Genomic DNA, 72,089 nt, shown 5'->3' on the forward strand with positions numbered 1-72,089 from the left:
GAAGGGAATTGGCTGAATGTTGGGATGGGGCATGGAAGGGGTGTGGACTGAGGACTGAAGATAGAGGACTTGTAGGCTGCTAAGAGTAGGGAGAAGTGGAGCTGGCAGTGGTAGGTCTACCAGAGGTGCAGGGCTACCAGAGTGAAACTGGGGCTCAAAAGGGATTAGTCATGAGAAGGTCGAGAAGTGATTTTAACCCAATTAGACTTTATGTGATGCTGCCACCACCCCGGTTTTTTTCTGCCCAGCTTTTTTTGACCCTGGGATCTCCTGGGTTCAAAAAACATCCTGCACTACAAGGTAGCAGCACAGGCAATGCCTCAATGTGCAGTGTGTGGTGCCACAGGCAGGTCTGCAGCATCACATACCACATGGCCACCGTTGTCTGGATGCAGCCAAGGATTGGGTCAATAAAGGAAGTGAGAAATCCCTGGCAAACACTGGTTTCAGCCCTGTAGATCCCCAGCCTGATTCATATTGGCTTCTTTAACTTAAATATAGCCTTGCCTTCCAAAGAGAAATATATATTTTTTAATGAATCTTTTTTCCCCGTTATCTGTTAGCAGTTCATTTTCCCTTTACCAACAAAAAATATATACCCTGTTTTAGAAGATTTTGAGAAGTATTGGCATCCAGGATTAGACATGAAATGTTCAGGTCTCTGCCAGAAAATGTCAAGGTACTATCTTGGGTCAATAGTTGAAACAACTTGTAGGAGGAGGATGGATGTTTCTGTTTTGGACCCGATTCAAGAGCCACTGAAGTCACTGGAAAGAATTCAGAGGTGCATTATACCTTATGTCTCAAAAAGATGCTCTCCTTCTCTTTACAAATCTTAAATTTCTTTCAAGTAGTTTGGTAGCAACCAACCAGGAGTTTAAGTGAAGCAGGGCTCCAAGCCAACAGCGTTAGCGGTTAGGAAAATTGATTCTTCAAAAGTTCGGCTGTTTTCCAAAACCACATTATACAACATAAAACCTGAGGAAATATATTTATTTCCCATAACATCTAATGGTTAAAGAGCAAACTGGATAGAACCAAGTTGTTGAAGGCTGCAACTGGGAAATGGCTGATTCGTTCGGATTAGCTGTTCTTCTTTTACTTGTAAGATTGCGACGATCATGTAAAATCTTTACAGAGAAAATCCGAGTCAGTCAATGAATGCTACTGAGAAATGACAGACGCTCCAGAACTCAGAATTGTAATTTGATTTTTAAACAGAATCAAACCTTAACATAGCTCTCAAGCCATTACAAAATGGAAAAATTAGCAGAATGACTGAAAGAAAATAACACAGCTGGTGGCTATTGAAAAGGAAGAGCTAGACTGCCTGTTTGTAAGCTCAAACAGGGATGTTCAGAAATAAGTTTGTATATAAACCATGCAAAAATCAGATGTTTTAGAAAACACACAATTGTAAATATATCTTTTTCTCCAGAGCAAAGCTGTGACAATAATTAATTATAATGAAGGCTTCGGGGGGGGGGAAAAAAAGCAACTCAAAAATACCTACTGCAGAAAGTGCCTGCAAATGTTAAGTTCCTATATATTCACACACGCATTTGGAAGCAATTGATTGCAAAGTGTGGTGAGATGCATCTCTTGTTACTGTTCATTATTTACTTTCACTAAATGATCTTACAGGCAAAAAAAAAAAATCACATTTCAAAACACCACTCAACTTTTTGTGGTCTTCGGATTCTAGCAACGTTCTACCCCAGATGCTACATCCATGTGCAAAGCTGACTGTGAGCAGCTGTCCAGCTTATGTGCTTGAATTCTTCACTAATTATTAGCCCACAGATTGATCACAGACAATGTATGTCTCCCAAATACGTGAACAAAAGACTGAAGAGGAATAAAACCAGCAAATTTACTTGAGCTATAGATAGCCCTGCAGACTTGATCTTCTATCTGTTTGGACAGAAGTCAGTCTCCTTTGCACAGGATCTCCGTACTGTTCAGTGGAATTCATCCTGCAGAGATGGCTCTACTGGGGAAATTAAAACATGTGATAGAGCAGAGGAAAGAGTCCCAGCACCCCAGGTGGTGTTAGAAAACCAGAAGGAGAACAGGGATAATCTAAAAGTGATGATCTAACTTCCTTGAGACCAGGATACTTTTCACAACCCCAGGAAGGAGCGTGGTGGGGGTAGTGATTTTGTGTCTCCTAGCACAGGGTTGTTTGATAAAACTGTGGAGATTAAAAGCAGATCAACTGGGGCATCTTGTATCCGTAATGTAAGCTACAGATCCACACAAGGAACATAATGGGCACCATCAGGCACAGGGCATAATAGCAGGGCTGGAACGTAGGGGTTCCAAGTGCAAATCACAAGCCTCAAACAATCAAGTAGCCCTAGTAGCTGGTAGCAGTAGTATGCAAATGAAATGGTGTCCGGTGTGGAGCATGTAATTTGCTGACTATTGATGCATGTGCATCTGGCCTCACCGTCATTTTTACACTACCCATTCCTCTCTTCTTTTGTTCTTTTAACATAGAAGCAGACTTGGCTTCTCTTCATTTCCCATATTTGCAGCTTCTGCAGCTTTCTTTATTTTGCTGCAGATTATTTCATCTACAGCCCAGTCCATGTCTTTCTTGGTAAGCCATCGTCACCAAAAACAGTTATTAAATCTATTATCATGTACAGCATAACGTATATTGTAATACATAATATGTATAATATAACAACAACAACAACAAAAACAGTAGAAATTACCATAACAGTTTGTTTTGCTTTTTAGCAGAGGTCGCTTCTCCCTGTAGGTTTGGGCTTAACAGTTTGAGAGAACTATATTCGTCTCCCATACTCATTCAGCTGATCCTTGAGGGCTAGGTTGGCATCATGCAATCTGGTCTGGCATAAGGGCTAGCAAAGAGCTGTGCTATCCCAGGGATCTTAGATGGTAACCAGTGTCTTTTCTTTCCCCTGGCTGCAGAAGATAAGTAGGAATACCTCCTTGGTTGGTATTATTTACTCCCGTTCTCTGCACTTGCCAGTTCATTCGCCTGAGTGGGCTCAACACTCCTGTCTCTGCCTCTGCTTGGCAGGGATCACAATCCCAGGTATGATCCATGACGCAGGTAGCCATGAAAGCAGGTAGATCACTTGTGAGTTGATGCTCAGTGTTAAGTCAATTCAACCCCTTTGATTCTAAGACAAATTCATTCCTTCTGCAAAACGGTAGGATGTTCTTTAGTCTGATCCGCCCCAAAGATTTCCTCTCCAAAGATTCCCCTATTCCACAACTAGCTACTTCAATCTTGCTTTTACTAAAACGTGTTCACCTTTTTAATTCCCCAGTGAATCTATTTGCGACTGCCAATTTTTTGAAAACTAACATGCGAGTTTTCCCCAGATATCACAGCTTTAAAACCTGGGCTCCTATTGTAGAGTCTCCTTCCTACATTATTGACACTAATCATTTCCTGTGCAACTGAACAATTTAATGCGCTGCAAAAATTTGATAAGACAATTTAATTGCCAGCTTTTATGTATTTTCTTAAAATAGATACATCCCTTGCAAAGGTTGTTCAGGATATAAGTGTTCACAGAAACAATTAAGGAACTGAAACAATAGAACCAGATTGTAGAATCAGAGTGTGCAGAAAAATGTAAGAAATTCCTACAAGATCCTCATTATTGTATTCCACTTTTGCAGACATTGGGCCACACTGCTCACTTCAGAACCAGGGAATTTGATTAGTTATGAATAGGTGGAGATAATGCTATTTACTAATGGAGAGAACAGTAAAGTGAACATGCCTTGAGGGAAAAATACAGTGAACCTGCAGGTGTTCAATTAACTGTGGCTCTCTGAACAAAATATTCTTTATCATAAGCACTTCAGATATATAAGTAGTGGGGGAAACATTCACTTGTTTGTTTCTTGGATTTCCAGCTGCCATGTAACAGGTAATAACTTACCATTTTAATATTAAGGTACCATCATTCCTAATAACAAAGTACACAATGGCCCTGACTAAATGTTCTTTCTTCCTCATTTAAATGCCTGTCCTTTTCCAAATAAACTTGCAGGATCTATACTTCCATGAGTTCTGGAAAGTGAGGGAAGTTCAGATCCAGCTGATCTCTCTTTGTGATTGGCTAAACAAGAACATGCCTCGAGACAAATGTGGCATCTCAAAGGAAATATGTAATTGCCCTTTCTTTAGCAGTTGTGTGACAGTAAGATGGAATTCAATTTCTTCCACTTCCTTATGACAATGATATTAAACCATTGCATGGGAGGTATATGTTTTTTTTCATTACCTTAACTCATTTCCATGCTGAACTGTATGTGCAAAGGGTCAGAGCTGTCTCTGATTGAGACAAACTAGCTATGTGTTGGGCTTAAAGTGCTCTAGAGACTAAAAGGTGCTTTTGATTACTTGGGGCAGTAAGCAGGTCGTAGGTGTGCTGTAGTTCTCATTTCCCTCTCAGAATTGTATTTTGTCTGCAGCCTTCTTCTCTAGACTTACCTGTGAAAAATGATGAAGGAGTTCAGGATCACACAGGTAAGCTTATCCAGTGCTTCATAAAATATTCCCAGAACAATCACCACTGATTTTGATAATGAGGGCTTCTTCCGGTTATTCACCATCTTCTTAATTTTTGTCAGGGTCAGGGCAAGGCTTCATACAAATCTTTACCTATGCAGGCGGAGAAAGCCATATTTCATGTCAAAGAGCCATTTTTGAAAAAAAGACAAATATGCCAGGTTAACAAATGCCTTCTCAGAGTTGCTAACTCTCACTATTTTTCTGTGATATTTGTCAGTTTTCCTAAAGCCTCAGCTACCAGAATTAAAGATTGCATGAGAATGGCACCTTTTCTATACACCTGGAATTAAGTTTCTAGTTTCTAGCTCTGAGTATCGCCGGGAAGAACCTTAAAATGTGAAGCTAGAATTTTAAGATAATTTTGGGGGAATTTCACTCATGATTTTTGAATGCTCAAGACCCATCTACAAGATCTTAAATTATGTTTATACAAATCTGGCTGGAGCCTAACACTTTCCATGGATCTCCATGCAGAAAATTGTGTTGTGTGTCTCATTTGTTTCTATTCTCCAGTTAATGCTCTTTCATCCCATCCAAAATCAAAAGACAGCCCCTCTCTCATTCTACTAAACTTGACAAAACAGACAAAGCTTCCTGAACAATCCTTAATGAAAGAGTTGCTCTCTGTTTCTGGCCCCGATTTCATATATAGGAAGTCAATGAAGTCTATTTCTCTTGAATTTATCTCTGGTAATGTCATTGTATAATAATTTGTGGGTTTTAATGGTATTATCAGACAGTTATACACCATAACCATACCGCTGTTCTACTATGCACCATATAAAAAGATAGCATCATTCTTCAACATTTTCCAGACAGAAAAAGGTATGGAGATAAAAGGGTTTATAGCAAAGTGATTCAGAAGCTACTAAATTAATCTCACATTCCAATCAATCTGCAAAATGAAAAGGCACTTGACTCAATCTGTCAGCAAAGTCAAACGTATCTGATCAACTCAATGGAAATCCTTTTATAAGCTTGAACTGTGATGAATAATATAGCCCTGCTTAAATAAAATGATGTGCCTGATACCCACATGCATGGTAATAGGGGTGAAGTTTCAAGTCTGAATACCTGATAAAGGGTTTTCTTTGTTTCATGAAAAGAATCCTACCAGTAATCAGCTCATTAAGTATTTAATTGAGCAGCCTTGTACTGTGAAATGATGATATCCTGTGAAATAATGAGCTTGCAAGCTCCTGATGACTGAAAATCCCCATACTACCTGACTTGGGGTAATTCTGAATGTTTTGCTCAGCGCAGTAAATCTCAATAAGAGCAAAGACGTATCAAATTAGGAGGAGATTTCCTGTCAGTATTTAGGGAAGCAGGCTGAAACATTACTTCATGCTTTTCAGAACATTATGTGCACGCTGATGGCCGGGATAAACAATAAAGAACTGTTTTCTACTTGTCTTCAATTACCTCAAAGTCCAGTTCATGCCTTGAATTTCTCTAGCGCTCCTGGAGACCAGAACTTTCAATAGCTTGTGCCTTTCTTTGCGATGACACAGAAATTAGCACTGGGCAAAGCTTACATCTTACAGATGTTTGGTTGCTTCCCTTAACTATATCTAAGCTATCCAAACCCATGGGCTCTGTATAATTGAAGTGTAGTCACGTTGTAATGGATATATTTGCACTGCAATCATTTAGACCTAATTTAACTGCCTAAAAAGTGTCTAGTTCAGGTATCACAGCTGCAACAGTATGGAGCTCAGCATGGACCAATTGCCTGAACATTTCCTTACAGTCCTGGGTGGATTTTCCACCCCTAGCTCTTACCCCATGAGGCACTGGTTAGACTATTAGCAGCTTGCAAGCTAGTTAGTTTAAAGCTAGCTCAGGTATATCCATGTCACTGTAGTGTAGCCAGGCCTCATCAAAAGATTCCTTCTCACCAAAGAGTACCTAACAACCTTAGGAGCTGCACAAGATAGGGCATCATGACAACGGAAAACAAGCAGATGGGAGGAAAAATCTCTCAATGATCAAACGTGGTTTGACTAGTGTTTGGAGTAAAAATCCAGGACATTTCTACTGTGGTAAGAATCATGCAAAACTAATCCAGATAAAGATAGGTCCTAAAAGCATATGCCTCGTTCCAGAATCAAACCTGTGCAGAGTACTCAGGTCTATTTTTGGAAAAGATCCATTGACTTCAGGGCAAGTTTTTTCCTGAGTTAGGTCTGAGCAAGGAGGTGAAAAGCTCGAAGACAGTGGTCTTTTGTCAAACAACATGTTTCTTACCATGGCTGAGACTGAAAATAGTATGCAGGGGGGATTCTGGGACTGGATGACATCCATGCAGGATCAGGATGTCTTGGAAGCCAACTGAGAGCAGGAGGCCACCTGTTGTCCTTTTCCTAAAAACCTGCCATTTGCCATGTGGAAGGAGGAGACAGAGAGAGAGGAGGTGTTGATTCCTCATGTGGGTGGTTGCATTGCTGACATTTAGCAACAGTAGGGCTGACTTTGATGGTTGCTAATGGGCCAGGAAGTCTAGGAAAAAACTGCAATACAGGAAAAATATTTTTAAAGCAGAGACTGAGCATACAAATATTAGGCAGGGTAAAGCAGTGTTAGCTATTTAAATGGCCAGCATATGTAGAGTCTGAAACAACATAAACCCTGAGTAACCCTACCACAAAGGCTGAAGGGTGTTTTCATATCGGGGCCCTGCTTGCATGTATAGTTGCTTTTTGTTACTAACGCTAGGGGCCAAATTCTCAGTTTGTGTAAACTGACATAGCCTCATGCATCCCAATGGAGCTGCAGTACTTTACACCAGTTGAGAATCTGATGTTAGAATCTGATTACATTTGCAAGAAAAATCACCAAAAAGCATGAAAAATAGTTAGTTTACAAGAGTTATAATGCATGAATAAATCCCAGGTCAGGGTAGCTCTGAATCTAGACAGGGAACAACAACAGCAATAGTGATTTTGATGGTAAGCAATGACAAAACATACAGGCAAATACAAAAGACCTGTCTGAGACTTAGGAATTAAAAAAAATCCTACCATTTAAATTTAAGTGTTACATTTTAATACTATTCATTCCCATTAAATAAATACTCTGGAAAGTGATGATAGGAAAAGTCTCTTATTTTGTGTCTCTGGAACATAAAGGATACATGTTCTTGGCTAGCTCATAATACATAGTAACCAAAAATTGTATCATAATTAGTAATGAACTACATTTACTGTAGCTAACCATTGAGTTTTCCACCAAATATAATATACGTTAGGGTTAATTTCAGCAAAAATATATCTACTTTCCCCTGATTACAATGGCAGGGCTTGTTATGATCATTAGTCCTGTGGACTAGCCACATGACTTTTTGGGGCTTTAAAAGAGTTCATTTACTGAGATACCACTGTCTCTTCTAACATCTTCTGATTTAAAAGTGTGTAAATAGTGCCCTGATATTTTGGTTAATGCTTTAGAAAAATTAAAAATATGAACTGACTGCCCAAAGAGGTTTTCCATCTATTGACTCCTCTGTGAAATCCTATGAAATATGAATTTTCATTTCTACCCAGGAGAACTTTTACAATCTTTTCTCCAGTGCCTGATGAAAGGTGTTTGCACCCTAAAACATGCAATTAAAGAAATCTTTTTGCAAAAATCTTGTTGGTCTAACAAAAGATATCATCTCTACTATGAGTCCTGATTGCCTTTCCCTCTAGACCAATATGGCTATAACCTGGATACCTTAGAAATTAAAGCAGATCTGAAACATAAAACATTTATACTTGGCATAATACCTGTGGCTGAAAGGATGCAGATAAACAGCATCTGATAAACAGAAGAGCTGGAGAGCATCATAACCCAGCCTCTGGCACAGATCTTTGAGAACTCCTGGAGCCCGAAGACTGGAAGAAGGCCAATGTGGTGCCGATCTTCAAGAAAGGGAGGAGAGTGGATCCGGCTAACTACAGACCCATCAGCCTGACTTCTATCCCAGGGAAGATCTTAGAAAAGTTTATTAAAGAGGCCATCCTTAATGGACTGGCCAATACCAACATCCTGAGGGATAGCCAGCACGGGTTTGTTGCGGGTAGGTCTTACTTGACCAATCTCATTTCCTTCTACAACCTATCACCTGGACAAGGGAGAAGAGATTGATGTCATATATCTTGACTTCAAAAAAAGCCTCAGACCTGGTATCTCATAATCACCTCTTGGCAAAACTGGCCAATTGTGGCCTTGGGTCCATCATGATCTGCTGGCTGGAAAATTGGCTTCATGGTCGGACTCAGAGGGTAGTAATTGATGGAAGTCAATCATCATGGTGTCCTGTGACCAGTGGGGTCCCCCAAGGCTCTGTCCTTGGACCCATATTGTTCAACATTTTCATTAATGATGTGGACATTGGAGTCAGGAGCGTACTGGCCAAGTTCGCTGATGACACCAAACTTTGGGGCAAAGCATCCATACCTGAAGACAGGAGGGCAATCCAGGCTGACCTGGACAGGCTCAGCAAATGGGTGGATGAGAACCTGATGGTGTTTAACACCAAAAAATGCACGGTTCTCCACCTTGGGAGGAAAAACCTGCAGCATCCTTGTAGGCTCAGCAGTGCTACGCTGGCTAGCACTACGGAAGAAAGAGACTTGGGGGTCATCATTGACCACAAGATGAACATGAGCCTGCAATGCGATGCTGCAGCTAGTAAAGCAACTAAAATGCTGACTTGCATCCATAGATGCTTCTCAAACAAATCCTAGGACATCTTTCTCCCCTTCTACTCGGCCTTGGTGAGGCCACAGCTGGAGTACTGCATCCAGTTTTGGGCCCCACAATTCAAAAAAGATGTGGAGAAATTTGAAAGAGTCCAGAAGAGAGCTACGCGCATGATCAGAGGTCAGGAAAATAGACCTTATGACGACAGGCTGAGAGCTACGAGGCTCTTTAGCCTGGAAAAGCGCAGGCTCAGGGGTGATCTGATGGCCATGTAGAAGTTTATCGGGGTGACCACCAGGATCTGGGGGAACATTTGTTCACCAGAGTGCCCCAAGGGATGACAAGGTCAAACGGTTACAAACTACTGCAAGACTGTTTCAGGCTAGACATTAAGAAGAATTTCTTTACTGTCCGAGCCCCCAAGGTCTGGAACAGCCTGCCATCACAGGTGGTTCAAGCACCTACATTGAACACCTTCAAGAGCAAATTGGATGCTTATCTTGCTGAGATCCTGTGACCCCAGCTGACTTCCTGCCCTTTGGGTGGGGGGCTGGACTCAATGATCTTCCGAGGTCCCTTCCAGCCCTAATGTCTATGAAATCTATGAAACAAAAAGAAGCTGGTTAAAAAATGATTGCCAATTTTTTGCTTGACAGGGAAGCAACACACCCATATGTGACAATACTTTCCATCACAGGGCAGAAAAATATAGTCACATCTTTGGGTAGCTTCCTTACAAAGAGAAACATGGGCTTTACTAACAAATGGTGCTATTGTCCATTCTTGTTTTCTGCACAACAACTTTTTCTCCCAGAAACCAATTTGGTGATATTTCCTGCTGAATAGGGACAATGATCATAAGAAATCTACATTAGCATTTTTCCACTGGGGATTTTGCAGCATAAAAACTCTTCCCAGTAGAGGAGAATGTCCTTATTGGTTCCAGTAGAAAAGAAGCTGACAAAGGACTGCTGAAGGAAGAAAGGAAAGCCTTTCAGCAAAAAAAAAAAAATATTTATACAAAAATCCATCAAGGAGCACAAAAAAATCCTCTTTCAAGTCACATAGACTTAAGCCACTGATTTCAGAATGGAAACAGAGGCATTAAAAACTAAATGATATTCTAAAAATTAAGCACCATGCACTTGGCAAAAAGAAATGGAGAGAAAGAGAGAATATAAATAATACACAAAAAGATGCTAAGATCAACAAAGAGAAAGCCACTTCTAAGCTATATTTATTGGCATTTGTTTTTCTTTTAAAAACATACAATTGCTCTTTTATCATAAGCACTTCATTTTTAATCCATTTGAATACTCTCATGCAAGCTATATCTTGAGAGTTTGTTGTGTGTACGCCAGTTTTCATATAAATGAGAAACGATTATTTAGCTTTTAAATAAAACATGCAAAACTCAGAAAAACCTGCAGAGATAGTTTGTGCATTTTAATTGAATGACTGCTTGGAAAAAAAACGTTATTTTTATCACACTGCATCTTAATAGAGCCTCTGGATTAAATACTAATTAATTTGCCACCAAAGCTTGCCGTTAATCAGTTGCATGTCAGCATACATTCCGACTGACATTTAAATTATAAAGTATAGTGGGATTATCTCCACTCTTGCAAATTACCTCTTTATAAAAGTCAAAGTAAACACGATATGCACACTGGAGGTATCATTAGTCTCCTGTTTACTCTTTGTGTGGTTCTTTGGATTATAGCTTGTCATCTTAGCTTGCCTCAGTCTAGATGATCTCAAGTAACAAGGGTCACTTGAGTGTTAACGAAAATCTTCCAAGACTCACACTCTGATGACAAACCTTACTAACACGTTGTTACTTTAGGTTAATGTATGACCAACTGTGCTTCTAAGACTCAGAAGCTCTTTTCATAGCATGTGTCTGTTGGCATCATCCCTGACCACCGTGTTCTTCATTCGTGCCTTGAAGCATGATAGGAAATGACAGTCCATTTGGGAGATGTGTAAGAACAAGTCAGGTTATATGATGTGAGTATTATATGACAGATTTCCATCAACCAAGGAGAACAGCAAAACAAGATGGGCAAATGCAAAGGATAGATGAAAAGAATTGTATACCGTCACAAGTATGTCTTGTATCCTGTCACGAATGCCAACCGTTACTGTACCTTGTAGATCTGGCTGCCTCTTTCACTCCTTAAGAGAAACATATGTTTCAAAAAATCTGTTTCAAAACCATATGTTTCAAAAAATTCCTTTCAATAAAAAATGTATAGCTAAGCTGTGTCCAGGATTCAGCCTCTGCAGCTTGGAAGGCTATGGAAAATCACCGTTTTCTTTAAATAAATAAATCAGATGGTTGAAAAGAAGGGATTCTGCTGTTGGGAGAAAAGTAGTTTTTAGACTTGTCATTTTAAGATGACTCTCACTTTTTATAGGTATTGCAGTCATAGTGGGAGCCTCTTTAAGTAGCACAGACTCAGGAGAGAGCCAATTTCAGTGAATTAGGGCTAGGCAAACTGGTCCTTTACACACACAGAAGCTACCAAGTGAGACATTATGTGCAGCATACACATCATCATATGTGACAGCCTGGGCCCATTAATGGTGCAGAGCTCAGACAGTCATGTGTGATGTAGATGAAGAGAGCCTTCAGAGCAATCTTCTAAATTGGTCACAACAGAAGAGAAAGAAAGCTCTGATTTTCACTGAGATTGAAGGACCCCAGAGGCCTCACACTGTGTATATTTAAAGGAAGGAATATGGAAGTCTCATAAGATGCGAGTTGAATTTTAAAGCCTTGCCTAGTCCTACTTTTCTGGCACAATTAAGAAAATACAGTTGTGCCTGCAATGGATGGCAATATAAACTCGCCAAACTCAGGACAAACCATGCTGCGTTCCAGTTGTAGAGAGAATCAACCATCTACTGAGGTTTCAACACTTTGGGCTGGGATTCTCCTTTTCCCCTCGCCTTTCCTTCCTTCCTCCCTGCTCAGCAGAGAAAAGTTATTGTCCCTATAGAAGGGCGGGAGAGTGAGATAGTTACCAAGGAAACGGGCTTAATTTTACAGAGATTTGGAAACCCAAACCAGCTGGAGATGGGAAATTTGAGGATCCTCCCCCAGAAAACATTTGAAAATTAGATGCAATCTGGCAAAAATTATAGGACAAAGTTAACTCTTATGTCTCTCCTTCCTTTAGACTGTGTTTCATTTGGTGTATTTACTCTTGTTTTTTACATTTCCCTTGGTCTTAACTAAGTGCATTTTATGGCTAACATCTGAAAAGCAAATGCATCTCCTAAGCCTAGAAAACAGATCATTCTTCTCTATTTAGTCTTAGAAAAGGCCACATGCGCCATTGGAGGTATGCAAGAGACACCAATTTCCATCAAGTTAAACCAATGGGAGTATCCATGCAACCAAGGTCAGAATTTTGTCCAAAAGCTGCAACTCAGGTGGGGTTTCGCCATACAGAAATGCCACTGATTACCCGGAGAACAGCTATAAAATGATTTTAAGGAGTATGGGATAGTTCCTCAGCCATCGACAGCTTACTTAATGTATACTCAGCTAATTTGTGCCAGTTTCATTACAGAGGAAGTTACATTGCATGTCCCAATCCTGCTCTCAGACAAATGCCTGAGGCTAAAAACAACTGAAGCTGGAGCTTCATGTGTGCATCTCTGGGTAGACTTCAGCCTGTCCAGAGGGCAGAAGAAAGTTTCCATTGCTTACCTCTTGTATTTCTAGCACAGGCACTTCTTGCAGACCTATAAATGTTCATCATATTTATAGTTTGGTTTGTAAAAAAGCGATAATAAAACCTGTTCAGAACAATGATTAATGGACATGAATAACCTGCACTTCCCTAGCTTAATATTTTCCCCCATATAATCAAAAGGTTGTGGGGTTTTTTTATGTTTTGAGGAAACTGGGAAAACTGGTTGGGTAACTGCTGTCTAAGAGGAAATCTTCCATGCTGGGTTCCCAAACAGTTTCATGGAAATCGTGCTACTATTATACATGTCAGGTAGAAGCACAAGAGCTCTCTTTTACAATAGGTTTGGAAGTTAACAGACCTCGCAGAAATAACAAACATAACACACATGCACTGCAAATTAATTTGGGATTTTTTCCTCTACAGTTATAATTGTGCTTAAAATAAACCTTTGCAAAATCTCCTGGTTTCTTTGGTAACACATTAGAAAGGATGAAAAAAAAAATTGAAGTTACTTAAAGACGAGAGAGTTACTGATATGAAAGTCAAGAAATGGACTCTGCACAATCCCCCCGATAGGATTCATCAGCTCTGGGTGACTTAGATGGTAGTACTTGTCTAGTAGTGCTGGTTGGTGTGCTCACATACCTTTGGTCACCACACCCCAGGTGATGCCTGACCTTTCATGAGATAAGCCTACGCACTTCGCTGGACATTCAGTTGCTTCTTACCATTTCGTCTTGTCCGTTTCCTGAAGAAGCCTCTAAAGAATAAGGAAAGTTGGGCAGGGAGCATGACAATATAAAGTCCATCTCAAAGAACTCAACTAATTAATCTTCATTTCTCCTTCAAGCGGCCTCTGTGTACTCCCACTTCCTGAGTGGATTGGCAAGTTTCCCAAGGGGACTGGTAACATCATGAAGAAACGTGGGACAAGGAGAACACATTGAAAATTGATTGCAAAATCAGTTTACCCATCTGAGCCCTGGGTCTGGACGAAAGGTCTAGCTGTGACTAGAGCCCCCAAACAGCAGTTGTGCTAATTTTTGTCACCGAAATTTGTTTGTGGCAGGAAACTACCATGTTACCAGCAGAATGGCATTTTATCTCTTGAGGAATGGGGAAAACACCTCATCTGTAAGTCCCCAGGATCTGGATAATGATGGGCAAGATAACACATTACCCATTTATTCTCTTCACATGAGACAAACGCTTTTGGTGGATCGCTAAGCTCCTGGTCCTACCTAAATAGTAATCTAGTAAGCTCCCTTAAACATAGGAAATATGTCATTTAGCTTGCATAGCTTAAGGCACAGGAACGTACTTTATGAGTTTATGGATTCATTCATGCAGAATTCTGTGACTGCAGAAAGAAAAATGTAGTGGAGACGTAAAGGTATTTTTTCCTTGTGAAAGACTGTAAGTAGGAGCTCAGACCTAAGTTCATGCAACGCACTTACCTCACCAACATACTTACAAATAGAAAAGCTTTAATGGATAAATGGAATAAAGAACATTCTCTCTTCAGCTCAACTGGGCCTTTCATTAAATCTCAGAAACCTAAATGAAGGCCTCAGGTTGGAACTGGAACTTTAAAAGGTGGATAATGTTATTAAGACTGTTTAAGAATCTATTAACTGTTTCATGAGCAAACACTGATCTATAATCAAGACAGAAGAGAATGCGACTATAGCTGAAAGATAGACCTTAATCAAAGAGCTAGAGATAGACCTGACATTTTAAGATGGAGTAAATATTAAAGTATGGATTAGATTGAAGCTGTTACAGGGGCTATACGGTTCTTATCCACCCACATCATAAACCTTTTCCATTTTAAAACGTAACATTTTCTAGTGGATCCTTCTCTTGATTCTGTAAGATGTTCTGAACAACAACAGAATAGGATAATGCTATGTCTGTTATAAACTAATCACTTGCAACTTGAGATAAAAAGATTTCTACTCTGGATGTTATTCTCCACAATCCTGTTGATTCAACCAGCTCTGAACACTGGCAAAAGCTTGCATATTACAACCAAAAAGTAAACTCAATCTATAAACTGTTGCTATTTGAGCCAAGCTGACGCAGCCATCTCAGAGCTGTGCTGTTTTATCTTCTCTATGATTTTCTGTAATACAAGGCTAGAAGGAAAGATATAAAGAAATATCTGTCTCCAGGATATGAGTTGCGGGTTGGATGAGAAAATGAATGCTTTTTTCTTCCGGCCCTCAAAGAAACCTTGGACATTTTGTGTTCTACTTTGCTGTAAAAAAGGCCTACCTTCTAGCGGCTCCAGCAAATAAAAATGTCCTGTCTACAGTTTCCTAAATTGTGTCTCTTCTCCAGAAGATTTATTATCGCTAGATATACATTGTACAGGACACATCATTCCAATAACTTCCTTTCAAGCCTGAAAAAAGTAGAGGAGTTTGCCTCACCATTACATTTTCTATAAAACACCATGGTGGTCAAATCTATAGCTACAGCACTGACGTGGTGTTGAAGATGATGCAAGTACGCTGAGACACTAGCAGCTTGGCACTCTGACATCTGGAGTGTTTCTGAAACTGGAAGTAGAAAGGAACTGAAGAAACAAGAGTCCCAGGTTTCCTCTTATAGCAGAAGGTAGGGTAGATTTGCACCTTCTAGAGCAGCAGTGGGCAAAATACAGACTGTGAACTGGATCCAGCCCACCAAGCGTCCTGCCCAGCCTGTGCCAGGTGTCTCAGTCCCACCCAACCCAGGCATAGGGGGAAGCCTGGATTAATGGTGCGTGCAGCCAGTTCCACTGCCCGGGGATGGGGCCGCAGGTGGGTGGGGAGCAGCCTCTGTGAGAGGATGTGGGTGCAGGGCCAGGGTTGCAGGGCAGTGACAGCACAGGGCTGGGGCAGAGCTGCGACCTGCTCCCTGCACGTCCCTGTGACGGGTGCCAGTTCTGTGGGCAAGGACCTGCAGGAAGCAGATCACAGCTCTGCTCCAGGCCCCATGCTGTCACCACACCACAAGTCTGGTCCTGCCTACCTGTCCAACTCCCAGATGCCACTCGCTGCCTGCCCGCAACCCCAGCCCATGCACCTGACCAAGCATAACCTTCCTGAAGAGGTCCTGGGCCAGTCTCCATGAACACCCTGCCCACCCGCTCTGTCTAGCACCCCAGTTGGTGGGTGCAGACAGGCCATGGCCAGATAGGATCAGCTGCCCCCTGCCCTCTTCATTGCCATGCCAGGCTGGGTCAGCACCTCTTCCCCAGCACTCAACAGCTTACTGAAACTCCTTAAGTGGCCCTCCAGCCCAAAAAATTGCCCACCCCTGTTATAGATGGACTAAATTAAAGATGCATAAGCTTCCATAAGCAGCTGCTTGCTTCATTCATTGCCAAGAAGGCAGTGCCTCATATGAAGCACCTGAAGAAGTATGAATGCATCTCTGATGTAGTTAGTCTGTAAAATGCAAACCCACCTTACCTTCTGCCTGACTGAAGACTAACATGGCTAAGCACTTCTCTCGTTCCTCTCTCACCCTCACGCTGAGAAGGGACTGGAAGGAGAGCTGGAAGGGGGAACTGCACAGGCATGGCTAATTGGGATCCATCATCAAAGCTGCACATTGCTGGTACATCCCACCTTGCCCATGTGTAGCAATATACAGAGGCCAAAGGAAGGAGAATAAGCCTGACAAAAAAGAGGGGCTCAGATGATATTGGGTAAACAGAAACAAGGCATTGGCTTTAGCTTTCTATATTCAGGCTAGCTCTTAATATACATTTATTGAATAATTATTCCTTTTAATTGGAGGAAGCCAAACAAAGGTAGCTGTCATCCATTTTCATCTGTAATAACAATAATTCAAATAGTCTCATATCAGATTAGAAGGCAACACCTTGAGAAGACACATAGCCTGTGTGATTTAAATTGACTCAAGGAGCATATTTTTTTTCCTTATTTTGAATGCTCTCTACCTTATTGTTAAGGAACTTTCAGTTTACCCATACTGTACTTTTAACTTCAGGGTTTATGATGGCATGATTGAGAAGGCTTGTTGAAGTCTTTCTTTAGCCTTTCTATCAAATCTATCCATTTCTTTTATCAACCACAGAAAAATATATTTGTTTTTCAGTGATGAGACAGATCAAAAACAGAAGTTATTTAAAGAACAGCTAATTGTCTAAGTCAGACTATGCAAGTATTTCATCTATTGATTTCACTAATAGGAAAAATTGTAAAATAGGCAATTTCAGCATCTGGGAAGCAGGAATGAGAGAACAATGGCAAGATTCAACCCAGATGTTTCCATCTCCTGGTGGAGAACACGGAAACCAGTCCTTGTGTGAACCAGTCAATAAGCCAGATTGTGAGTTGCACACATGCCCGAACCCCTAAATGCAACAGTAGATAAATACACCATAATCTACTTGCCCATATGCCTTTCAGACAAAGGCCAGAGATTGGCCATGAGTTATTTCTTCTCCTCAAAGAGGGACTTTATCTCTACAGTGCCAAAGGGCAAGGTAGTGTCAATACTTGTGAACCTAGCATAAGACCCTAATGTAGTTTGTGCTTGAGCATCATATATACAGTGATGACACCCAGTTCTGTGTCTCCTTTTACTGGACCCAGGCACAGCCACTTCCAGCATATGACAGTATTTGGAACCTAAGACTAATTGGGACATAAATATGAAAAATTCACTAGGACTACAAGAAAATGACCTGAAAAGCAGGCTGATACATTGTGAGGACTTACTGAAATCAGTGATCCCTATGCCTAGATGTTTGCCAGCTTCTTCTCCTGTTTATGCCTTCACTTTGGACTCTTACACCTTTTCCTCCCTGGCCCATGTCTGCATTTACTTTTTGTGCTGCTCTGGATGAGTGGCAGCTCATGCATCCTTTGACTGGCAAAAAACCTGTGGACATTATATAGCAGATGTAGGCAGCAAGGAACAGCAGGCACAAATGTAGCTTCTGTGTGTACTGTGGATGACACTCAGAGCAGCTATATGCCGACTGCGCTGACTCCCTACTAAACTGGCAAAATGATTACTCTAAAGTGTAACCTGATGAGGTGGTGATAGTAATCATTACAACCCTCGTGCTGTATCCTCCTCTACTGGTATGTCCACAGTGGATATGGGTGGGAGGATTCACTGGGCTGAGCATCAACAAGGAAGAGGAGAAAATATAGACCCTCTCTTTTTTTTTCCTGTCTGTAGCCAGCACTCAGTTTTATAGTACAGTTTGCGGCCAGTGAGCTGAGAGCAGGCAGGACCAAAGGCAGCTGAAGGAAAGAAGCAATGAGATGAGGACAGAGCTAGGCTCACAGATAGCATCAAAGGTTTTATGATTTCCAGTGGTGATGAAAACAGAAAGAACAGATAATCTCTTCAACCACAGAGATCTAGCTTTTTATGCAAAAATTCCCTTTCCCCTATTTCTGTGTCCCCTCCTTACCCTCTCATCTGCAGGAATAGGAAGTATGGTACAGGCATGGAGCAGAACTTAGGGACTAATCTTCCAACACTTTGTTGACTATACCTGCTAAAGCCAAATGAACTCAAAGGATTGATTAAAGGCTGCAAAACCTGTGGCATTACTAGAGATGGACAAAAAAATTTAGCTCATAATTTGTTCCATGAAAATGCAGGCTCAAGGAAGCTGAAAACATACATGATACCTAAAATATTTGTAATAGAGTATCATATTTAGCAAAGACTCTAGTTAGGAGAAAGAAATAAAATACACCCAGAAATGCCAAAATGCCTCATTTGGTTGTTTCCAAATGTTTTCATCCTTTGAGCTTGATTCACATGGGGACTTAGGTGCTATTCAGTATAAAACTGAGGAGATGTTTCATCCATTGTCCTTTTGAGCACAGTTGCTACAGAATCATAGAAAGCTAGGGTTGGAAGGGACCTCAAAGCAGGACCAGCCCCAACTAGATCATCCCAGCCAGGGCTTTGTCTAGCCAGTTCTTAAAAAGCTCCAAGGATGGAGAGTCTAGACCCTCTCTAGATAGCCTGTTCCAGTGGTTTAGTACCCTTCTAGTGAGAAAGTTCTTCCTAATATCTAACCTAAATGTCCCTTGCTGCAACCTGGGACCATAGCTCCTTGTTCTGTCATGTGCCACCACTGTGAACACTCCAGCTCCATCTTCTTTCAAACCCCACTTCAGGTAGTTGAAGGCTGCTATTAAATTCCCCCTCAGTCTTCTCTTCTCCAGACTAAATAAGCCCAGTTCCCTCAGTCTCTCCTCATAAGTCATGCGCCCCAATCCCCTAATGATTTCCATTGCCCTTCACTGGACTCTCTCCAATTTGTCCACATCCTTTCTGTTGGGGGGTACCCAAAACTGAACACAGTACTCCAGATGTGGCCTGATCAGTGCTAAAAAGAGGAGAATAATCATCCTTGCTCTGCTAGCAACACTCCTACCAATGCAGCCCTGTATACTATTAGCCTTCTTGGCAACAAGGGCACCTCATTTTCACCTTATTGTCTACTGTAACCCCCATGTCCTTTTCTGCAGACATCTGATGCCCAGCCAGTCAGCCCCTAGCCTGTATACTGGTGCATGGGATTGCTCTGTCCTAAGTGAAGGACTTTGCATTTGTCCTTGTTGAACCTCATTAAATTTCTTTGGGCCCAATCCTACAATTTGTCTAAGTCACCCTGAATCCTAGCCCTACCCTCCAGCATATCTACTACTCCTCCCAGGTTGGTGTCATCTGCAAACTTGCTGAGGGTGCACTCCATCCCATCTTCCAAGTTGTTGATGAAGGCAATGAATAAAACCTGCTCCAGGACCAACCCCTGGGGCACTCCACTTGATACCAGCTGCCAACTAGACATCAACCCTTTGATTACTACTCTTTCAGCCTGATGCTCCAGACAGTTTTCTTACAGTCCATTGATACAGCCTGTACTTCCTTAGCTTGCTTGCAAGAATGCTGTGGAAGACAGTATCAAAAGCCTTGCTAAAATGAAGGTACACCACACAGAGAGAGTTACCTTGTCATAGAAGGCAATCAGGTTGGTCAGGCATGACTTGCCCCCAGTGAATCCATGCTGACTGCTCCTAGTCACCTTTTTCTCCTACAAGTGCTTAGACATGGATTCCTTGAGGATCACCTCCATGATTTTTCCAGGGACTGAGGTGAGGCTGACTGGTCTGTAGTTCCCTGGATCCTTCTTCTTCCCTTTCTTAAATATGGTCACTATATTTGCTCTTTTGCCAGTGGCCCTGAAATCACATCAGCCAATTCCTTCAGCACCCTTGGGTGCATCCCATCAAGCCCCTTGGACTCCTACATATCCAGCTTTTCTAAGTAGTTCTTAATCCATTCTTTCAGCATGTGGGAGACCACTCATCTGCTACATGGGAAACCACTTTGTGTAACTTTTCTGTTCCACTTTGTGTAATCAAACCAAAAATTAAGTCAATCATTAAGTGGCTCTCCAAATGTCCGTGGACTCTCATGGTCAAGGTCATGGTCAAGGTCCACACCAATGGGGTAGCATACTCGGATTTTAGTCCCCACTCTAATGAACACTTTGCTTAGACAAAGTGGATCAGCTTCAACCCATCCACAATACCACATAGCCCGACAATTAGGACACTCTCTGAGAAGGCAGAGGACTTCAAGTTAAATCTCTGCTCTGAATAAGACAAAGATGCTGGAGATTTGGAATAGGCATGTCCCAGGGCCAGTTGAACGCCTTTACCACAGGGCACTGACACATGATAATTTGTGAATGACATCTAAGGCCTCCTGTGTGTCCATCCCTTCATTTCCAAATGTCTTTGTTTTTGGTGAAAATGCTTCAAATATAAAGGAAACATTTCATTTTGGATCGTACAAAATGTTTCATTTGATCCAAAACATGTTTTTTTCCCAATTTGCCAACTATTCCAAATAATTTCAGCTTGAGTTTGAACCAAAACATTTTTTTCAGTTTCTTTGAACCACCATGAAGCTGAAAAATCAGTTATTTGAACAGCTGCTGTCATAATAACACTACAAAGTCTTCTGTTAATCGCTATATTGCTTGTCAAGGTACCACAAAAGCTGGGGCCTGCTAAGTATCTAGACTAGCATCTCCATTTTATTTCAGGTTAAAAAGCTTTTCCTCCCCTTATTTATGTGCGTCTTCTGAGCAGAGGATGATTTGATGCCAGAATATAAGCATTTTAATTTAAAGTCTCTTGCTTTTCACTCAGTCGAACTGTTAATACAATTGCAGTAATGTCATTGTCTGGCACAGATATATGGTAATACAACACCATGTCATGCAGCCTGACATATTTTAAATGAGCAGACAGACCTTCCCACACCAAGCACTAGTACCGTAAATCAGACACACATTGTTCTTGAAACGTAATTGTTTTAAAACAATGGTGTTAATTCCAGAGGGTTACAGATAGAGCTTGCCAGTTGCGCAAGTGCTAAATGAGACAAGCATTGACCTTCAAGCATCTGTCCCTGCTTCAGTCCTCTAATACACCTGCATTGTGTGGAGAACTGAAAAAGAGCATTCCTTTCACAGCGCACAACTATCAAAGAACATACTAAAGATGTTCACCTTTAGCTGTACCCACTGTATTAAACAATGGTCAGTCCAGGAAGGGTTCTGGTTGGCTTGGTCTTCAGAATTCCTGAAAACCTGGCACTATAAGAGCTAAAGTCCAATCAGTTTAAAATTGCCTAGCAAAGGAAATATTAAAGCCAAATCAAAAATACTGCTTAAATTGCAGGAAGTCAAGCTCAATCCAGTGAGTGCTGATTGAGTACTGATTCATGTCAAGCCCCTGAGTTGGGTCCATGTTTTTACCAGCACGATTTTATATCACTTCTGACCACAGATAAAGGTCGATTGCAAACATCCCCAGAGAAAACAAATGGCAGGCCATAACAATCCTGGTACAACTCTAGTTTCCAAGCTGCTGGGTCCCAAGGGTGGCTAGCCTGCTGCACGGGTGGCCTGTGTGTGTGTGTGGCATGTGACATCAGGCAAGGGACAAGCAGCACAGCAGGAAATAGGGCAGGAAGCAAAAAGGCAGAGCAGGAGATCCAGGAGCATGCACAGAATAGGAGACAGCAGCAGACTGGGCAAAGGAAAGGGGCAAGATGGGAGGGTGGAGGCTAATTTGTGGCATGCCTGCCAAACAGGTTGGCCCCCACTATGCCAAGCTCGCATGTGTTCTCAAAACTTAACTCCATCTCGTTTCCAAAACACCTCTTCCTGGGAACAGGCTCTTTGTCTAGCATCTCTTCGTGGGACATATAGAACAGGTGACTAGGTCCAAAGAGCTGACTTCTCTGACACCCCACCCCCACAACACTATCATGCTCTTTCAACACTCCAGTTGTGTGGATACCCAGGGCTTAAATTGAACTCTTTAAGGGCCCTTACATACACAAAGAGGTTTCTAAATACAATGACTCATTATATAAGTAACACAAAAGAAATCTTTATATGGCCAACGCGCCTACATGCATTTTCCTTCCCCAGTTTCCTCACCGGTATGGAGTGTTTGATTGTCATCACCATGTTCAAGATTCTTCTCCTACTACTCCTGGCTTATCTAAATTGCAGAGTCTTTCTTCGTGGCAGTTTCCTGCTACTCTCCTCTGACTGGTGTCACCACAAAAAACGTGCTTCACTACTATGAGAAACAACCTCTCTCTTGGCCCATCCTTGCCATGTCTATGATGGCCCTCAGTTTGCAAATCCAGCACCCAATATCTAATTCCTGTTCTCTCCTTCTGGGGAAATCCCACTGCTCCAAGCATTTATCCTTCAGACAAACTGGTTTCACAGGTCAAGCACCCACTTTAGCATTTTGTCTCAAGGGGCTCCCTTCTGAAAGGGGTTATAACCCTCTAACATTTTGGTTTGAAGGCATGTCACAGAATGCCAAGAGCAAATGGTGGACTCTGCATACACTGAGACATTCATGATGTGGCAATTTCATAACATCCAGCAGAAGTCATAAATTGTATGGAGACAATTCCCCCAGTTATTATTACATCCAACCTGACTTTGGTCCAAATATCCCCGAAAGGTTATTTAAGACCATATCTTTCGGATATCTTATCTGAATATATTTTGAAATTTAGTGACACTGTTCTGAGCTACTTCATGTGAATAAATGTCATATATTAAGAATAAGTGAATGGTACATCATGAAGAATCGTCAAATGGCATTACAGTCTTTGAAGGTCTCTATAACTGAGTGTCAGTTGTTTAGGTCATGCTATTTTTAGTTGTAGGGCAGTTCTTTTCAGAAACTTTGTATATTGCCAGTTTCTCAGAGTCCCATTCCCTGAATCTCTGTGACTGGTATCAAAATATCACAAGTACCTTTTTATATGGGCTTGCAACCAGGTTGTTAGAGAAGCAAACTCTCGGATATGATTTGGAGGAGAAAGCATCCTGCTTGCATAGACTGATGGATTGATGCAGACTGCAATCCAAATGAGTTCAAAGCCAGACATGTCAAACAGGCCTGGAGTACTAATGAGCATGTGTTTTTTATACATTTTAGTACCATTGATAATCCCGCCTATGTTGACAGTCAGTTCTGTAGTTTGAAGGAGAATCCCAGACCAGGACTGGCAGGCCCTGGCAGTCGGGCTGTACAAAGTTGGAGAAGTTCTGTGGTTTGCTTCAGCCAAAAATCATCAGGCCTCAATACTTAACCAAATCTAACCACAACTCTCTGGATACATGAACCCGTTGTGAGAATTTTGTTAAACATCTCTCTAAAAACCCATTTGTAACATTTTCCTGTGGCCATTTGGCACCATCACTTCCTTGGTTGGAAGTAGGATGCATGAGCTACACAAAAAATGAAAGCCAGCCGGAAATACAAAGCTATCCATATTTTGTGAATTTCATAATAGGTTTGGTTCAGAGTTTGGATGGATTACACTGGTTCTTCTTGATTTGTACCATCTCCACCACCGTCTGTGCAATTTCCATTAATAGTTGTAAGTGATTTGTGTGTCTAATTTCCCATGCAGAGTGCTGAAAATTTACCCTAGAGCTATATAAAAAAAATGAAAAAAGCATGTATAATTGAAAATAGTCTTAATCACTGGAATATTGAAATCCACATGGCTTGGAATACTTGAAAGATTTCTTGTTTTAGCAAAGTCAAAATTGAAAAGTGCTGTCATTTTCTTTAAATACATTCTTTTGAATAAAACATCCATTCCTGGCGCCAGCAGCAAGCTTCTAAACATGTTCAAGATGACATGATTGATAACAAGAGGGCTCTTCTCAAGATGTTTCTAATTTCATCTCTCCAATTCAAGAACGTTAACTTTCCAACATGATGTATGGTGTAATAATAATGAATATTTGAACCAAAGATTAATATTTTTCTTAGGACAGTTGAATAATAACAGTTGAGTACATTCTAAAAACTAATTAGTAACTCTTAAAAACAAGTAAATTCTAAAAACACACTTCTAAGTACAAAGAAAGTTCTGATTCTGCAAACAGTTACAAAATCCCTAACTATAAACGTATGCGTACCCTATTCTCTTCTGTGGCTCCTTCATGTTTGAGATTTAAAGATGTACTTAAAACATTGTAGGGATGGAGTTTAAAGGAGAATACCTAATAGTGTTTCATGCTGGCTAGCTGCTAGAAACCTGCTTTGATTGGCACCCAAATGCAATGAAAACTGGGAATCTCGGAATATACCAATATACTAATATCCTAATGTACTAATACAGTAATGTCCAAAATCTTGGCCGCAGCCCACTCAGTGGCAAACTTGGATAGCTCTACATAGCCGAGCCTTTGTGTGACCACAGAGCTTTCCTGCAACCCATTCAGGGAGCAGCAGGGCAGGCCATTTCAAAGAAACTAGCATAGCTGCTCCGGTATACTCACAGTTTTACTGCTGCCAGATGTAAAAGGGGAAAATTGAACTCTGGAAAAAAACTGGAACGTCCTTTCACACCCTGCCATTCCAGCACTGCTTATAACAAAAAACTGGGATATTTAAACAATTATGTTTGCATTTCAGTTATAATCAAGGGAACCATTATTGAAATTGCAGAAACTGTTTTACAATATGTTTTATTGGGCCCCTGCATGGTCTCACCAAGATACTTCTTCCCAGTGTAATGGTCTCTCTCAGCACTAGGCTTCAAAATACCAACTGTAATTAAAACATTTATTAAGCCAAATAGATTTCACAAGTTCCCTGGTGAACATTTCAACTGGGGGACTAAGAAAATGGGTGCACTTTTCCTTTAAGTTTCATAGCAACTACATAAACAGTTTACGAGTGTCAAAGCGCCGGAGTGGGTGAAGTGACGAAACAGTAAAACCAAGCTGAAGCTCACTACTGCGCTGGCTTTTCCCGCTAGCTTCATTTACTTTAAAATGCACTAAGTGAAGTATTCGGTTATGCTGGGAGTCTAATTTTTTAGCCTTTTCTCAGGCTTATAGCAGCCTGAATAGACTCTCAGGAACGCCTACCAACTTTGTAAGATTTCAGTGCCATCCCTAGTGTATCAAATATCTAGATCAGCAATTATGTACCAAGATATTTCAGAGTATGATAATGTATGAGGCATCACACACTCCCACAGAAAGAAACCCTTTATTGATGTTTGTAATGTACAATTTTAGAAGGAAGCACAAAGAATTTCAATTTTGCCCTCAGGCACGTGTACAGAGTCTGAAAAGTTACAAGCTGGGTTTGGTGACCAAAATGATTAGCCTTTGTATATCTCCAGCTAACAAAATATAAAAATTCCAATTGTTCAGTTTTAGCTGAAGGAATGTATCATTAACTCTTATATAAACATTGTTCTTCATTACACTGTCGGAATTTCCTTGAAAGGAATTTCATCATGCTACAATTTGAAATAGCTAGCAGGATAATATTAAAGCAATAAACTATGTTCAAGTATGCATTATGGAAGGCTTGATAGATAAGTTGGACATCCTGAAAAGTTATTACCATGTTCTCAATTTACTATCACAATACCTAACTGCAACTCGTAACACTAACTGTTGTGCTGTTTAGTCATTTTTATTGCTCGTTGGAAAAATAAAGTTCTCTGCTGTCATTTCAGATGTTTCTGGAAGGTAGTTTGTTATACAGAAACAGACAAAATGTGTAACTTGTATATATACCGATTACTGTCATGTTTACAACCCAGAGACTTTAGAAGTTAAATTAAGACAGTTGTTCAAAAGCTAGTCGCTGAAGCAAAATACTGCAGCAAAATGAAGGACAAATTGAGAGCTTATAACTAGCTGTTATGAGAGTTATGCAACATATCTTGACTGGCAAAATTAAAATGCATTTGAAAAAGGATGACATTTGTAGCCTGAAATGCACTGCTATGTTTTTTTATTTATTTAACGTATGATGATACAGTGAACTCAGAGCCAGGAGAAATATATTCACAATTTTATGTCCACATTTTTCAGCCAGATGATTGCCTCAGGTGTAGTATTGTGCAGATCCAACAGGGCTCCATTAAATGCATGAAGAGGACATTCAGAGAAATGTGATTCAAAGTTTGAAAAGGGGCACTGCAATCGCAGTTCGGTGAGCTGGTCCAGCCCCATTGGTGTAACAGAAATCCATATCTGCCATGTCCTGATTCAGTTTAGAGAAAACCAAAGATATCTAGGGAAATCAAATCTAGCTGATCTAACGGTGGGATTTGTAATAATAATTTCTGTATTGGGGGATGAATCGAGCCACTCTTTTGTCCAGGCATCTTGGATGTTAAATGAATCTTGCTCAAGTTGAATTGGTGTGCTCCAAACAAGATGTCGAAATTTTAATCTGTTAACCGTGTTAACAGGCACTATTGTGTTAAGAGGCACTGAGAAAAGGTAAGTGGGCTCTGCTAATTCTGTGAAACACTGGGTGCTTAAACCAATCTCCTATAACAAAGTTGTGAGCAGCCTACCTGAAATCCTTACAAAAACATGGACTACACTCAAGTTTACAACATGTTGCACAAATTATCCACTTCATCCTCACACTAACTTCATTTTCAACAATCTATACTTCCTCTCAACTATGTGCACAGCTATGGGCACAAAGATGCCCTCAATATGCCAACCTCTTCATGAGCCACCTGGAGGAGGAATTTTTAGAAAACTACTCCACCAAACCTGCACTCTACCTGCATTACATAGATATTATCATCATCTGGATTAAACACCTGGACTCATTTATTGACTTCTACCACAGGTTTAACAACTACCACCCTTTGATCCATCCTCTTTGGAATATTCCTATCCCAACATCAGCTTTCTAGGCATTATGATCCACATCTAAGATGGCACAATACAAGCCACAACATACACACTCATGACCATCAAAGCAGCAATCATCCCAAACACACCAAAAACAAGCTGTAATCTACAGTCAGGGCCCCAGAAGCCATTTCATCTAGTCTGCAGGGAATATTCAGGACACCCACCTTGCCAACCTGAACACAGCTTTGTATAAGAAGGACAGTTCAGCAGAGAAATAGCCTGCGTCAGAAAGAGCCAGCTAAACACTCTGCAATAACTTGCTACAATACAAAAAGTACTGTACCCCAACACCCGAGGATTGTACAAGCCCAGATAATCAATTACCACTCCACACCTAAAGGTAAGAAGAATCAAACTATTACAGCCTATATTCAATAAAGATCAGACCTTGAGAGAAATGTTTCAAACCCTGCCCTCCTTTTTACATCCTTGTTTCAGATAATGTGTGCATCTAGTGTGTGTCTCTGGCCATTGTTAAGCAAAGTCTTTTGCCACATAGAGTCTGCACAAAGGTGTTTAAGTGACTGCTGTAAAACTTGAGCAAAAGTCAAAAAAAAATCTCTTAGTGCATCCATATATTCACCCTGGTGGAACGGTAAACGTTTACAAATACTTGGAACAAAATTAAGAAAACTATTTTATTCACGTACCATAGACAAATCCACAAAAATCTCTTTGGAAGGACCAGCTGTCTATTGATTCTCTTAAGCAAAAGTGAAAAAGAAAACCTACACAGGGCTCTCTGGGAAAGTTGTTCAGCAAATTAAAATCATCATTAATGAGGTTACCCATTACTCCTCTCCTATATGTAAAAGAAGGATTAATGTGTGATCCATTACCTAAGACTAATTTAGCCACATTTTTCTCTGCAATTAATGGCAACAACAATTGGTCATAATCCTAACATTTCAATTACTTTTAAATCTTTTTTTTAAACTGCATCAAAAATTACATTTGACCAAAATTAATTTCTAAAAATCCCAGTACTAAATGGAAACATCATTTGCCCAATTTTCCAAGCTTCCCTTTGCTATACAGTAAGGAAACATAAATATTATTGGCAGAGTCAGTACCATAAACAACATGAGCTAATATACTTTTACAGCAATTTTCCAAACACCTGTATGCTAGCTACGTATGCACATACGTATTTAGTGCTGAGCATGAAAATTAAAAGATCTTCTAGCACAATACAGTAACACTCAAAATGGGAACAGTATCCCTATCATCCCAAAGTGTTGTATTGTTGTCTGTGACATACATTAAAGTTATAGGCAAATCAACTTACGGTGGGAAGTCAATGAGTATTAATGTAATAACAGCAGAGTATGCATTGGGTCTAAAGCTGTATACTTTGTATTACAGTTAAACTCTTCATTTAAATTGTAACTTAAATTGTAACATGTGGATGTACTTATTTACATGGCTTCTTAGTCAAAGTGCATCTCTCCTACTTCATTGCCCTTTCCCATTCTCCCCGCAACTCTCCACCCCATACAACACATCTGGTAGCTCTGGTTTCCACCCAAAGTTCCTATCATTATTACAATCAGTTCAAGAGCATGTAATTCCCTATGTGCATGATACTAATCAGGACTAAAGTGGCCTTTGATCACTTTAGATTAATTCTCAATTTACATCAATCTAGAGCTGCTTTACTCATGAATGACAACATCCACACAGGTCTTTAACCCATCTTAACACACACATTGAGTTCACACTTTAACGTGCCTGAAACTTTCCTAAACATCTGCATGGCTGTTGAGAAAATGGAAACCTTTCGCTAGCCTTAACAGCCAGATACTTTTTTGAAACGGTTCTAAAACAGACTAGAATGGTTAAGTGAATATGATCAGTGCCAGCTGTGATTTACATTGTCATTAGAGAATTAAAAGGTGTATAATAAGGTCCAGTCTGTGAGGAAACTTGGGGAAAAGTAAAACAAGAATAGACTATCCTAGCGCTCAGATTACTTCTTTCCTTTGCAATTATTCACCATCACTACCTACGTCCCCACCCTTTTCTTCAGAGGTGTAGTGTTCTCATGACCTTGTGCTTCTTCTGGCCCAGACAGCTGTAGTTTGGCACCAAGTGAATCCTTAGGGCTTCTACACACATGTGCAGAGCCTGCTCCGACCCACTGGGAATCCAGTGCATCAGAGCAGATTCGATTAAATCGAGTCTGCTGGAGCTCAGAAGTTGACACGCTCACACGCATCAGCGTCACAACGCATCTCCACACTGAGGAAGCAGCAGCAGGGCGCTTTGAAATAAAACACATTCAATGAGCTTTAGCTCAAAGTGCCCCACTGCCATTTTTTCAGCCCGGGGAAGGGCAGCAAGGCTGATACACATGACGTGCGGGCACTTTTAATTAGCATGGCTTGCTAATTAAAAGCGCCCTGTGCTGTGTCCCAACCCGCATAAAATGCCCTTAGAGCACCAAATAGTCTCAAAATGAACAGTAATCTCTATTTTCACATCGTAGAAAACAGACTGTATCTCGTCTGTTCTGCTATATTTTATTCCCAGATGCTTTTTACATCCTTGTTTCAGATAAAAAAAAGATATTGGAATCTTTCAAGTGTCCCGGAGAGCCCATTTCATCAACTGTTAAAAAAAAAAAAAAGACTTTTCAACTCTGCACAAAAGGACTAACGTGCATTTTTTGAGGACAAACAATTGCCATGCGCTTCTTACTGCTCTGACTGCACCCTCCTTGTAAAAATGATACACGTTAACTATTTAGGTGCTTACAACATAGAGTCTAAGAAAACGTAGGCTAAGACAAATGTATGAAGTCTGGTTGGACCAACAAACAGATACCAGCCTTAACCCCCCTCAGAAAATATTTGATAGCCATACCCAAAAACTGTATCTGAAACAAAACAGTGTCCAGAACCAATCAGAAGGCTTTCAGTACCTTTTTTTCAACACATATTAAGGAGCAGAAAGCTATTCAACCTTCAGAGGCCTTCTAAAAAGTGCAGACACCATTTCGCCAACATTGCATTTAAGGATAATTGGAAGCTCCAGTCCCACCAATCCTTTATGCCGTAGGGGGAGAAGCAGGCAAGACCACCCTATAGTCTACCAGGATCTCAAATATGAAATGTACAGGAAAAGAAGTTCAAAAGAGCGAGGCATCTAACTGAGGCAGCCAAATAAACAGCCAGTTTTCAAGAGCTCTCAGCTGACATTTAAGCACCTAACTGAAGCAGCCAGATTTTCACAAATGCTCAGCGTGAAGTAGCTGCCATTTTCAATGAAATGCCAAAAATCTGTACACTTCATTTAGGTACCAAAGGAGAAGCTGAACTATGACAAGACTCATCTCAACTGTGGGTGTTGAGCTCTTCTAAAAATACCGGCCTTAATTTTTAAAAGTAGCTACTTTCTTCCCTCAACCCATTGCCTAACAACATCAGTCTGCTTTTTGCTATAAAAGATGGCTATATTAAACACCTGGGAATGAGAAGAATCATCATCCTTTTCTCATCTGTCTAAGAACAAGTGAACAGTGCATGCAATTTTAAACTGTCAGCAGGGAGCCTGTTTTTGTCAGCTGGAATAGGCATGTTGTTACACTTTTGTAACACAGAAACATATGCACCTAAACACTAAAGTGAAGCCTTTACATTCAAAGTAGGTGACACTACAAATCAGCCAAACTAAAGGGCACATGCTTATTTTGTCAAAGTATTTTTGCCAGGCAAAATCTACTGACAGGTCAGAACAAGCATACGGCTTATAATGAGCAAACTGCCACCTGCTCACACTGAAACACAGGTGGTCAGTCACAATAAGCTGCCCCTCCTCCCCACTTCAAGATTGGCTATTTTTCCCCCTGAACTCAATAGGTTAAAAAGTACAGGGAACTATATAACATAAAACAGGATGTAGGGACAATGTTTTTTTTTTTCCTCTCTCCTAGTACAAATGGCTGCTCCAAAAGAAAAATAAACTGGTCACAACCAACATTAAATCATTCCCAGGAAAGTTTCTCTTGGGAGAGTGAAGGTCTGTATATGCTGCGGCTTCTGTCAGGAGCTAACATAGTCCTCTATGATTCCCTTCCCCTTTTCCTCTCCCTCCCCCAGGGGGACAGTGGTCATTTGCTGGATTTTGTTGCTCCAGCAGGGAGCAGAACATGCCCCCTTCCCAGTCCCCACATTTTGCTACAGAAAGACTTCTCATGATCTATGGTCTATGTTTAAATCAGCCAATCAGAGCTTCCATATGCACTGCTGCCACATGTCACCAGTTAGACTAAGGGAACCTGTAGAGCAGTCTGAGATGTGTGCACAGCCCCTCCAACCCCTCCCCCCTTCCATCTGTATATTGTCAACACTGCAAACTCACGACTCTTTAGAGCTTCAGCATTCAAATGCATCTACATGCAGCTCTGAGTACTTTTTTCTCCCAGGAGAATTCTCCAAGTTTATTTAAATGTGTGTACACAGCCATTAAGTCATTAGTATTTCTCACCACTTACTCCTGCCCCATATAGAGGTTTGATGCTGTTGTTGCTGTATTTTTGTTTATTTAACATGTATAATACATACAACACAATCTCCAGGTGTGTTTACAAAGGAGAGATGTGTGTTTCCTACTTACTCTACAGAACTTGAGCACGTTTTAAAAAAATTTGGGGCCAAACCCAAAGATTTTGGTGCAAATACATTGCATAGCAGTCAGGACAGAATTGAATAGATCTTCTCATTTTTACTGTAGAAGCAGGGGGTTTTCCAACAATATTGCTTTGGGAAAGTTTTTTGCCTACAATTGCATGTTTATATATATGTTTCAACCTGCACCTGGCACAACACCCCAGGAATCACACGTCTAGGCAGCACGTTCTCCCCTGCTGTCCACATCGATGACGAAATCAATGAGAGGCTAGCAAAAGCCACCGTGGCCTTCAATAGACTCTGTAAGCTGGTCTGGGACTGCAGAATGTCAACAAAGGTGAAGGTTTTTGTAAGCAACCATGCCATTCACCAGAGCACATGGTGCATGCTGATCTATCAGATGTCACCGTTGTCCATGGGAAGGATAGTGACCAAGCGAGGTTCCAGAGGGCCCTCAGTGGTTCTCACCTGCCATGACTTTGCTGAAATAAATATGTTTAGGAGGGAAGATGTACGTTCCATCTCACATGGTCCCCTCCTTCAATCCTTTCGTCGATCTTCCTGTTTGGGGGCTCCACCTCCCCTACACCCCACCTAACACCGACCAGTGATGTCGTAACCCAGTCTTCTGGGTTTGGGTCATAGTCTTGGTATACATCTTGACCATCCAAGATGGTAAGCTGTGTACGGACGTCAGTTTGCCTCACTCAGCACTTGCCTCTGAGGGACTGCCATAGCTTCTATCTGTCCCCAGGTTACCTGTGTCTCCTGGTGTCAGTCTCAATCCTGTTGGCTTGTCATCTCTGTGGTGTAGAGAGCTGTCTCTCCTTCTCTCCACAGGCTCTGAGACAGCCCAGTCTGCCTGGAAGACATCTGGAATCCATAGATCTGCTTCTGGTAAGTAATGGTGCCCTCCTGGGCTCACACTCTCTCAGTCCCCTCTTGGGGCTGCCACCAATTGACTTCTGTGGGTCTCGGCTCTGCCCTGGGATGTTGAGTGCCCACAGGGGAACGCACTACCAGTCCCCTGGGCTTCCTGTTCATCAGGGTTTCTTTCCCTGGTTCCATGGGCCGGCCAGTGAATTAGCGCCGGCACGCAGCCATAAACCATGGCCATGCCAGCACAGGAGCTGATCCCAGCTCCTCCCAGCTCAGCTGTTTGATGTTTTTTCTTCCACTGCAGCACTTCCTCTTGCAGCAGCTGTGCGCCTGCTGCTCCCTTCACTTGGCATGGTCTCATGCTGGCTCTGATCTCCAAGCCCAGGTTAGTCCCCCTCTGGGGTTTTATCCTTATCACATTTTACAAAGTCATCATTCTCCCACCCTTCTTTATGCCTGCAAAATCTGGACTGTCTACCAGCATCATGCCAAGAAACTAAACCACTAAAGATGGTTAGACGGAAAGATACTACAAATCAAGTGGCAGAACAAGATTCCAGACACTGAGGTGCTCAGAAGATCAACCCTCCCCAGTATCTATACCCTACTGAAACCAGTGCAGCTAAGATGGGCCAGCCACCTTTCAAGAATGCCTGACATTCACCTGCCAAAGAAAATCTTCTATGACAAACTGTCAAATGGAGTATACTTTTTTGGCACACAAAAGCAGTGGTACAAGGACACCCTAAAAGTGTCCCTGAAGAGTTTCAGCATTGACCCAGAGTCATGGGAGCAAATCACTCATGACCGTCCATCCTGGAGGTCATAGGTCCAAAGCAGAGCACTGGCCTTTGAGCGGCGGTGCACGACAGAGGCACTAAGGAAGTGCATGGCCAGGAAAATGAAGACTTCTCGCATCCAGTCCTCATTGATGTTCTGCCCCTGCTGCAGAAGATTGTTCAGGGCAAAGATTGGACTTATAAGTCACCTGCATATCTACATGACTGAGCCTCCACCCCCCTCCTCTCTCTTTTTTCTCCTTTTTCCTCACTTTCTCCCATTCTCTTTTCTCCCTCCCTTTTTCTTTCTTGCTTCCTTTTTCTTTTCTCCACCCCTCTCCCACCCCACTGGATGCGGTCATCTTCACTTGCAAAAGATGAACAATATATATACTTAAGCTCATTCTCCCTGTAAACATTATTTTTTCTGCTTCCATCTTTGCCTTACTACCAAAAATCCTGGTGGTCTTCCCTCCTTCCTTACTTTTCAAACATCTGTCTAATGAAAATTTTTCTGCTTCCAAACTGCATGGCTCAAATTAAGTTTAATATTTTTTTTCCCTGGCATTTGAGTCACCATGGCCACATCCAGATGAGCATGGCTATTTGTTTCCCCAGGGACAAGTAACAGTGGCACACCTGGTGCTGCTGTTACTTGTCCCCAGGGAATGCTCGGGCCACTTGCACTCTGGTGTGCTGCAGGTTACCCTGGGTGGGGTGGGGTGGGGTGGGGTAAAGTAGGCTGGGGCCAGCACCTGTGCTGGCCCCAGCAACTTTACCTGGGGCCCTGGGGGCCTCAGAGAGCTTGTGTCCATGGTGCTCCTGCAGCTGGGAATCTGGCCCACAGCCAGATTGTGTCTCCAGCAAGCCAGGCTCCGGTTTGAGCCACATGCACTGCATCACTTTTCTTTGCCATGGGTTTTTTTACCTTGGCATTTCCCAGGGTCAAAACCCCCTCCCCTTTCTTGCACTGCAAGGTAACAGTGAGGGGCACACCTGCATGTGCCATTTGTGGCACCACATACCACACATCTGCACGCAGCTGGATGCATCCATCCAGAGAGTCTGATTTTATGGGACTGGTAGCCATAACATCTTGCACTGACCCTGTCAGATCACAAACTAACCTGAGTACATACCTGGCTAATGAAGCAAAATGAACATAGATGATAGTGGTGACACCATTGCTGACTCTCTTTCCACTCAGCCACCTATGAACCAGTGCCCCCATCTTCTGTTAATTGCTCCTATGCTATTAAGAGAAGTATCTTTTAGGTACAGTATTTAAAAAAGGTCCTAACTACCTTTGGCTACTAAAAGATATCATATTTCCATAAGAGTAGCAAAGCTGAGCTCAGCCTCTTGGCCAAATTCCAACTCAGCTAATTATTGCAATTTCAATTATTTTGTCATGTTGTCACATTGCACCCCAGTGATGCATGAATGACCCTTTTATATTTCATTTATAGCACAGGAAAGTAGTTTGAAGCTTATTTGGTAATCATATTTGTGCAGTAGTTTGAAATCCAGGGATAATTGGTGCTATGTATGTGAAAACAATTATCACTAGTGGGCTGTAATGAATTCTAACCTAGGACCTGAACAAGCTTAGGAATGACCCCACATTTATTGAGAACAGTGGTGTTTGTTACATATTAGAAGGGAAAAAGAATTCATTCTCCACGTAACTGGAAAAATTGCTTTCCCCATAGTAATGGGCCTCTTAATAAGGAATTTATAAATCAAATGTATAAATATTCATAGCATTCCCCGTGTGTAACAGAAAACAAGCTCAGCAATGTATAGCACAGCATTTTCACTGATAACTGGAATGTAGTGACTGTTACAGCCCTAGAGACTTAAATACTTGCATTTTATGATCAGTGATGGCTAACAAATCTGAATATGGCTAACAAACTATGTCATTAAGTAGAATGCCAATCCCTTAGGTGTGCAAACTCCTGACTAAAATATGGAAAGCTTGGAAATCTAAAAATATTGAAAAGTTGCTCCATCCAAATAAAAATGTGCTACTTCTACAAAAAAAAATATTTTTTATAAATTAATCAGAAAAACCTTACTGAGAGAAACTTGCCATTTTTGTTTGTTCCAGCCAGTTAATGCCAATATGCTAAGAATGTCAGGGTGAGCTGCCAAATCACCTGCTATTTTTTATAACTTTAGCAGTGGCTGGCACTCTATACTAAGCATTACAATACGACACCTATCTCAAAGTCCACACAACTTCAGCATGTCCCTACCAAACAAAACCTTCTTCAGTCTGGAGAAGAGAAGGCTCAGGGGGGACTTGGTGTCAGCCTACAACTTCATAAGAGACGTACATCAGGACCTGGGAGAATATCTGTTCACCAGAGCTCCCCAAGGGATAACAAGGTCTAACAACCATGAACTCCAGGAAGGCCAATTTAGATTGGATATAAGAAAAAAGTTCTTTACGGGGCATGTGTACAGGGTCTAGAACACATCCTCCCCAGAGATGGTACAAGCACCTACTCTGGACTCCTCCAAAAAAACTGTTGGATTTATTTCTTGCTGGGGTCACTTGATCCAAGCTGACTTCCTGCCTATGGTGGGGGGAGGGAGGGAGGGGAGGAGCTGGACCCAATGATCTCATGAGGTCCCTTCCAGCCCCTAATGTCTATGAAATGTATGAAAAGCCAGTGGCTTCCCTGGCTCAGTCTATCTTAATCTAGCTAGCAATTCTGATTTCTAGTATTGTATGTCTTGTAGCCTTAAAATAAAATCCAGCTGAACCCTCTAGATGACAGTTTAAATTCTGCTTGCTTGATTATTTAACATGACTCAGTCTTTACCAAACATTTGAACTGTTTTTTAAAATTATTTTCTCAACTGCGCTTACCCTTTTTTTCCTGTAATAAGTGTTTATGTTTTGTCTAGTTAACTGTAGTCACTGCTTAATAAATACTGGGCAAATGCATTTTCCAAGCATTTCTATAGTGTTTTGGTAAATGTCTTTATCATCATCATCAAAAAATTACTGAGATTTTAATAAGTATTTCTTGAATGCTCAGAACACTTCATACATAGAAGTATGACTACCCAGGATTTGCAGGGGAAAATTCATACTCTAAATCTGATACAAATATGGTTAGTTGCAGTCATCATGCAGAGTTCACCTTTTCTGCCTTCAGTCCTATTTTTGCCTAGCTCAACATCCTATTCCCTTAAACATGACACAGTGTATCTGATAATTTTCCATGGCAAAATACTAGCCACAGAACCTGTAAGAACAGAGGAGCTCTCTTTGGCTAGAGACAGACATTCAAAAAGCCTGAGCCTGAATTGATTCACTCTTTGCAGGTTAGTCTAAGCTGCACAGCTTAAACTGGTTAATAACTGGACAGACATTCTCTGTTAAATCAGAATATGAAGCCACATGCCTGCAGTGGCATAAATCATAAGCTGGGGGATACTAGAGCATGCCTGTCAGTCACTGCCAAAGGGGAGGAAAGAAAGACACCCTCCAAGGCTCTCACTCCTCCCTGCTGGAGTGGAGGGGGCATGGCCAGGTACCAGCCAGGGTTAGCACAACATACAGGATGCCAGCCACCATCCGGGGAGGAGGAGGGGGCAGCTGCTGCCAGACTAAGGAGCGGGAATGTGGAAAAAGTCTTTTCTCTGAAGCAAGCATGTCTTAAACACAGCAATTTGCAAAGTATACACCAGGGAACTACCAAAAATATTCACCTAAGCTAAGGTGCAGCCTAGTAAACACAGCATACACAACTTAGTCTAACTTAAAATGTAAACCAGGAAGACAAGAATTAGTCTTACTAACCCTACAGCCAGGCATTCAGAAAGGCTTTGTTTAGGTATTCCCACCTTTTACAAGTTCTGCTTTATAATGTAAAAGTAGCTCTGCATTCTTTGGTAAAGCTGTCTGCAACTTCCCTTAACTACATCTCCAGCATGTGTTATGACTGTCAGGTCTTTGCCAACACTTCCCACCTCTCAGTATGGTCCTGCAGGTCTTAGCTCTGGCCTCACAAGTACAGGACTTGGATCTGCACACAGAGGACTAGCTTGCCTCTCTTCCCCCATCTGGGACATGTTGTGGAATTAATCTCCTCCTTGCCTGGCTGCAGGCAAGCTGTGGAGGTGTGGCTGGGGCTGGCAAACTCCAGCTGCAGTCTGCAAGGTTTGCCAGTAGGGGAAGAGGGAGGAGAGGGGGCAGAGGGAAGAATTTGCCTCAAGGGCCACGGCAGGCCAGCATCTGGCCACACCCTGCCCCTGCTCCAGCTAGAGAACAGAGGGGAGGGGCCAGTCCAGCTCACTGGAGCAGAAAGCAGAACTCCACCCAGACCAGAGAGCATCTCCAGATGTTGGGAGAGTCTGGTTTAATTTAAACAAGCAAGAGGTCTGGGACAGACATTGTATAAGCTGGCTTGAGCCAAATCAGTTAAGTCTGATACTACATTCAATCAGGTTTATCTCAAACCAGTTTGGGCCATTTTCAAACTGGTTTACGTACACTGAATGTCTGTTCTGTTACAGGTTTAAACCAGGTTCTGATCACTTAAATTGGTTTGTGTGTAATGTCTGTCCCTAGCCTTCATGTGCTGGATCCAATGTCTATTGCAATGGTTCTTAACCTTTTGGATTTGAGGCACCCCCCTATAACTTTTGTGAATGGAGTGACACCCAATTTCAAAAACTAATTTATACATTAAAGTGCTCACCTCTTTGTAAATGGGCAGTGGGGTGCAGAATCATCTAGGCCTGAACAAGCTGTGCTTATCTGCTTAGTTTATCTGCTTATCTCCTCTCACCTCAGCACTCTTCAAAGGATCTGGCAGCACCCAAGCATGCCCTGGCACCCTTGTTGAGAATCACTGGTACTGAAATCAGTGGAAATGCTCTCATAAACTTCAATAGGTGCCAGATTAAATTCCCTTCTTCCTTCATTTATGGACTTCCAGTCAGTTTTGTCAGATGCCTTAAAGATTCTGTTCTGGCCTTTTACAGACTTTGTTCAAATAGTCATTTAGTCAATGAACTGGATTTTCACCTCTCAATCATCTAGGACAATCACTTATTTTAGCAATGAATGACATATGAATTTCTTAAAAGCAAATCCATATTTGCTTTTTATTTCTTACTACAACAAGACAAGTAAACCATGGACAAAATCCCTTAATTGTAATAATGGAAGGTTGTCATCCATCTTTAACATTTCTGTCCCCGAAAAGAAGTCTAGTAAAGGACGGATTTTCACATGTTCCTTTCCATACTTTTTTAATTGTTTTTAAAAATATTTTAACAGGCACAGCCTATTGATGGAGACATAATAAAGTCAAGCAGCATGGCTGGAGACAGTGTGTTAATACTACACAGTTTTAGTGAAATGTATTAGGATAAGTCTTTAAATACAATACAAACCCCACCTAAACCCAGAGACGGACTGAAATTCTGCAGCTATGTTACAGGATGCTGTGCATTACTTTGAATAAAAACAAACCCTCCCCTCCCGTTCACACTTCCTAGTGTCCTACCAAGGCATTAAGGCTGAACAATTCCCACATTACTCACAGCATACCTCTTAAGAGAAAGAAAAGCAGAAAAAAAGAAAATGTTTTCACTTTCATGAAGATTACTAATCCAGACATCTGTAGCATGGCAACAGCTGTTGACCTAGTGCTTATAACATGATATTCTGCCAATGAAGTGGATCTAACCCATGAATGCCAAAGTAGGAGCAAGCCACTCTTATGGGCCTGACAAGTGAAAATACTGCGACATTAACCTCACAAATCAAGGTTCAGGGAAAGAGAAGTGGCACAGGATAATATAAAACAACACTAGGTACGCATAACTTACAGTTAATACAAGTGCCCCAGCCAAATTAACTAGTCATTTACCTCTCTGGTAATGCTGCTGATTTCTAGGGAATTTTATTGGGGTTACATTAATCCATCATTCCTGCCAATATGTATAAAACTTCAGGCATCATGTGGACATGGACACAATTATTGACCAGACCCCCAGTTTATAACCCTCTTCCTTTCATGCCTCATTTTTCTCACCACAGTAAGTTGCTTTGGGAAGTACCCTATGGAGTTTCAGCTTACAAATTCTGTCTATTGAAAGAAGTACAAGAACAACAACTGTTCTTTTTGTCTCTTGGGGGAAAAAAGGCTCCCAGAGCCAAAAAATTGTTTATCATTCCAGTTACGCATTTTACTGTAACCTTGTTAAATAAATAAATAAACGGTGTCAAAGAGAGTAAAACGTCTATAATTTAAGGACAAATTGATGTGCTTAAGTCAGATCAAAAAGGATTCTTCGGTTGTATTTTACGTTGTTCAGTCCAATTGTCAGTTTTTTTATTAATTTAGCATGCTAAGCTTGAAACATTAGACATCGGTTTCTACTTGGGAGAACAGCTAAAAACAGAACAAACACTAGAAGAAACTGTGTTTATAATTGCTCTGTTTCTTAGTTGGACTTTGTCAGATCGACTTGGGTGGCAGAATTACATGGAGAGAAAATCTCACTTTGATTTGGAAAAGGTTGTTTGCAGGTGTCAAAACAAAGTCTACCAGGAAACCAAGGGAAAAATTAAATACTGTGAGCCATTATTGCAGGTGTGTTCTAGTGAAAATTATTGTTCTTTTGTTTTATGTCCCAGTAAACAGGATGAGCAGTAGAGGCCAAATGTAGCATAGGAGGAATTTAAAATATTACAAGCTTACAGTGAAACTCAAATTTACATTTTAGGCCAAGATAATGGATTAGAAAATTATTAAACCAGCAGTCTGTTGAAGAAATAGAGCAGACTGAACTATATGCAATCACTGAAGATGTTAGGGAGGTGACTGAGGTTCTAGCATAAAGCAAGTCTCCCAAGGTCTGTCTGCCAGCCACTGAGTGCTGGAAATCAGCATGCACCAGCCAAGACCTACTCCAGGATGTTGAGGGAGCAGCGTAGGCTCTGATTTAGGACAGGATGTCTCTGGAACACCAAACTACCTCCTACTCAACGAGGTGTGCTGGGGGAGCATGGGGACTGGTATGGGGCCTTTTCATTGGCCAGTGACTTCCAATGCTGAGGGAACTCCAGCTGCAGATAAAGGCCTTCTTCCTGACTCCTTTGCCCCAATACCGTACTTCAAACAAGCTAGATCCTAACAAAGGACTGTCCCCTTGGGCCACATGGAAGAGGTCTCCATGCTATCTCATGCAGGTTGTTAAGGCAGGCAGTCTATGCTCAGATTTAGGACAAGATGTCTCTGAAAATATTTGGATCCAATGACTATGACAGTTTGCCAAGTGAAATGGACTGGCTTGTGGATGTCCTTTCAATACACAGACTGAAGGAGCATTGCAAGCACTGAAACCCCACGTCCTGGCTCTGGGTTGGAACGGAGTCTTTCCTCGGTGCACATTGCACAAATACAGACTGGCTACACCGGCCTTACCTGGGGGAAGTGAACTTCAAAGTGGAATCCCCTGAGGGAAAATGTCCTGTGTCCCGTGTACTTATCTGGAAGTGGTAAATGCATCACAATCCTAAAAGTCGTCGCTTCCACTTACCATGTGAAGAGGAATCAAAGTTTGGTTACATTTCAGTTTATAGCATAGACATTACAAGGATGTTTCTCTGATGAATTAGCTGCAACAATACCACAGCATATGTTAATATTTAAAAATACACATGGGTTTCTGACTGGGAAATAAAGTAGTTGTACTGAATAAATCCAGCAATTCCCCAATATATTAAATGCAAACAGACCACAGAAAAACAAAGCACAAGACCTGAATCCACAGGCTAAGAATGAAAATTTGTGTTAGGTTGGTTAGCCTCCCTTATTTAACTCAAGAAGTTGTATGGATTGCAGCTCACATGTTTCATCCACGAGCAGTCATAAAAAAATCATAAAAATGAATTACTTTATTTAGTTATGATGCTGAGATAAGAAAAGATGACACCGCACAGAATCACAGGTCCTGATAAATTCCATTTCTCCAAATATATACAAACCAGACAGGGAAGTGAGTATTTACTAGCTGATTTGTACCATAGCGGTTTCAGCGTCTTATTTGTATAAGGTCCTCACTGATACTTCTCATTCAAAGCTCCACATTTCTGGTTGCTAGAGGGTGTGATGATCCTTAATGAGAGCAACAAGAAAAGAAGGCAGGGACTAAAAGAAAACTGCATTTGCAACAGACACAACAAAAAGAAGAAAAAAATCAAAACAATCTGAACATTGAACAACTTGATGCAGCTCTTAAATCCCCTATGTATTTTTTCATCCTTATCCTATAATACGCAGCTTTTGAACTGGGGATTCAGCCATCAGTGACCAGCTAGACTGGTACATTACTTGATTTACAGGCCCATTTGAAGTAGAGGCAAGGCTCAACAGGGCAAGCAGAAATGTTACCGCTCTACACTAACTTGTCCCGGTAAAACTACAGCAGAGGCTGAACTGGAAGCACAATTTTGCCATTAACAAGGCCCCTTTTCATACTGCGGATTGATGATTCTGTCTTAATAATATCCTAAATGATAGCCTCATGTCATGTTTTCTGTAAAACAGTCATCTCCAGCATCAATAAGAATTTGCCACACTCAGTGTAACCACTATTTATCTATAAACTACAGTGATGAGATTTGTTTGCCCTACACATTTTAATACTCTTTCTAGAATCATGTATAGCTACTACACTGCTGTTATATCATGATGGCCTCCACATACACCTGGACAAAGATCATTTCATTTCATTTTGCAGCTTGCCATTATAATTACTTCAAAGATTTGTTTGTACTGGCATAACTTGGACACAACCATAAAATGATGATACTCTCCAGAGGGTTTCACTGATGTCATTTCCATAAACCTTGACACCATTAAATTGTCCCAGTGGATGTATTATTTCATAATAAACTCATTATGAAACTTTGGTGACAATGCTAAGTCCATTCAGTTTAATGGGCACTTTGTCAGGTACCATCACTCAGAAACAACCAAAAAAACTGATCAGCATATTAACACAAAGGGTTAAAATATGTTGAAAATATTTGGCCTAGTTATTGTATTATAAGTTCTTATAAGTTTAAGTGGCAACACAAAACTTGAAGCTTGTGAGCCTGGCTATGGATCTAGATGTCGCTTTCTCCACAACAAAACATACTGCAATTAAACTACAGATAGACACCAACAGTGTTGGAAATTTATAATTCTGGATCTACACCTATCTCCACCAGCTCCTGTGAATTTTTAATAGAGACATATTTTATTTGGCAAAAAAATCCGTAGCAGACATTTCATAGGGGCTTAACCCCAACTATCTTAGCTCCTTTTGAAAGCAACACGCTTAGTAAATTATTTCCCAATCTCTTCAAAACAGTAATTATTACTGTTATTAAGCTAGTTATAGGAACCCACAGCATTCTACACAGGAGTGTAGTTAGTACGGGGATTAACTGACATTAATGTATCACTTGGCTTAAAGCCTATTGGTATTCAGGCTACTCAGTGCAGTAAAGATGCACAGTGACATAAATTCTTTGCAGAAAGAGTTAGACACCTATGCAAACTACTTGAAATTTCCCTTCACTTTTCCTTAATTCTATAGTGTCTTCTGACCAAAACAAAAGTTTTATCCGTATTTCACATGCAGGGCTAGATGGCTCTATAAAAATTCCCACGCACTGTCCAAAATCAGGGAGGCTGCAAAGTATAAGCATGAATGCAGGCCAGGTTACGTAGGCATTAGCATCATAGCATAAGCCTAAGTTCACAATGCCACTTGCACTGTTCCAAGAATAGTGTAGTTGCACTGATGTTGGAAACGTGCTTGTAATTTGCAGTAAAGACAGAGCCTTGAATTCTGGAAACAAGCCATAACAGAGCACCAGATGAAACAATGTCCTGAACTGTCTATATAAGTTTTAAAATACATTTTGGAATATAAGGGTTCAAGTAGACTGAAATAAGAACCAGAATGTTTTCTCAAAATAAAGTGACAGTTTTGTTCCATTAGGTAATAGCTCAGCACTAATTACTGCATCAACTCATCATTCAGTATTGAACTCTGATGTTTAGGATGAACTTCTTACAAAATTCAGTAACTAATCTGTACCAGAGACATCTACTGCCATATGCATGCTGCTGAATCCGTGCGAACAACCAGTATTAGGAAGGCCACAATTTAGAGGGTTCATTCTGCAAGAAGCACCCTCAGTTCCAATTTACAACAGGCATTAGGGAAGCTCAGTATTTTGGGATCACTTTGCCCCACCACCTCACTGAAGCTTTGGCACAGGTTACCTGTATAAATGTCACAAATCTACGGAATTTTATGATGTCAGAAAATCATGGTGTTTTTAAAAGTCTCAGGTGAAGGCTTCATGTCATTTCAGGGGTATATGTTATAGCCATCTTGGGCTAAGGACATAGTTAGACAAGGTTCTTTGGGTAAATCCAGTATCTTTTATTAGACCAACACAAATAGTTAGAAAAATTCTTCTGTGCAAAAAAGCATTTTTCCAACTATTTGAGTTGGTCTAATAAAAGATATCAGATTTACCCAAAGAATCACTTTGACTCGCCACTGAGTCTGGTGAGCAGGAACACAGACAGCAGCTAGGACTCTCTATTCCTCCCCTGCAGTAGGAGAGGATTGGGGGAAGTGATAAGTACCCCAAAAGCAGAGAAACCAGCATGGGATCTTGTGGCTTCCCTCCCTCCACAGCCAGAGTGGAGGGTGGGGAGGGAGAAATCTTGAAAAGCTATTTGGGGGGTGGGTAAAGAGAATTAAGTTTTTGGGGGGCGGGAAGGACTGAAATCTTGCATGTGTCTCAATGAGTTGGGGTTGGGTAGTGTGGAGGAGTTGGGTTAGGGGCAGCAGGGGTTGCGCTGGCTGGACTGGAGGAGGTGTCCTGGCCCAGGGTACAGACGAGGGGAAGAATAGCCAGGGCACAAGGCTGAGAACCAACATGCTTACTGCATGGCACAGAACATATACCAGGGCAGAGCTGAGAAACAGGGTTTGCAGGGCCAGGGAAACCAAAGCGCAATGAATTGGCCAGCCAGGAGCAGTAGGGGGTTGGTTGGCATGGAAGAGGGAAGATACAGCCACGGAGGGCTCACCTAGGTCTACATACATCCTTTAAGGCTACGTAAAGTGGTTTTATATAATTATTTAAAGTATTTTGATTCGAAATGTAATAAAACAACTGAAAACAATAAAGACTATGTCATGACATGTGTTAATAAATTGTGGGTGCTGGGCTTTGGGGAGCCCCCTAGCCAAGCTCAGTTGGCTGGCCTTGTACCCCCTGGCACTGCCCTCTCTGGGGAAGGCTGGAGGGCCAGGACTGGGTCTCGAGTAGGGGGGGCCATGCAGATGGGAAAGGGGCTGCAGAGACATGGAGGGATGTATAGTGCCATCCTGGCTGGGGAAGGGAGAAAGGACCTGCAGCACAAAGCTCCTTGCAACAAATCCTGAAGAGCCCCCAGTGGTCCTGTCCTGAGTGGGAGGGTTTAGGGGAGCCCAGCTTTCCTCTTACAAGTCCTCCATGGTCCCACCCATCCTGGGAGGGAGGGAGTTGGTGAGTGGAGCTCAGGTGGCCAGCAAAGAGTCCTGCAAAACAGGACCTGAGGCTCCCCTCCAGGCCTGCCTGTGCCTTTAAGCCTGGCACAAAGTGTAGGAAAACTTTAATTAAGCTCAGTTTACTTGAGGCGACTTTAAAGTTTCACATGAGACATGGCCCTTCCCCTATGTCCTCCCCTGGCCAGGTGGGTAGAGGAAGGTGGTGTTCCCTTGAGCACTAAGTCTGGTCCTGGATGGGCCGGCGGGTTAGGTGCAGGAGGCATGTCCCCATCACCTCAGGCAGGAGTGGAGCCACAGGGCACCCAGGCCAGACCACTGAGAGGCAGTAAGGCAAGACCCTGGACCCAGGGAAGCATGTGTCCCAGCATCTTGCTGCACTTAAGGCTGCCAGTCCCCCACTCAGTGTGGAGCCCACAAGAGGTGAGACTCTGGATCCAGGGAAAGTATCCTTTCCCCAGCCCCAGGATCTCCCTGTGGGGCTTAACAGCAGTGGGTCCCAGAATCCCTGCGTCGCACGGTCTCCAGTTGTTTAAGCTCCAGCGGCTCCATGCTCAGCATGGAGCCCGCAGGCAAAGAGACCATGTAGCCAGGGACAGCATGCTTCCCCAGCTGCATGATCTCCCTTGCATTGATCCCCAGGTGCTCTGTGCTGCAGCAGAGAGACCATGCAGCCGGGGAGAGCAAGCTTCCCTCACAGCATGTTCTCCAGTGAATTGAGCCCCTGCAGCTCCCTGTGAAGCACAGAGCCCAGGGCAGGGAGGCCAAGCATTTGGAAGAAACAACCTCATATCTTCCTTGACTAGAGCTCCAGTGGCTGTGCTGAGCATGAGCAGCGAGACCCAGGCAGTGAGACCGTGCAACTGGACTGCATGCTCTCTCTGCAAGCTAAATGTTGAGAGGGCTGTTCTCAGCATGAAACAGGGGACTACTAGAGATTTGGTTGGTAGGAGGGGTAGAGTAGTTGGGACTTGCGAATCCTGGGATACTGGAGGAATGAAAGTGTGTCATCTTGTTTCCCCAAAGCATCCGTACAATACCCGGGCATGACCTGGGCAAAATGATCAAAGATAGACCTCAAGCTGTAGTGGCGTATCATTGAAATGTTTAAAGGGTACTTATGGCTGTTTAACTTAACTAATGACTGCTCTCATTTGAAATGCATTTAATTTTCAGGATGTTTTTAAGGAATCCTGTGCCAAAGTCCTGGCTTGAATGTCTGCTCAGGAGTAAATGAATGTATAGTGAGGTGAAGCACAATGTGGAAATGAAGTTGTTTTTAGGCCGGGGTAGGTGGCTAATAACACATTGCTTAGAGATAGCAGATAGTGGGGAGGGGGAGAAGGGGAGGGGCATGGAAATTAGCTACTTACAGTGTTATCTTCTTGTTACTTTTCTGCGGAGACTTTATTCGGTAGCAGTTCAGAAATATAATTAACAGTCCCCAGGCACAACTGAAGGGGTGGAATATTAATGAAAAATTGAATCTTCAACATAAAAATTCAGAAAACATTTGAATATGCTACACATACATATCCATTATTTAATACTTAAGACCAATTCAAACATATTTCCTACCATCCAAGTCCCCATTTCTTGCCATATGTAGAAAAGTTGCAGTTGTTAGCCTAGTCCTGCTTACCTTGGGAGCTGACATATTGCTAAGGGACATGCTTAGGAAAACCTGACGGGCATCTGCATCCTCCTGGGTTTGTTTTATGGCTTTTGGAGTAGTTGGGGATGGGAGGAGGGCGGTGGAGACTCTTGTAAAAATCTTACAACAATTTGGAGTCCTTGCTCACAAATTTTCTTTTGGTTCAGAAATCTAATCACGCTGAGTGATTAGCATCCTGAAATCTCCTTTTGAACAGATGAAGCCAAAGCTGTTACAACAGATACACATTTACCAGCAATGATTCCTCTGGTCTAATGGAAATGCTTCCAGACAAACTAGGTTTCAGTGATTCACAGGCACAGAGCATTTCTTGAGATTAGTCTTCCAGTAAAGAAGCCAAATTGTACCTGTAATGTGGGGATTTCTGTGGTCCCTTACAACAGCTTAGTGCATCGAGAGGGAGATCTCTTGTACAGTTTTCACGGTCTGTGGAATATCTGATTTGGGAATTAGCTAAGTACTGCATGCATTGGCTAGACAGCATCTATTCAAGCTGCACAGACAGAAAAGATGTCCGTTACAGGCAGTGTCTGTACATTCAGCATCTTCTAAAACAGTGTGCCACCATCCTATGCACCCCTTATTGCAGGTGTAAGGAAGGTGTCAAGAATGACATCATAAGAGAAGGCAGGGGGAAGATTTAAAGAAAACAGGATAAATGAACAAGGATAAAAATAGAATAAAGAAAAGAGATGGGAAGTATAACAGCTTCACTGCAGGTGTGAATTGCTGTTCCTTAGTGTTACATCTCAGTAAACAGAATAAATGCTTGGTGGTGTGTGACTGCCTTCCAATCAGTGAAAGCAACGTGCTGTGACTAGTAATAGGTCATCTTTCAGCCTTCCTTTCTCTGGGAAGAAAAACAATGACAGTGATTAGGGTAGAGATGGACTGTAAAAGGGATGACCAGTCCATGCATTAAGTCAGGAAAGTCTGTAATTTCATGCAGTAAAATAATCATTAAAGCTTAAATTGGATTTTGCAATCTGCCTCACTCAGTTAGCTTGGCTTGTTTGTAAAAACGTTACAGACATTAATTAACCCTTTGTCCACATCCTTTGAAGACAGAATCATCATGCTCTTAGAATTCCCAAAAAGGCCCTCCACACGATGTCATTTATTTTGCAAACTAATATAGCTCAAATAGAAACAGTTTGCTTCATGATTAGGAAAATTTTAGAGAATCGCAGTTAATGAATACTGCAGGTGCTCTATCCTCTCATTAACCATAAGATGTGTGTAAAATCAGTTTAAATAGATGAAACTGGTTGGTGCAATTAACTACTTTTTTACATCACAATATTGACCATGAACACAGCAAGACACTGGTTATACTAATGAATTTGAATTTACAAATGGCCTGATTCTACAGCACTTTTTAAAAAAAAAAAATTTTTAATCTCAACCAAGGTTTTCGCTACTAAAATTTGGGATCTCTACCTGTGGCAGATTTACATTGGATTCCCAGATGGAATATCCTTTGTTTCACTGTAAAAAAGCTGTCTAATGGAAGCAGTGGTAAAAGTGCTGTAAAAGTGATTAAACTGCTGAAGCCAATTAGGATTCACAAAATACTCAGTGCTTGCAACTACCTAACTCTGGGATATCTGCATTTAAGAATATAAGAATTGTCATCTACAGGATAGACCATGGGTCCATCTTGCCCAATATCCTGTGTCACTGAGGGGCAGAGAGTGGATGCTAAAATGGAGAGTGACCTGGATAAGACCAGGGTTTGTTTTTTTCCCCACTGTTCCTCTCTCACTTGCAGACTGGGTTTCCTTTGGGTATTACAAGAGGATGTAAAGAACGAATTATATTTGGGCAATTAATAGACATGGCCAGCCAAGTTATTGGTCATTTCTGGTTTATTTGGGATTTTTTCTGATGTATTCCTACAGGGGCTCCCACTGTAGGCCTAAAGGGACCAGCAAGCTAACCACTGGGCTACAGCAGCAAGACTAAAATAAATTAGAGGAAGAAAAGAAGCCACAGTTTTTGTGAAGTTTGAATGATGCTAAAGCAATGCCTTATGTTTAAATAGTTTTTTATGTGCTACAAGGATAGCATGGGGAGTGAGAAGTTTCATCATCCTGAACCTACCAAAGTCTCAGTTGTTATTGAGTAGTCATGACATCATGTTTGGGATTTTACAGCTGGATTGTTCAAGCCTTTGCCATATAGAGGCCAAAGCACAATTGGAGTTGCAGCTGTCAAGGGACATGAAAGGTAATAGCATTTTCTACAAGTACGTCAGCAACAAAAGGAAGGTCAGGGGAAGTGTGGGTCCCTTACTGAATGGGGGCAGCAACCCAGTGACAGAGGATGCAGAAAAGGGTGAAGTGCTCGATGCCTTTTCACTTCAGTTTTCACAGGCAAGGTCAGCTCTCAGACTACTGCACCAGGAAGTACGTTTTGGGGAGGAGGTGAGCAGTCAACAGTAGTAAAGGCACAAATTAAGGACTATTTAGACAATTAGATGGGGCCCATCCATGGGGCCAGATGGGTACTGAAAGAGTTGACTGATGTGACTGCAGAGCTACTAGCCCTTATCTTTGAAAACTTATGGTGATTGGGAGAGATTCTACCTGATTGATAAAGGGCAAATATAGTGCCTATATTTAAGAAAAGGAAAACAGAGGATCCAGAGAACGACTGACCAGTCAATCTCAGCACAGTCCCTGAAAAAACCGTGGTGTGGGACCTCAAAGACTCCATCTCAAATAGGGTTGCCAACTCTTATTGAAGCTATTGAAGAAGATTTTTTTTTTCAACATGACAAAAATGTCATTCATTTCATTTTTTTTAATATCCTATTAAAATCTCCCAAATTGCTTTCAATAATCACTGGGAGATCGATGCCAATTCTGGTAGACTCCCAGCCAATCCAGGAGGGTTGGCTACCCTAATCTCTAAGCACGTGGAGGAGAAGGCAGCATGGATTCACCAAGGACAAGTCATGCCTAACCAACCTGTTTGCCTTCTGTGGCTAGATGACTGGCTCTGTGGATGTGGGGAGAGCAGTAGATGTGATATACCCTGATTTTAGCAATACTTTTGATATGATCTCCCACAACACACAAGCAAGCAAAGGAAGTATGGGTTGGATGAATGGACTATAAGGTGCACTCAAAGGGTAGCAATCAATAGTTTGATGTCTGGGTGGCAATCCCATGCACCGGTACAGGCTAGGGATCAACTGGCTAAGCAGCAGCTCTGCAGAAAAGGACCTAGGGATTACAGTGGACAATAAGAACCAACAGTGTGCCCTGGTTGTGAAGAAGGCTGATGCCATACTAAGCTGCTTTAGTAGGAACACTGCCAGCAGATTCAGGGAAGTGATTATTCCTCCCTATTTGGCATTGGTGCGGCCACATCAGGAGTACTGTGTCCAGTTTTGCACCCCCCACTATAGAAAAGATGTAGACAAACTGAAGAGAGGCTGGGGATTGATTAGGAGACTGGGGGAAAGTACTCTTGATGAGCGGATGAGAGAACTGGGCTTATTTAGTCAGGAAAAGAGAAGTCTGAGGGGGGATTTACCAGTAGCCTTCAGCTCCCTGAAGGGTGGTTCCAAAGAGGATGGAGCTGGACTGTTCTCAGTGGTGGCAGATGACAGAACAAGGAGCAACAGTCTCAAGTTACAGCAAGGAAGTTTAAAGTTAGATATTAGGGAAAAAAGACTTTCTTACTAGTGAAGCACTGAAACAGGTTACCCAGAGGGGTAGTGGACTCTCCACCCTTGGAGGCTTTTAAGACCCAGCTAGACAAAGCCTTGGGATGATCTAGTTGGGAATGATCCTGCTTTGCGCAGGAGGTTGGACCAGATGACCTCCTGAGGTCCCTTCCAACCCTAATTTTCTATGATTCAATTGGGTTGTTGTCAAGCCTGCATAAAAACTTGATAATCCATTGGTGGGCTCAGAACACAGTCTGTCATGCTGACCAGTGTGCTCTTGTTTGACCCTGTCTGTATCTATCTGTTACATCCTTTCTTATGGTTATATATTAAGCTCTCTGGACTGACACTGTCTTTTTTTGCTCTCTGTTTGTACAGAATGTGGCACAATGGGATCCTGCTCCATAATTAGGGTTCCTAGGTGTTTTGGTAATACAAACAATAAAGTAAAGAAGAATTGTATAAGTGGTCCTACCTCCAGGGCTGCCAAAACTAACAGCTTCTTATTTCACCATTATGATGGCTATGTCTGTGGCTCCACGTTCACCCAAACTCATACTTCCCTGCTGATTAACCTACCAGTAGAAAGAAAACTATGTGACACTAGCTAATATTTTTTTCACCATTACATCTTGTCCCCTAAGGTTACCACTTCAGAGATAACTTAAGTGGAATTATGTACATCTAATTTACCAAATAACATTTATACACAATACAGCCTCCCTTTGGATACTACCTGCCTACTCTCTTTTATAGGTAGTGTTTAGCAATTAAGCTACTGAACATCTTTGTTTCTGATCACTCAGTAAGTGTTTAAATCAGAAAGAGGACCTAGTGAATGACTCTATGGGTCACAGGAGGGCCAATAAGCAAAATACCTAGGACAAAAATTGAAGGGCATGTACTGATAACAGCTGATGCCTGTTATTCAAAATTTACTAAAGCGATGTAAAGAACATTGTGATGATTTATGTAGGTAAATAACTTGTGAGATGCAAAGGTTTGCACATCTTTATTATAATAAAACAACACCTGGCGCCCTTTTGTTAGCATCTGCATGTTACAAAAATAATTTGGTCAGCATTATTGGCTTGGAAGATAGCCAAAGAGTCAAAAGCAATTGCCAGCAAAATGGAGTGCATAAACTGAAGAAACACAGATTATTAGAGGGCAGGGAAGCATTTTAATACCGAAACTTAAACCATACTTTGCTCCAATTGGCAGTTTGATGGTATTGTGCACTGATATTTTTTATTTTTCCACACAGCTCAATTAGTATATTCTTTTCCCTGTACTTTGGGATGTCTCATTTAAACCTACAAGACAAAGTTCCTTTAGGAGCAAGAGGTTAGTACATTCTCTATTTGCTCCTCAGCTAAGGCAGCCCAATAGGCTAATTATCACTAATTAATGTGATGGCTTTGTGATATGGACTTCTACAACCAAGAAACAGGTCTGAGATTACCATTACATCATGCACTGTGGACCTTTCAACAACCATTATAAAGCAATGAGATTCCAGGGTCTATCCCGCTTGGACTTCAAGTCCTAACCCGAGGCAGAAAGTGACATTTAACATATATTTTAGACATGGGTAATGCTGTATTTAAATACAATTTAGTGAAATGTTCAGATATATCTGTATTTGGTAAGCGAGGGGAATACAGGAGACTAACGAAGTAGTGATACAACAGGTGGAATATCAAGCTTGATATTTAACCTTTTAAACCCATGATGGAAAACTTTCCACCACATCTGTTAAATGAGTAGGCTAATCAGGGGCTAGGGAGTAGTATATGTTGGGTGAATCATTCATAACAGATAAGTTAGTTAATTCACTTTTTTTCCTTCTGGGATTGTCTGTAAACAAGGAGATTTTATTCCTTTTAAAAAAACTGTAAATAGATACTGTTTTCTGAATCGCTACTGGCCACTGTTCATTGTGCATATTTAAAATTTGAAGTCCTATCCATTTTGATCAAATGCGTACGTCACAAGATGTGTTCCTATTTCTTAAACTATGTGAGAGTAATTCTCAGAATCAGGCTCCTGGTGTGAATTCCTCAAGGTCCTGTTTTTAATGAATATTCTAGGGAACTGTATGAACACCACTCACTCATCACTCACTATTCAGATGAACTTATCTGCTGGCGGCTTTATTTTTTTATGAAAAGGAAAGGCAAAAAAGGTACAAATATAACCATGTAATTAATTAAAAATTCAAACTGATAAGTGTGAAAACCAAGTCTAATACATTCATGCCATGTAAAGAGAGATGAGGCTCTTACAGTCTTGGATATGGCTTCTTGCTCAAAGGCTGTTGTATTTTTATTTCCTAAGAGTAAATTAAGTAGCTAAGGAATGAATCTGACCTTTTCACAGTCCAGCCACAGACTTGTCCTGTTTATAGACTGTAGCAGTTATTATAGTTACAGTAAACCTGACTTACCTTTTCTAAACCCTATTTTTCATGATTTACTGTCTCATCTGCTTCAAAATGCATTGAACTGAAACATGAAATACAAGTTGGTAGCCTAGAAGCAATGTTTTATGTACTTACAAAAATGGTTCAGTTACTGTATGTTTTAGTACAGAACTCCAAAAAACTCATAATTTGGACTTCCTTGAAGTGTTCTTTCAACAGTCATTTGATCATATGAGGCTCATTTTACATATGAAATGCAGTTTTGCAGGCAATGTTCAAAACTTGAAGCTGATTTATCCCTTCCTCGCAGTATTTTGAACAGAACGGATCTTATTTGAAAATCAGCTTCTGCGCGCAAGACGTGACAGATTTAAAAGCATTTTTTTCCGGAACTGATACCATTCAAAACAAAAGGAAAAATAGCATCTGCCTTTAGGTCTCTGTGATGAACATACATGTCAATAGGCTTTGGCACATGGCTGATGCCATTTCCACTATTTAAATGGCTTCCCGCATTTACCCACCTGCACCTTTCTGCCACCCGCTGGCTTCCCATTTACACAGTGGACACTATTCAATAAACAACCATTTAATCAATTGGTTATTTGCAACTTGTTTTCTGAGAATCTCTGAAAATTTAAATCAGTTACATGAACAACATTTAGCTTTGCTCTTGTTTTCTACATGGAGCAGCTGACATCCTGAGTATTGCTGTTGCTAGTTTAACTGAGAGATTTGATATACCAGACTAAAGCTACAGGGACCCAATGTCTCTCAAACTATTGTCCATATTTGGAAGGTGTAAAATATCGACTAAATTACGTTCATGACCCTTCTCAAACTGACTGCACCAGTTTTGAGTCAATGCTCCATCTTGCCTGCTTCTTAAAACAAACAGGCATGAATTTACCAACCTTGAGTTTGCAACCAGTACTCAGGATAATGTCTCCACTGAAACTAGCAGGAAAAGATGGTGGTCACAATGTAGATTACAAAAGAGGCCAAACTAGAACAGGACCCAAAATCTCACTGGGGCAGAAGCCTGCACATACCTACTCGGAGTATAGCCTTAGTCACATGAATATAGGATTACTCACCTAAGTAGGTTACTTATGTGAATGAGTTAGGATTGAGCCCTGAAGCATTTGCCACCTACTTATATCTTGTACAAATGCTGTAGGTTTTTCTATTTTAAAATGATAGCACAATTCATAAACATATGACTTACATTATAGAACAATGAATCTCTGGTGTCATACTAATTAAAAAGCTAGTATTACATTACTTCCTCAAGGGCTCGTTTTATAATTTTTAGGATTATAGCACATTGATTAATTTATACAAGTTTTTAATCCCTCAGTATTTAATGAAGTCTAGGAACTTGGGAACGTGTGTATAATTTAGATTTGTATAATTTTATTACATAGGAGAAAAGTTTAACTGGTCATGTACTACTTTATATAGCAAAGCATACGAACACGACAGTTCAACAAGCATCTTATTAACCATTTACAATCAAAACATTCAGGTCTAAATGAATTCTGGAATTATTAGGTTATTTTTTTATTTTGCTTGGGCCTCCAGCCGACATTGCTTGTTCAGTTTTATGCACTTGTCAAATGCCTTTTAATTAGCTACTGTGTAACAAGTGAGCACAGTGGGAAACTAATATCTGTTCAAGTATCTTCCATATTACTTGGAATGTCTTGAAGACGACATTGTCTTTATCTTGTAAATCTTCAGCTTCATCCTACTGGCTCATCAAGTGAAATAGCATGTTTTAAACCTAGGCCAATAAGGTGCATTATATCCATATTCAATTTATAGTAACAAAATAAGTTGATAAATTATAAAAAGATAAAATATTTTATGAAGCTAAACATCAGTATTGTATTTCAAACATGAATCTGTCTTTGTATCTGCAATCCTGTAAATGCCTTTGAGGTCACACTAAGGTATCTAAGCATCTGATTAAACCAGCAAAAAGTGCTTTTATTTACACTCACAAGCCATGAACTCAAAAGGAAATTGGCCCTTAAAAATACACTGTATACAGTGCTTTCTCTCCAAAGCTATCAAAGACCAACAGATATTATTAAGACACACAATACCTCTGGGATCTGGGCTAAGTAAAGTGCCACTACACATCTCAGATAAGAAAATCCAAGCAATGAATTGTTAAGTGAGTTACCAAGTTCACCCATCAGGTCACTGACTATCCCCAGCTCTAATCACTAAACTATACATATGGCAAGTTTATAAAAGTAAATGATGTTTATGAAAGTTAACCTGGCCAAGTGATAGCTAAAGTAAAATGGGACAAGAGTCTGTAAATATCTAACGGGTGCATACACCAAAAAGTGGGGATGTAACAGGCTTCCCGCCTGATGGCCAGGCTGCAAATGGCTCAGCTGACACTGCGGCTGAAGGCCCACTCCCCATTGGCACAGAGCCCAGAGGCCACATGTTTAAAACCTGCCTGGAGGCAGGAGGAAGGCAGAATGTGTTCAGACACCGAAGATGAAAATGCGTCCAGACACCACCCCTGGAAGCAACCCAACACTTCCCCTCCCAGTTGGTGAGCCCAGAGAAGCAGCACATGCATGCCTCAGCCAGGAGGTAACCAAGACTGAGGGGCACGCATGCCTGACCAGGAGGCAGCCAGGGAAAACCCAGGTGCTGCTCATACAGCCAGCCAGAAGCCAACTTCATGCACCAAGAACAAGTTACCTGGACTGAGCCAGAGGAGCCCATCAGTCCATGGCGGATTGAAGTCCAGAGGCAACGCCGAACCTCTCAGCCCCACTCATGGCTGACCTGGCACACTGACGAGCATACTCACCTTTGCAGAGGAAGGACCTCCTGGAGAATCAACGGTCAAAAGGAGATGGGAGAGTGCATCCCAGTGGGCCCTGCATGCACCCGACAAGGATGAGCTCTGGAGGGACAGCTCACAAGTCCCACATCCCCACCCACAGCACAGCCACATGCCTAAAGTGTGCTGACGGGGAACAGCTATGATAGTTGGCCCCAAGCAGGCCAGGAAGCAAGCACCCTGAGGCCCTGGTACACTTGGCCTACTGGTTGACTGGAAAGAACCCAGGGTAAAAGAACCAAGTAACCTGAAGGGGATGAAGGGCAAGGGAAACAGCCCCTCAATCCCCAGTGCTCAAAAATGAGCAGCTTAGCACGGAGGCAATGGTGCCCTGCCCACTGCACAGACTGAGCCCTTTTAAGTTAAGTTTTTTCTTGTGCTGGCATTTTTCTTGGACAGCGGCAAAACTATGGGGAGATCCCTGTGGCACCTGTGCTCTGTCAAGCTGCCACATGAGAAAATCTGCAACTACATCAAGGCAGGGCCTGGATCTACAGTAACATCTGAGTGGAAAGGGGTGGGGTGTAGGGGAAAAGGAACCCCACAGAAGACACACCAAGGCAGGTGCTCCTGAGCCTGTGTAGGAACCACTGAGCAACACCCCCAGAAGTACCAGGAACAGCCAACTTCTGGTGGGTGAGTAGGCTCAGGTGCAGCCCTTCCTGGGTGGCAGGGTGAGGACCTGTCACAGAGGAAAAATGGTTTAATATTATAAATTAGGGTTACACCATGGAGCAATGCAAGTTTACTTACTTAAAATGGATGTTTCAGACTTTGGAAAAAATCTTCCTGGTGTACTGTATACTGAACAACAATTCTGCATTGTTTTGGGGCTTGAGTAGAAATTCTAGTCTATTCCAGGCCCATAGGCAATGCCTCATCTACTTAATCATGTGCATCTTATTCAGCAGTTTTCCTTTTGTCCATTTCAAAGTTTCTCGTGTTTTCTGCCTCTCTCTCATTTGAAAGTAATTATTAATTTCTTTAAAACAACAAAAACGTGGAAACCTGGGAATAAACACGCCTGATAACATGTTGTCCTCCAGCCTCAACATTTGGGATTTGGGGCCTGATTTAGACCTTGTACGGTCATTTACATTAGTGTAAAATAGTCAACAAGGGTGCCAGTGAGTGGAGAAGCATGGCTTGTTAGCACGCCAACTCTCACGTTACACAGATGTAACACAAGGAGTCTATCTAGCTTATACCTAGAATACAAGAAATGGTGTATTTTTAAATTGAATCAACTAACAATGTGAAACAATTTTAACACCTCTTAGGGCATAGCTTAACACCTTTACAATTGTATTCACTGTTCATGCTGAAACCTAGGTGATAGCCTAAGCTACAACACAACCAGCCAGCAGGATGGCAAAGATAATAAACTGTCTCTGTGCTAAGGAATATCCCATAAACTCTTAAGTAACTTGATTTAGCTCACTGTTTAAAAAAAACAAAAAACAAACAAACCCTATTTTCTTAATATAGACAGACCCAGCACTAGAATTTGCTAAGCCACAACATGCCCATTTCCTCTTCTAAAGAAAGCACCTTTAGATTATTAAATATCTAGGTTTTTTCAGTTTATGGTGTGGCACTAGTCAGAGAGATAATTACACAGCAAGAGGAATCATCCCCTTGTGAAGAAGTTGGAAGAAAAGGACCTATTTACTTGAACTTCCCACAATTATACTCATTTCTAAATATTTTTGAAAAACTGATTGGCCTGTCATGTTTCCACTCCAGATAGCAGAACATGATCATGGGTATGATTAAGAGCCATATTTTTCATTGACAGTGAGGTGCACAGTTTAAAGAGAGTACTAATTATGGGCTCAATTTCTTGGGGAGCTTAAATACAACACAACTAACAACATGACAAGGCTTTATTATAAGATATTTTAATTGTCTTTTATTATTTTAGCAGATATAGACTACTACAGATTCACTGAATATTTCCCTCTTATCACATTTATAATGGAAAAGATTTATAAGGTGGAAAATAAAGGAATGACAACCTGATAATATTGTAAAACTTGTTCTTCACATATATTGCTTCACAGGAAAGCAGACTGAATCTATAATACAAGCGAGCAAATCATTTACAACAAGTAGTTTATCCAATGAATTTAGCCTCCTTTTTTCCTCTCTACTTCATATTTCAGTAGTTTGCTCTAAAGTATTTTAGAACACCCCATTATAGTACCAAGGAGTAGGGCTATGAGAAATGTCGCTCAGTGTTTCATTTCAAAGCTGTTTTGATGCAATTTCGAGCTTGAAACAGCAAAACTGAAATGAAACAAAAAGCTTCAAAACAGCTTTGAAATGAAATGAGGACAATCAAAACTTCGAAAGTTTCAAAATATTTCAAGTTTCAAAGCTGCCTGGTGGCTCTTTCCACCTCCCACCGCTGGGCCGAGTTCCATGGGGCTGTGGAGCCACTCAGAGTGCAGCCCTGGCTCTCCCCTGCCTCCCACCACCAGGCCAGATGACAGGAGGGCCAGCAGCGGCATCAGTCTTCCTCAGTTCTGGGCACAGCCTGCGCCCAGCGCCAGTCCCAGGAAGCAGTGGCAGCTTCCTGTCATCTGGTGCAGATCCGAGGGCCTGCACCACTGGGAGGAGTCCAGCACACCTCCAGGAGGGCTGCGGGGCTGAGGCCCCCAGATCTGCACGCCGGACGACAGGAGGCTGCCGCTGCCGGCAAGTACCACGAGTTTTGTTTTATGAAGTTTGAGGCGAAGTGTCCGAGAAACCTCTGAACCTATCTCCTTAAAACTTAACAGGCTTCATGACCTCAGAACAGGCTACCATCCCTTCAATTTTCATTCAGATCAGGTAAGAAGTGACAAAGGTTTACGTATTTTCATGATTCCAGCTTATAGCCTATGAGCGAAACATTGAAACACGTTGAAACAGCGAAACCGTTTTGCTGAACAAAAGGGGACAGCGCTTCAAAATGAAGTGACAAAATGAAACACTGTCCCTTCAAAACAGCGAAATGGATGTTGAAGCAAAACAATGGTGTTTCGCACAGCGCTACTAAGGAGCATTGTACCTTTATCTTATTTTTGGACAATGCATAAATCAGATCCTAACTATCTGACATTATTGATTATCCTAAAGAACTCATTCATAGTATTCTTTCCCATATCATTTTGGCCATAACTCAACTTGCTCACTCTGCCTAAATGTTCTTCGCCTTGTCTCCCACTTCCAACATATCCATTTTAAATATTACCTACACCATCTGTCATCACTTCCTGTCCTGAACTGTTGTATAATGTATAACTGCTGAACAGCTACCATTAACTCATGGCACTGCAGGAAATGCTTCTGTCTCAATATCTGTGCTCAACCTAGCAATCTAAATAAAAGTTCAGATAATGCAAAGGAGCAATGTAGGAGCATCTTTTGGGTAGCCTGAGTTGTAACAGTACTAGAGAACCTGGAGTTTACCAGTTTGAAACTGGAATTTAAGAACAATTCTAATACCTGCAAGAGTATGCATTCACCTTATTGCATGTCATTAGAGTGGTGTATGTGCTGCCGGTTGCAATGTTCAGTTGATACTATTTTACCATAACAACCTGTTTTCAGATCCTTATAATTTTACAGACTTTAATTGTTCCTTGTTGACATCTGCCTTAAGGCTGATTTATTTTAAAATTTCGGCAAACATGAGTCATTTATTTCAGAGGAGAAAATGGGCAAATGCATTGCTTTGCCTGTGTTAAACAAGTTTAGTCATTTTATTAAAGAAATTATTCACCTCCCAGCTTTTGGTTAAGGACTCAAAACTTTATATTGGCTGTTGTTCAGAATGTGCCTTTTTCTAATTTGGACAAGTTGTGAGTCTCTGAAAAATACAGAGCACATATGCTCAGTAGAGGCTGACAAATTTGCATGACACTGATTTTTTTACTCCATCTACTACATCATAGTGCTGCACGCGAATAGTGCTGTATGCTAACTGCAAGTGAAACTTAAAGCAACGAGGCATGTTCAAGCTTTTATATGTCACCACTAACTTGGTACCTGTCATAATCCCCCTCAATACTCCTTCAGCTGGTACCCAAAATATATAGAGAAGGAAAATGTGAATACAGAGAGTGAGAACCTGGAAGTGGGAGGCCAGAGACTGACATGAACCATGAGAAGAGGGTAGGAAACTAGAAGAGGATGAGGGCTCAAACAGGAGTTAGACCACTAAAAAAACAGAGACAGATAGGAATAGGGAAGCAAAAATAGAAAAGCTGGAGGCAACAGGGGAAGAAGTGGTCAGAGACTTGGGAGAGACAGAAAAAAAGGGGTCTGCAAGCACTGCAATATAGAACAGGGCTTCCCAACTTTTTTTGTCCAGTGTGACCCCATTTAAACACTGGAAATTTTTTGCAACCCCAAAATCATGTAGACAAGATCAACAAGTCATAAATATGGTCTTTATATTTCTCAAATGAGGCCCTCTGTGACTGCACAGACATGGACATAGTGGTCTGGAATTTTAATTTGTGGCAAGACAATTCTTCTTCATATTACTCAAAAAAACACTTCGGCTTTCCTTCACGTTCCTTGTGTCGTGAACTCAGGTGACGTTTAAGTTTATTGGGTTTCATGCTATCTGCAGACAAAACAGCCTGGCACAGAACACACTGCAGCCTTTCTTCCCTCCTCACCTAAGTATTTGTAAATCCAAGCTTAATGAAGGATTCCTCAAATTTCCACTTTCGTATTTTACACTCCTTTTGTTTCTGATTCTCATTTGTGCCATGAGTCTTATTGCTAAAGCTCAAAGCAGACACTTTTGGAAAAAAAAAAATATATCCATGTTAGATTTCTCTGTCATGTAAAAAGTATTTCCTCCAGCTAGCATCAACATACTGATTTTATGTCAGCTTCTTGTAACGTGCAAACACCTTGCGTCAAAGCTGCAACTGCCGTGAGTGGACGAATACCTGCCATACACGAGACTTGAATATTTATAAACAGGAAGCATTTTCATCATAACCGATCAACACTGTCAAGCATCTTTGCCACACTGTTTTTTATCATTGAGACCCCAAATGGGGCCACAAACCCAAAGCTGGGAACCACCGCTCTAGAACATATATTTGAATCCAGAAGTTCTGAATCTGTCAGAAATAACTGAAAACCACCGTCAAAGTGTGTGTCAAATCTCCCTTTAAAGATTGCCCTATATAAAAAACAATAGCCTGTTGGTGCTCTTATTCTGTTATCTTAAATGGGGAGGGACTGGGAGGTTCATCTAAAGGTCCAAAGCTGTGGGAGTGCACAAGGTTCCATATCAAAGATTTTTTTGCAATTCACCGTTACTAAAAACTTAGGAAATATACAAAAAAAATTGTTAAGATTATAAGTTCGAGCCTTCAAAAGTTAGGAAATGGCAGAATTCAGGTTTAACAATTGAGGTTAAAAATTACAAAAACTGCTCCCTATTGTATTCTTTGATTACATATTCATCATTATTACATAATGCACATCTGCAAGTTGTTTGAATTAAGGTTGCTTAGGCAACTTATCTGGTTTTCCCTTATTTAGAGTGTCTGACTTGAGAAAATGTTGTTCAAAATGAAGTTAGTATTGCTTAATTATGTAGATTTATATTACATATGCTTGTTCCAAAAAAAAAAAAAAAAAAAAGGAAATATGGGATTTTCTACCCAACTCTGCTGAAAACCTAAGCATTTCACAATAAAAAGGTTAATATCTAAAATAGGTGTTTGATCAAACAAGTTATTAATGGAGTATATTGCTGGAGAGGGTTTATATATCCGAGTTTAGTAACATCAGGGATCCTCTCTGAAAACTGTATTCATAGGTAGGATCTCTAAATGATTCATGAACAACTGAATCAATAAGAACAACCAGTGGTGATGAAAATGTCTTTTGAAGTGAGCTATCTCGGTTTGCCTCTTCAGTGTCTGTCTGGGGTTCAAAATGAGTAGGGAGTAAGGAAGACTGAAGATTAACCTCTCACCAGCCCATTATAGAGGGCACAGGAAATTTCCTTTAGCAATTGCAATTCAGTTACCCTTTGAATAAAGGCTCTGCTAAACAAAAATGGAGAAAATGTCACTGTGGAAGTCATAGGATGTGTGCAGATCTTGTTAGGCTACAGAAGCTTTTTAGCTCCAAGTGAGAAACTGGCCATGAACACACATTCATTTCTTGTGGTAGAAATTTCTCAAAAAAGTACACTGCTAGAAATGTTTCCAGGACAGGAAGCAGGACAGGAGTTCAGCCTGCAACTGCCCCTTTTCCCCTGCTCCTCATGACTGCGTTATCCCAGTCTAGTAAGGGCACAAGGAGCAGCAGCTGCTCCAGTCCTCCTATTCCCAAGGGAGTGGGGAAAATGTGCCTCACTCCCCTCCCTGGTCCAGCCTGCACCAATGAGGCAAAGCCCCCTGCCTGCTCCTCAGACTCGGGGCCCCAGACTGAGAGGCAAGAGGGGAGCAAGGAGCAGCTGCTTCTCCACTTCATTCCTGGTGGCTGGGAACAAAGCAGAGTGAGTGGCACGATAAACCCCCTACCCACTCTTCAGTCCAGGAAACCTAGTCAAGAGAGTGGGTGGGAGCTTGGCGCCACTGCTCCAGTCCCCTCCCAGGACTGGCTTGGGAAGGGACTGGAGCAGCCGGGCCATGTCATTCACCCATTCTCCTGATCGGGAAATCCCCGTTCTGGGGGAGTGAAGGGAGCAGTGCTCTGCTTTCACAGTAAGATGTGGAATAGCTATGGCATCAAATGGAAAAAGTGTTGATGCACTCACACGTCCTTCCTTGATTCCAGTTGTAATAGTGAAGGGATCCATTTCCAAGCCACTGCTTTGGACGGTTGCTGTCATTTTGTCATAAAGGAGCCTTATAATGGTTGCAAATTTTGGTGGGCATCCAAATCTCATCAGTATCTTCTACATGACCTTTTTGTTGATTAAATTAAAGGCCTTAGTCATGCCACTGAAGGCCACATAAGGATCTCTGTGTTGCTCATAGCACTTCTCCTGCAGCTGTCTAGCAACAAAGATCATATCTATTGTACCTTCAAGTGTTTGGAAACCGCACTTGGACTCCGGTAGAATCTCCACAGTGAGGAAGGGAAGTCTACTGAGGAAAATGTGGGTGAGGATTTTCCCAGCTATAGACATGAGTGCAATACCATGATAATTGTTGCAATCCAATCTATCTCCTTTCTTGAATATGGTAACAAATTTGGCATCTCTCAAGTCACTGGGAATCTGTTCAAGTTTCCGGATTTTCATAATAACTATTGGCCAAGCACACAAGGAGCCATCACTAAACCCCGCCCCCTTTTTTTTTTTTTTTAAGACAGATGGTGGAAGGAGCACTTTCAAGAGCTCCTGAACTGAGATCCTAATGTTGGTGACAACACCATCAAAGCCTTACAACACACCATTAAAGACTACCTCGCAGATCCATGAACTTACCAAGAAGCCTTGACAGCCATTAAGCAGAGGAAGAACAACAAAGCATGTGGAATACCAGATGCAATTTAAAAGCAAGGTGGGAAAAAAGCTCTCTTACCATGTACAGAAAGGAAACTGAAAATGAACATTCATTTTGGACATAATAAAATATTCCCATTTGATCTTTCTGTGAAGAAACACAGCAGCCAGCTCTCCCAAGTCCAAGGAAAAATCGGTAGGCTGGGGCATCCAGGGGAATCTCCCCAAATCAGGAGTTCCCCACAGTGGAATCAGAGCATTAGGATCCCTGACAACCTCAGCTCCAGTACAGCTAGATGCCACTGCTCCAGCAACAGAACAGAAAGTCCAGGAACCCCAAAAGCCCCACATCAAGCTACCCATTACGCAACCAGAATTCGCTTTCCAGGCACAACTGGACCTCTCAGGACCTAATGTCCCCTAGCTCTAAAGCAGTCATCATGGCAGGACTGTTCCAAGGCCCTGGAAGACGGGAGGAAAAGGATGTGTAAGCTCTGGAGAACCATCCCCTCTAAAATCAGGGCTGAACCTAGGAGTCCTAAGCTTTGCACTCCTCTGCTGTCATAAAATACCTAGGAAACCCATTGTGTCACATCCCCATCAAGGGATACAGCTCTGATATAGAGTAACCATCTGATACTGCTAGTTAACCCTCTTAATAATATGTGGGAGTCAATAGCCTCCTAATGATTTCCGGATAAAAACCTATTCCATTAGCAAACTCCTGACCCAGCTTTATTAGCAATGAAAACTCTGTTCAGCAAAACCACCAGGACTGCCAGCTATTTAAGTGGACTGAAATTGTACTGATCTTTACTGATCATCAAAATCAAGGAGTTGGGAGCTTTCCCCTATTACTCCAGAAGAAGGACACAACACCTGCCATCTGGCTGAATTAAAAAATTTCTTAGTAAAGGACTTGACAAGGCAACAGATTCACAGTTAATGTATTCAGAGCTTCATGAATATATAATAGCTCTCGCTTTGTGGGTATGAGTTCTACCTCCAGAGATCTAAACTACAGAACAGTGATGTTGTATTATGTCAGGAAAGCTACACAAGGTATGTCACCATAGAGAATCAAAATGATTTCCTGTTGGGCACTTGGTGCAGAGCAATTCTATCTATTAAGGATAAAATATGTTCAACACTACACAAACAAACAACATAAAGCTGATTATCTTTCATTTCAATGAAATTTCAAATTCCTAATGACATATCAGTGATGGATGAAGGGATTCTTAATAGACCCTGCAGCAAGAATAAAAACAGAGGGAGAAAGGAAAAGCTCTTTATAGTATATAGAGGGGGAAAGCTGGTTACAAAGAAAGGATCTCTAACTCTGAGACTAAAACTATTCCATGTGGCAGATGGATCTTAGAAGATGTACAAGCTTTTTCTGCTGCCAGGGTTTAAAATATATCAGAGTCTGGAAACAATAGAAAATAAACCAAAGGAGCTCAAAATGTCACGAATTATGTTGGCATATCGTACACTTAGAACCAGTGAATACTGCAAAAAGTTACCATAAATGATCACTTAGATATTTATAGCATATGCTATGGTCACACTGACTTACCTTTTGCAGCTCTTTCATGAAAAGGTTCACAGACTGAAGTTCACTGGCATGAATTTTCATAAAGTGAATAACAGAGCTATGGAAATTTAACTTTAATTTGTACGTATGGGTATTTTCCAAAGTCAAGGAAACAAATGGTGCCACGTGAATAATCACAACGAGGTACTATAATACATATTTCTCCTTACCTCTCGTTCCACACCATATGCGACGTAGCAAATTCATTTCAGCAGGAATATGCAGTAACGCTACTTTTGATATTGCTTCACATGAGTGGCATTAGATTTTTAAATTCTCATTGAAAAATTAATTTAATCTGTGGTAGTTTAATGAAGGAGTTGAGTGGTAATGCTAGTTTTGCCTCTTATAGAAACAGGTTATAGAATTTAGGAATGGAAACCTAGGCGATTATACAGAAGTTACTCAAAAATCTTTAAAACTGTGGTAGAGAAGGGGTTCTTTTTTTTTCTTTTTTTCTTTTTTTGGCTATTCTTAATTATCCAATATGTTTCTATCACTGGATTATCATTCTCTATTAAATTATATAGGATGCTCCAATTAAAGAGTTTTTCAGATTTTTCTTTGTATGGGTTTACCCATGGGGTAAATATCACTTGTGTTTTGAAGATGAAGGCACTGAAAAGGTAAAAGCATCAACCTTGCAAACACTCAAATTCACCAAAAGCAATGAAAGCTAAGCAATCATGTTTACATACAAGGCTCATGCTTTTGGAACAGGCCCAGTAGCGTCTTTTAAGCATGTATAAGACTCCTACTAAGGGCCCCATTCCTGACTACAGCCATTGAGCCTCTCTGCAATACAATTAATAATAGGAACAGTTAGAGGTAAAAGCCAAAGACTAACTGTTGTACCTTTGTTATTCATATTCAGCAGCACTTTATTCTGCAATCAGTTTTACTAGCTCCACTGATTCTAAGTGTAACCCCATTTTACTGTATGTGGGAACTTTTCAAAATGTGTCCATCTTGGGAAGGTCAGTGAGACCCTTCTGAGTATGCTTGGTGGGAATATGGTGGTGGCTGGTGGGCATGTGGTGTGTACCACTGAGATCAAGGAGAGAAAAGTACTATCCAAGCAACGTGTGTGTGTCTGTGTGTTGAACCCAAAGGGCTTGTGCACATGGCATTGCAAAATCCTTACACAAGCAGTGGATGAGTGTGGCAGATACTGATTTCCCAATACTTTGCTCTCCAGACCTTGTGCAAATGTTAAGTTACAATGGTGCTTATACCACGCAGGCATCAGCTATGCTGAAGTTGGGTTCCCTGGGTGCTCATGCCACTCCTGACTTGTTCTCTTACTTTACTTAGGAGTAGAAAAGGCAGCTGGTGAAGGATGCCTTCACTTTATTCTGTTATCTTTGTACTACGACATGATTGCCCTACTCACAGGGAATTCTTCACTTGGTTCTGCAGGTGGGCAGGAACTGATTATCCAAAGGCCCTGCCCTCAAACACCTTTTAGCGGGCCTGCCCTGATACACGTTAGCCGGCTCTGTGCATTCCAACATCCCTGCATTCAGTGAGAAATACAGGAGCCTTCAACAAGATTACATGAAAGTAAATCAGATAGCAAAACACAGTAATTATCTCACAAAACCAAGTAACCTCTTTAATCTCAAAAGGAAATGCCAAATCTGACTTGTAGAAAGCTTTACTTCAGTTACATTCCCTATTTAGATGTTAAATAAAAGCCCAAATATTCGAACTTCCAAGACTGCATCTTGCCTTCCTGGGTGTGAACAAATTATTTAAGATAAATTATAGTGCTGTCACATTCATACTTCATATTTTAAAATAAATGTTGTCATCTAATTATACAAGGGTTTGAGTTTGTTTAACAAATTTCTCAGAGGTATTTATGTCTGGTACTGCATTTTGCTTTTTCTTTGATTATATCACACAGCTTTCGTCTTTTCCCTCTCTGCCTCTCTGCATTTTATTGTGTAGTATAACAGGTTGCTTTTATCACATCTCTTCAGTCATACTAAAAAAGATGAAACATTGAAGTCTCAGTACAGTTCTTGACAGTTTTCAATTAAAGAATCATTAAGAATCAAAGAATAAAAAAAAAATCCTTTTTGCTTCAGCAATACAAAGCTTCTAGGTCTTGCTTATTGAAAATATTAAAGGGAAAAAATGAAATTCCCCCTGCATCTTTAGTCTCACCTTTCCTCTTCAGAATTCGAGGGCAAAATTGCCAAGCCAAGAATCTGCCAAACTGAGATAATTATTTCAGAAATTTGTAACCCGCCATCTAAAATAAAAGAGACCCCTTTCTTCCCTTTTTTATGGCACTGAACAGGGAGAGCCTGTGACTAAATCTACATTGTTTATTAAAACAGCAGGAGAGAAAAAGGCAAATAACTGTCATCAGCAAACAAATTTTAGACAATTAAGCTATAGCCCACTAGGAAGTACTTAACCAGCTTCTTGATATTATTCCACTGAAAGAATTGCCATTGATCAAAAAGTAAAATCACCAGCAGCCCTCCTACATAGGAACTTCAAACCAAGTCAAAGAAGGTGACAAGGAAAAAAAGGATTTGGCCTCATTTTGAAATACAGCATCTGGTTTTGCAGATGTAATTTTGTAATCATGGGGTGTATCTACACGTGCACTTTATTGTGGAGCCGACTAATGAACCCCACAGTAAAACATTGTCTACACGTGTGCCAGTATTAGGGCACAGTAAATTAACTCTGCCATAAGACAGTACTGTTGGAGACAGTAATATCATACAACGGAGTCATCTTCTGCGCAGAAACGTACGTGTGGATGGAGACTGGGAGACTGGGATGGAGACTGGGACCACAGCAGTTCGAGCTGGGACAAAGCAGCCCAAGGCTGGCAGCAGGCTCGGGGTGTCAGCCATGCGGTTCCATAGTTTCGGCACTGTCATGCTTCAGCCAGCCCCTCTGCTGCCCAACTCGCCACTGGGAGCCCGGGGCTGATGCCCCAAGCCAGCTGCCAGCCTGGGGCTGCTCTGCCTCAGCTCCAACTGCTGTGGTCCCAGACACACGTGCAGACTCTGTGCTTGATAGCAGCTGACTCCAGTGCAAACTGCATCAGAGTTTATCACGTCGCCTTAATGGCACATGTGGATGCAGCCATGAAGAACAGAGCAAGCAAAAAAATAATGCCTATGTCGCAATCACCAGATCTAAGATACAGCATTTACTCTTAATATTTGTTACAATCATAGAATCAGAGCCCATGTTAAGCCCCTTTAGAAAACTGTCCCATTATTATTTTCTCTCCATGTTTCACCACTACAAAAATCAAGCCTTCAGATACATTTCCTAGTGTTTTAACCGATCCAATATTAAACATCTCCCGAGACAGCTGCGGTTCCACGTTGATACTACCGGTGGGTATGCTCACGGCTCTTTGGTTTATATGCTCATTAATGAAAGGCACTTTAAGAAGTACTCCTCATTGAGGCTGTGTTTGAAAACCTGCTAAATACAATCTCGCTGCTCCTCTGTGATCACCGATTGCAAAGTGAGCATGTCACTGAGCAGCCAGAACCACTGAATCGGTCACCCTTTGCGAGGGGCTTTGTGAGGGGCTCTTGTGGAAGAGCTATTATGCCCATGAGGTGAGGGGTGTGTGGCTTGCACAAAAGTAAATATAGTTTACGTGTGTGTTATTTTCCTCCCATTTTCCATGTGTGTTTCTTTTCCCAATCGCAGACCTATAAGTGCTTTCATTACCTCCCACAGAAAATGCCTCTACATTCACACAGGCTCTATTGCGAATATTGTTTGCGGACCTAGAGTAATGGTCCAGAAGGCTCCTCTCTCACAACTATTACCCTGCAATATTCAGAACAATTGGCAAATCCTGTGGAATTTTCTATAAGGGATAAAATGGCTGTGGCCTTACACATCCTTCGCAAGCAGAAGATGACATATGCTCAAACTTAAACCAAAAGTGAGACAATGAAAGGTACCTTCTGCTCAGCCAACAATTTAATATATCGTGAACAAGACTGGCAGCTGTTCGCTCCAGTCATAAGTTCAGATCCCAAAAGCAAAGCTTTCACAAATCTCACTTTACTTCATCGCTAATTAAGAATAAAAAAGTAACTGCAACTTTTCCCACTGTAATTACCATTAAAACAAGAGCTCGGCAGCTGGAAGACCCTCACTACGGCCCTCACTACTTTGTGTATCGTGAATGGAAATAATGAACAACAAGGCGGAAGCAGCAAATGCTTTTTGTGATTATTTATCATCGCTCCTCACCCAACTCACGTACTTTTTCAAGGGAGTTCCCAGCGTGCCAGGAAGACGCCTTATTCTCTTTGCATCCTTGCTATGGAAAGTGTTTCGTTTTGGAACAAAAAGATTTCCCTTTCTATTCCAGTTTCAGCCCCGTGTAACATACATTTGTCTTTTGTTGATGAAAAGTTATTTGCTTGTGGCAAGAACCAGAAAAGCCCTACTGGCAAAAAGGGAGCAGGCTGGTTTTGTTTCTTTTCCCATTCTATCAATAAAAAACAAAACTGGCCTGTTTCACTTCCCATTTGGCAACTCACGGGCTACCTCCAGGGCAGAATGCTACTTATCCACTATGCTCTCTTCAAATAATGTTATTTAGGATCAATGATCACCTCAGACATGCTCATATAAACATAATTTGTTTCCATAATAATCGGCATGCTGCTATTTAGTGCATTGTAAACAGTTGTATAAATTATTCACAAATTCACACGCTGGCTATGTGGGCTGCAATTTGTCTTTATGGAGTTACTACTGTCAGATCCAGTTTTTATCTGTTCTTAATTTTAAGCATTTAATTACATTAGTATTCAGGCTATAAAACGTAGGAAGAGGTCTCAATTATCATTGCCCTTCATGAGATGAATTAATTTAAGTCGTAAATCTACTCGCCTATAGTAAGGAAGATCCAAAGATTTCACTTAGATGATGGAGCGCAGGGGGTTTCTTTCTATTCATATGGAATATCTTCACTTTATTCTTACTGAAGTGCACAAAACTTCCATTTGTCATTGTGCCTTTCATTTGCTTTGGGGTTAGAAGACTGACCCTTCATCTATTAGTTTATTTAAATGCCACTGAACCTTTTCAAGGATGCTGCCCCATAAGTAATGCTACATTTCCTGTAAATCAGACCCTGTAAAACATATCTGGCCTTCACATTTTGCTAGATTACCCTTTAAGATGAACCTTTTCTCAAACTATTGCCCTGTATGTTCTGCCACATTTCACTTCCAGAAACTGTAACCAGAGTGGGGAAAAAAAACATTGCAAACAACAGAAAGAATTGTTAGTCATTTCTACAAAGGATCTTTAACCACCAGAAACAGCCAGAGAAGTCATAAGAAGCCACTTACAGTGTGCCAGAGCCTTCAGTCTGTATTTTAACTCTATCCTTATGGTGAAAAATGTTCATTAAGGGAGTCCATATAATTAGGAACTTTTCAGGTCAATGCGCTCTATGTTCTTAAGTACCTGTGGGCCAGAACTGTCTATATATTCAAGAGAGAACCCCGTGCTGGTTGACTTTAATGGATATCAGCCACCCAGGTGTTTCTTATCCTGTAACGGACTTACCTATGCGGTTAGGCCCCTATCCTTATAAATCTGTCCTATGTCCTTAAGTCATTTTCAAAAGTGAGAGTCAGGTTCCTAAACCACTGTGGTGCTTTTAAAATTGTTATCCTTACTCCTTGCTTTCAAGAGTTGGCAAACCAAGTAAACATGAAACATAGGAATAATAAGAAACCAGCTTAAAAATATCTTAGATATGTCTTGTTAGTTACCTTTTTTAGCTGTCTTAAATTATTTCCCCAATTGCCTGTTGTTCAGATGCCCAAACCAGCCATAATAACATTTTAATGAAAAAGTATCCTACAGCTATAAATTCCATCTGTTTGTAACAAATATATATAGCTATTTTCACACTACTAAACTTACTAATTATATTAGGAAGACTATGATACATTGATTTTTTTCTCCACCCTAATGGACAAGTTTGTATGTAATCATCAATTTCCTAACCCTTTACTTGCCCTTTTGTTTTAATAATGAAAGATACTCTTTCATTTAGCTACACAATACTGCTGCAATGAGACATGTCAGAGGAAATATAAAGGCAACTGATGGTTTAGGGCCCCAGAGGAAACAAGTAATATCTATTTGTAACCTCTTCTTGACCTATCACTGGCCTTAGACTAACTAGTTAAACATTTAATTAGCAGAAAAATGTATGTGCTGTTTATTAATTTGGGAAAGACGACACAATGTTGTACATATTAATGTGTTGACTATCTCACACAGCATCTAAACCACTATTAGATATACAGTGGTTTATGCTTTGTGCTGTACATGCATTCCTGGAAAACAGTGTATAACTTAAATTCACATAAAGGGAGCCTACTTTACAATGTAACAACTAGGGATATGTTCCAAAACCTCAATTGTACTGACCCCCAGACCCATTTCTACCACACTTACAAGACAATTTTGGTACTCACCAACAGCAGACAGTACACACAAGCACAGGGCACTATCATAATGGGGATGGATCTCTCCCAGACCTAGGTAGGGAGTAGGGTTGTGCAAACCTTTGGGTGCTGATTCGATTCAGAGGAGATTCAGCCTGATTTCCAAATCCGAATCAAATCGGGGACCAATAAAAAGGTCCGAATCGATTCAAAGTTCTCTGAATCTTCAAAAAAGATTCAGAGAGCTTTGATGATTTGGGCAGTCCCTGCCCGCTGCACCAAGGAGCTGGACCCAGATGCCATGCTGATAAGAAAGGGGTGGGAGGGGCTGGAGAAGGAGGGAGGACACCATGGGAGACCTCTGCCAGGCCCCATCCCCTGCTTGCCCCCCCATGGCTACCCCACCCACCCCAGCTCCCAGTGCTTTAAAAAAATCCCCCACTTACCAGGTGTTGCTGAGTGGAGGGGGCAATCCCTGCTGCTCTGCCATGAACCCCCGACCCTCCCCCACCATCCCAGCCCCACCCACATGGCTACCCCACCTGCCTCAGCTCCGGCCCTTTAAGAAAAAAAACGAAAAAGCATTGCACTCACTGGCTCCTGCAGCAGCCTCAAGGTTTTGAGGGTCTTGTGGAAGAGTTCCCTACATGGCACGGGGCAGCAGGGATCACCCCCCACTGGAATGGGTGAGTCTGGGGTTTTGGGGGGGATCCTTAAAGGGCTGGAG

General features: G+C 41.4%; 1 long non-coding RNA gene across 1 annotated transcript; it reads right to left on the minus strand.

Moving 5' to 3' along the window:
* Positions 1-554: 554 nt before the first annotated feature.
* LOC149857120 (uncharacterized) lies at positions 555-51,066 on the minus strand. Its single transcript, XR_016444219.1, has 4 exons — positions 50,985-51,066; positions 46,529-46,609; positions 4,487-4,657; positions 555-3,178 (listed from the first exon to the last, which is right to left on the minus strand). It is a non-coding gene; the product is annotated as an uncharacterized LOC149857120 (long non-coding RNA).
* Positions 51,067-72,089: the final 21,023 nt, after the last annotated feature.

This window comes from Crocodylus siamensis, chromosome 9 (genome assembly GCF_052110815.1).
Source record: "Crocodylus siamensis isolate JL-2025a chromosome 9, ASM5211081v1, whole genome shotgun sequence".
In the NCBI taxonomy this organism is placed as follows: Eukaryota; Metazoa; Chordata; order Crocodylia; family Crocodylidae; genus Crocodylus; species Crocodylus siamensis.